We start from the raw sequence: 72,089 nt of genomic DNA, 5'->3' as shown, positions 1-72,089 counted from the left end.
ACTGTTCATTCGTATATCTTACAGGATCCTTCTATTATCTTTTCACATGGACCTCTGTGAGCTTTCCTTCCCCCCCCCCTCTTTTTTTCTCCTCTACACCCCCTCTCCCCCCCCCCCCCAGGTTTGTTAGGGTTCCAATCAAAATGAACGTCATGACTGGATTGATCTATTTGTTACAGATATGTGATGGTTCTCTCTTGCACTGTTTTTCCTTTATCCTGTATATTTGCAAAATGTTAATATAAATTTGTTTAAAAATAAATAAATTTTGCACACTCGTGTAATGGCATCAAACTTCAGGTTCTTAAAAATCTCCATAGGCTACACTTTAACATTTTTAACAGGTTACCAGTTTAGAGTTATAGAGGAGGTTCAGTGCTAGATATATTGCTCTCATTCTAGCGTTTGCGGTGATATCTCACATGTGTGGTTTGAATGTCGTTTACATATGTGGGCGCGACTTATGTATGCGTTCACTTCTTTGTGCGAGCATGCGGGGATGGGGCACTTTAATTTTTTTTTTTTTTTGTTATTTTTTTATTATTATGTATATCTTTTTATTTTTTTTATTTTTACACTTTCCCTTTCATTTTTTACCTTTTACTTTTTATTCCTATTACATTCCTTGTAATAGGCATAGGGCATGACAGGTCCTCTTTTTGGAGAGATGTGGGGTCTAAAAGACCTCACATCTCTCCTCTAAGCTGGAAAGTCTGAGATAAAAAACAAATAATAATAATTTGATCTCATGCTAACAAAAAAAATTGCTGTGTTTACATCTGCCGGTGCCGGAAGTGACGTCATGACGTCGCTTTCAGCCTCCGAGAGTCATAGACATGACCGGGGGCCATCTGGCCCTCAGTCAGCACTATAGCAAACTTCCACCACGGGCGGGTTTATTCTCCGGCTCGCTGATCGCATGGGTGAGACTGGAGAAGCACCGGAGGGTAGTGGGAGGGATCACTGCCTGTAAAAACAATCAAGCGGCAAAACAGCCGCTATGATTGTTTTTTACTGTGCAGGGAATCTATGGCTGAAAAAAATATCTGGAGCAGGCATCATTCAGATATCGCCATCTAGTTCAACCAATTAACAATGCAGCAGGGCAGCCGCTCGCTCGGCAGGGGCAGCGTTCGAAGATTGCTTTGCGTTTTCTCAGTGAATACAAAGTGTTCTCTGAGTGGATGAGGTGGAAGGGCAGTGATGTCACTTTGTCCAATAAGAGAATGCTTTGCATTCAGTAAGAAAATGCAAAGAGTTACATAGTTACATAGTTAGTGAGGTTGAAAAAAGACATCAGTCCATCCAGTTCAACCTATGATGTGTGTGTGTGTTTGCTTTTAACCGTACATTGTATACCCCTGTATGTTGTGATCTCTAAGGTGCCCATCTAATAGTTTTTTGAAACTATCAATGCTCCCTGCTGATACCACTGCTTGTGGAAGAGAATTCCACATCCTTACCGCTCTTACAGTGAAGAACCCCTTACGCATTTTAAGGTTAAACCGCCTTTCCTCTAGTTTTAGTGAGTGGCCACGTGTCTTATTGTATTTCCTTACTCTGAATAGTTTGTTCCTTATGCTAGGGTCGCCAGTACAGTATTTGTACATTGATATCATATCCCCCCTCAATCGTCTCTTCTCCAGAGAGAATAAGTTCAGTGTGAATGGCACCTGTGCCAAGCAGCTGACCTCTTCTGTTCACAATGCAGCAGGAAGCCGCTCACCTTAAGAGTGGAGGGGTGAAGCATATGCATTATTTTTCACCCTCTTGCTGCCAGGTCTATACATTGTACGAACCTGACAATGGAGGGGGGGGGGGGGCTTACACACACTCCGGTGTCTCCTCGCACCCAGCATGTATCCCGGGCTCTGCTTGCCTGTCTGCAGACCCGGGACCCGCATAGCAGCAGCTGCCGGGTAGAGGGGAGGTGAAATGCAGAAATGCGTCCGCTCTCCTCCCCTTCTTGTTGCTGACCCGGAAGTGGCATGTAAAAAGTCACTTCCGGGTCCTCCTGTCAGTTTCCCTGGCCTGACCAGCATGACCAGGAAAGAGTGTAATGCAGTGCAATCTATACTGTATTAGATTGATTGGAACACAGAGAAGACATGTGGGATCTTTTAGGCCCTGGATGTCTTATTAAAGAGAACCTGTCACCAACAAATCACTGCTTTTTCACTGCTTTTTGTTGCAGTGTGATGGCTGACCGCTGCTGACTGATGATATCATGGTCGCCTAGGCAAAGTATATATTTCAAGGATTGCTTTTTAAGGATAAAATGTACAACTTTTCTGAAATATTATTGTTAAAATTGTTGCCGTTTATTCTGACATGTCTGGAATTATTCATGCAAGTTACTGAAAGGTTCTTTAAAGATAACATTAATATAAGTGCGTAGGGGACTTCGCTTCTTCGGCAGTTCAGATTTGAATGTAGAGTGATAAAGGTTAAAGCCTTGTAAATCTTTGTGCCTTCAGGCTGTTTGCATGTTACCTTGGTAGCACTTGGAGGTTAGGTTTGAGAGGCATAGTTGTGAAAGTCTTGCTGTTGTAACAGGACGCATAATCAGCCATATAATCAGAGAGTAAAAAAATGTGTAACTTGCAGTTTACTAAATAGGTTCAAGGAAATAATTAACCACTTCCCTCCAGGAGGACGTTCATGGACCTCCTCCGGTTTCAGAGGATATACCGGAATGATGTCTGCACCCAGTGCTGGGACAAGGTCATCTGGGGCCCAGGGCGAACATGCCAAACTGCGCCCCCCTCAAGAAATATGAGCATTATGTGTCCTCAAAAATCACCCCCCAAAAAATTGAGCACTAATCTGCACACTCACCTCTTTAACCACTTGCCGACCGCCGCAAGTACATATACTGTGGCGGTCAGCCCCTCACAGGCAAAGTGACGTATGGGTACGTCACTAGCCTGTGAGGCTCTGGGGAGAGAGCGTGCGCCGCCGGAGGCGCGCTCCCGCGAGGTCACGGATGTGAACAAGCCATCTGTCATTCTCCCCTGTGTATGAACAGTGATCATACGGTTCTACTATGTAGGACCGTTGATCACTGTTCCTACACTTCAAGCCACAGCCAATCACAGTAAGAATCACGCCCCTAGGGACACACACCACCCCTCCCTCTAAAATAAAGTTAACCCCTTCACTACCAGTGTCATTTTACAGTAACAGTGCATATGTATAGCACTGATTACTGTAGTAATGTCACTGGTAACCCCAAAAGTGTCAAAAATGTCAGTCAAGGGTCTGATCTGTCCGACGCAATGTCGCAGTCCCGCAAAAAAAATCTTTCCCTTTGTTAGTAAACGCGATAACTTTTGCGCAAACCAATCAAAATACGCTTTTTGTGATTTTTTTTTACCAAACATATGTAGCATAAAACAAATCGGACGAAAATGTTAAAACATTTTGATTTTTAAATTTTTTTGGGGAATTTCATATAAGAAAAATATTGTTATTTTTGCAAAATTGACGCTCTTTTTTTTTTATAGCGCATGATCAAAAAATCGCACAGGGGATCAAATACCACGAAAAGAAAGCTCTGTTTGTGGGAAAAAAAGGACGTCAAATTCGTTTAGGTACAGCGTCGCGCGACCGCGCAATTGTCCGTTAAAGTTACGCAGTGCCGAATCGCAAAATACCCCCTGGGCTTAAGTGGTTAAGCATAAATCCTCCCAGTAAAAATCCACCCCTCTGCTGAAATCCCCCCTCCCAGCACAAGTCTTTTCTTCCCATCCCCAAATGCCTCACCCAAAAAAAAAAAAAAATATCTCAACCCCTCAAAAAAAGTCACCCCCTCCTAGCAAAAATCCTCTACCCCTCAAAATTCCCCTCCAATTACACCCCCCCCCCACTTCAAATCCCTCCTCCTAGAACAAATCAACCCCCTAAATTTGCCCTCCTAGGACAAATTCCCCCAAATCAAAAATGTCTCCACCTAATACAATTCTCCTCACCCCTTCACCATATCACCTCTTCTAGCAACCCCCCTTTGTGCTAGCACAAATCCCCCTGAATCACCACTCCTAGCAATTCTTACCACCTGACAACCACCCAAAAAATTGCCCCTTCAAACCCCTCAATCTCCTTGGAGTGCCCCCCCTACTTTATATGAAACCACAGTGCCCAGGGCAGCTACCCCTCCTGCCCACCCCTTTTTCCAGGTCTGCCTGCACTTACAGGCATCATTCCGGTATGTATATTTTCAACCGTCAATTCTTTTTCATACAGAAGTGATCGGAGTGGCTAATTAGCCACTCGATCACTTCTGTGGAAGGGGGTCCCATCCCCCTCCTGCAGCCACTGTCACCCTTCATGGGCTTTGCCGTCCCATGAGGGACTGATGTGGCGATGGCTGCCTTGAACAGAGAGAGAGAAAATTATGTTGTTCCCCTCTGTCTGTAACCCTGGAAACTGGGAGCAACGAGTATGTCGTCAATTCCGGTTCCGTCCCTTTTTTTCCCTTGCTGCCAGTGGCCAGGAAAGCAGCCAATCAGACTGATCTGTGTCTGATCTGCTGCATGGGAGGCTATAGGAGAGATTTGGGGTCTAATAGACCCCAGATGTCTCCATTAAGAAGATCTGTCACAGCCCATGCTGTCACAAGGGATGTTGTTCATCCCTTGTGATAGTAATAAAGTTCATCCAAAAAAGAAATGTATAAAAAAATAAAAACAAAATTGAAAGTGCCCCCGTCCCACCATGCTTACACACAAATACAAATGCATACATTACTCCCACACGCGTATGTAAACAGTGATCGTACCACACATGTGAGGTATTGTCGCGAACATCAGAACGAGAGCAATAATTCTAGCTCCAGACCTCCTGTGCAACTCTAATATATAATGTTTGGGGGTTCTAAGTAATTTACTAGCAAAAAAAGTAGATTTTCACATCTAGGAGTGAAGTGTCAGAATTGGCCCAGATGGCAAGTGGTTAATAATGCAGGACAGGGTCAGGATGGCAAAGAGCATGCATACACTGCAGAAAAAAATAAATCAGCATATGAAAACTTCACAAACATATATACTTCACAGTAATCTATGTGGTTCAGTCAGGATAACATGTGGCTACATAGCATAATCCTTATATGACTCTATAACAAGAGAGTCTAGCTAAAAATAATTACTTCAGTAAAACAGTTCAGAATCAGGGAAGTCCAGGGTAGCTCTGGTCATACAGGTGAACAGCTGGAGGGATCCAAGGCCCAAGGACACGGGGGCATTCTATTGGAATTGCAGTACTCTTGTTATCAATAGGGGAGGTGTTCCCCACTGTATCTGGGTCTTTTAGAAAAGCTGAGGTCCATTAGGCTCTGGCCAACCCGCCTGTACGCTATTAGGCTCTGGCCAACCTACCTGCCTGTATGCTATTAGGCTCTGGCCTACCCGCCTGCACGCTATTAGGCTGTGGCCAACCTGCCTGTACGCTATTAGGCTCTGGCCTACCTGCCTGTATGCTATTAGGCTCTGGCCTACCTGCCTGTATGCTATTAGGCTCTGGCCTACCTGCCTGTACGCTATTAGGCTCTGGCCTACCTGCCTGTACGCTATTAGGCTCTGGCTTACCTGCCTGTACGCTATTAGGCTCTGGTTTACCTGACTGTACACTATTAGGCTCTTGCCTACCTGCTTGTATGCTATTAGGCTCTGGCCTACCTGCCTGTACGCTATTAGGCTCTGGCCTACCTGCCTGTAAGCTATTAGGCTCTTGCCTACCTGCTTGTATGCTATTAGGCTCTGGCCTACCTGCCTGTACGCTATTAGGCTCTGGCCTACCTGCCTGTAAGCTATTAGGCTCTTGCCTACCTGCTTGTATGCTATTAGGCTCTGGCTTACCTGCCTGTACGCTATTAGGCTCTTGCCTACCTGCTTGTATGCTATTAGGCTCTGGCCTACCTGCCTGTAAGCTATTAGGCTCTGGCCTACCTGCCTGTAAGCTATTAGGCTCTTGCCTACCTGCTTGTATGCTATTAGGCTCTGGCCTACCTGCCTGTACGCTATTAGGCTCTTGCCTACCTGCCTGTATGCTATTAGGCTCTGGCCTACCGGCCTGTAAGCTATTAGGATCTGGCCTACCTGCTTGTATGCTATTAGGCTCTGGCCTACCTGCTTGTATGCTATTAGGCTCTGGCCTACCTGCCTGTATGCTATTAGGCTCTGGCCTACCTGCCTGTAAGCTATTAGGCTCTGGCCTACCTGCTTGTATGCTATTAGGCTCTGGCCTACCTGCCTGTATGCCATTAGGCTCTGGCCTACCTGCCTGTATGCTATTAGGCTCTGGCCTACCTGCCTGTAAGCTATTAGGCTCTGGCCTACCTTCTTGTATGCTATTAGGCTCTGGCCTACCTGCTTGTATGCTATTAGGCTCTGGCCTACCTGTTGTATGCTATTAGGCTCTGGCCTACCTGCCTGTATGCTATCAGGCTCTGGCCAACCTGCCTGCCGGATTCTGGTGATTTTACCTGCCTGCAGATCACTTTCCCAGCTAATTTTGCTTCATCAGGTATGGCTTCTCTGAGCTACTAAGGGAGGGAAACAGAGACACATTTTAGTGCATCTCATACACTTTCTAATATTTTTTCTTGAATTGGAGGCTCTTCAGCACCTCAGTATATTACCAGAAATTACACCCAAAGCACTCTCTTTTTATAAAGTTGTATCTTTAAAGTGATACTAACGACACACTCTTTATCATTTACATTGTCCTTTCTATTTCTTTTTTTTTTGGATGATGGCACTGTAAATATTTTTTAATAAAAAAAAAAAACATCTAAGTATCTTTTTCGTAATTGATATACAGCTGTCATGAGACCCAGCTATTTCCCAGCCTGTCTGCAGGGACATTGTGGTAGAAAGAGCTTCTAGTCCTCTTCTGCTGGCCACATGTTCAAAATTAAAAAACAGCCTTTTGAATACAGAGTCAAAATAAATAATTAATATCAATTTAAATTGTCATTTTTTTTTTTTTTGGCAATAACATGGGGCTACCAGTCATAGACTGTCACACCCTTTCAACCTGTGTCTTAGAAAAAGAGGGAGGGGAAGCCTTCATTAATCTACATGTAAGATCCTGCCCCCATTGTGTTTAGCTAGTTAGTGGCCATGGAGGAGGAGGAAGAGAGTGGGCTGTCATTTACCACTGTGTATACACCCACATGTGTAACACTAGACACATGGCCTGCTCAGATGCGACGGGGAGGAAATGCTCAGAATAGAAACTCACTAAAAACTGAACATGCGCAGAGTTGCCACCACCGCTGCAAAATCCATAGCTATTGGGGACCGGGACAGGTGGTGGAGATAGCAAACAGCAGGATCAACCAGGTTTTTGCAGAATACAGATATGGGTTCAGCTGAGCATTGGTTTAGACTGCATCCAAGCCAAAGCCAAGCTCACCCCTTGTTGTAAAACTGCAGACACTACAGCATATTTTCTTGTTACAACGTTGAGACTGTATCAGATGTGTAGTGCCCCCCCTAAAGAGCCATAAGTAGAATGGGATCTCTAACTATGCACAGCAAGGCACACTGAATTTTCACAGTCACTCCAGAATAAGAGAACAGTACGGTACTTTGTTCTGTTTTATTGAGGGATTAGAACTTGGATAGGGATTGGAAAATTATGGGATGCCCACTTGATGTCAGAACAATTCCAGGGACAACTTTTTCTATATACAGTCTATATATACTCCTCTGCTTCTTCCAGAACTCATTTTCTTGCAGTACTACGCTGACACACTGATAGTTCTCTACAGTCCTCCTAGACTGACACTCTCTACACAGCCTTCCCAGACTGAACACCCACCAGCCCACCAGCTGACTTCTCAGAAGATCTCCCAGACATGCTGATCTGCTCCCGCTGTCCTTTCCTTGCTTCCGTGCATCCAGGAAGGATTCTCCTGTGTGTTGTAGAGGAACCCTCCAGCACCACAGCTCCAGGCCTGCAGTTACCCCCCCCCCCCCAGACTAGGAAGCGCCCTCAAGGGCCGCTGAGAGACTCCTCAGCACTCAATCTCCATCTTCCACCTGAGTTCCCCTGCTGGCATGACTCATGCTTATTTACGAGGTGCCCTACCCCCTGCCAGCCCATTTGCTGGAGATTGGCTGGAGCCATCATAAATATGACAAGCAGCTCCTCTTAGCCAACATCCACTACATCTGGAAGCTTCTCCATGTTTCCAGGAAACAGGAGGAGGCACCAGAGATGCTGCTTGCTGAGTCATCCAGCCTCTCTGAATCACTTAATCCTGACCCAGATTCAACCCAGGGCTGACTCTCAGCCAAACCGATTTACCTACACTAACAGCTAACTATATATACACTAGCACACTAGCTAGAGGGTGCTACAGATGAATATAATGATGGCAGATCCTCCCATCTAGAAATCCATTTGAGAAAAGTCCTGGTGAAACCGGCAGCAAGTTTTTACAACAGAGAAAAGTAGGAATCTGCAGAAAAGGTTACTGAATTCCTTGCAATGTGTAGCTTACTTAAAGAAGGTTGTTGGCATAACACTTTAAGGTCAAGTACACACGACATAACTTAATCTTGGTTTGTAAGCACTACTCTGAAGAGCTTGATGATTGTACTCAGCAGGTGTTTAGCAAGCTTCAGTAGGCATTTTTTAAGCATTTAGTGTCTGCAGAGCTCAGTCCAGTTATTTCCCATAGTTTGCTCATTCTCTGCCGAACGTCTGTGTTAACATATTTGAAGGAGTTGTAAAGTCTCATGTTTTTTTCACCTTAATGCATTCTTTGCATTAAGGTGAAAAACCTTTTCTGCTTCAGCTGCCCCCTAAACCCCCCCTTTTTCTTACCTGAATCCGATCGTTCCAGCGACGAGCATGAGCTTAGCGGCATCAGCCGGTGTCTCGGATCCTCATTGGATAGATTGATAGCAGCAGGAGGCATTGGCTCCTGCTGCTGTCAATCAAATCCAGTGGCATGGGGCAGGGACAAGTCCTGCTGTCTGTGTCAATGGACGCAGCAGTGGGACTCGTGAGTGCACCCCCATGGAAAGTGGCTCTCCGTGGGGGACCCGATAAAGAGGAGCCAGGAGCAATGCTGGGGCACCCCAGAAGAGCAGGATCGGGACTGCTCTGTGAAAAACCCTTGCACAGAGCAGGTAAGTATAACATGTTTGTTATTTATAAAAACAAAAAAAAACCTTTTATAATCATTTTAGTCCTTTATAAAGCTGCAGCCAACGCTTTCAAAGATTCAAAGTATGTGGTAAGCAGTTAAGATCATACCCAAAGTTCAGTTTCTCAGTTAAAGCCATTTGTAGAAGAACACTGCACATGATCACCTTTGAAACACAACAAAAGATCTCTAGGTCTCCCTCTTTCTTAGGGTGACCAGACAGACTTCGGGGACAGTCCCCGGATTGAGGACACTGTCCCCGGAGCCAATCTTCCCCGGTTTTGTCCCTGGATTGCAGGGGTGGCGGTAGGTGCATGGCCGATCCTAGGCTGGTGCTAAGGTAGATTGGAGTGGTATGCCCACTGGGGGGGTGTCAGGCCGGCGTTGCCCGCTGTGTCAGCTTTAATTTGACTCATTGGCGACCGCCGTCACACAATGTCCCGCCTCCTGGTCTGTCTTCTTTGATATACAGCACACTTGTCCAATGTCAGGAAGTGTGCTGTCTATCATAGGTAGGAGCCGATCCAGGAGGTGGGACTTGTGTGATGGCGGGCATCCAGCAATTTAAATTAAAGCTGACATATCGGGTGATGCCGGCTGGCATGATGATCTGGCCGCCTCTCCTCCTCTCTTCTCTCTCTCTGATCCCCTGCACTGGTGAGGCTGCATAGATGGGCACTGGTAAGGCTACATTGGATGGGCACTGGTCAGGCTGCATAGGATAGGCACTGGTCAGGCTGCATAGGATAGGCACTGGTCAGGCTGCATAGCATGGGCACTGGTCAGGCTGCATAGGATGGGCACTGGTCAGGCTGCATAGGATGGGCACTGGTGAGGCTGCATTATTGGGTACTAGTGAGGCTGCATTGGATGGGCACTGGTGAGGCTGCATTGCTGGGCACTGTTCAGGCTGCATAGGATGGGCACTGGTCAGGCTGCATAGGAGGGGCACTAGTGAGGCTGCATTGCTGGGCACTGGACAGGTTGCATTGCTGGGCACTGGACAGGCTGCATTGCTAAGCAATGGTGAGGCTACATTGCTGGACACTGGTGAGGCTGCATTTGCTGGGCACTGGTAAGGCTGTGCTGATGGGCACTGGTCAGGCTGCATTGGTTGGGCACGGGTGAGGCTGCATTGGTTGGGCACTGGTGAGGCTGCATTGGTTGGGCACTGGTGAGGCTGCATTGCTGGGCACTGCTGCAGCTGCATTGCTGGGCACTGGGGTAGAAGAAGAAAAGCAGCACCACCTCAGTGTAGATTAAAAGGTTATTTATTACATAAAAACAATGTAGTAACTGACACAGAGGAAGTAGTTGATCAGCAAATGGTGATGGTTCATCTGCAACACTGTAGGGATGTTAGGGAAGTACACTGTGGCGGCCGTGGTCCTGGCTGTGCCGGTAGAGTCCGACACTTCCTCTGTTTCTGGCAGCGTTCAGTATCCAGGCTTACCTCCAATAGTGGCAGGGCGTTGCTCGCGTTCGGAGCATGCATGCTCCTTCCTCAGGCGATGCTCTGGGCACTGGTGAGGCTGCATTGGTTGGGCACTGGTGAGGCTGCATTGGTTGGGCACTGGTGAGGCTGCATTGGTTGGGCACTGGTGAGGCTGCATTGATGGGGCACTGGTGAGGCTGCATTGCTAGACACTGGTGAGGCTGCATTGCTGGGCACTGGTGAGGCTGCATTGCTGGGCACTGGTGGGGCTGCACTGCTGGGCAGTGTGGGCACTGGTGGGGCTGCATTGCTGGGCACTGGTGAGGCTGCATTCCTGGGCACTGGTGAGCCCTGCATTCTTTATGTAGTGTACTTCTGAGCCCTGCATTCTTTATGTAACGTGCCCCTTAGCCCTGCATTCTTTATGTACTCTCTTGAAGTCTGCACTCTGTAAGTAGCACAATCCTGAACTCTCATTAACTCTGCACTCAATCTTATCTTCATAACATTTGGTAGTCATATTTTAAAAAATTATTTAAAAAAAAATGTATCTCATGGGCAAAATGTGAGAAATAACGTATTTATCATACAATTATTCCATAAACACATACCACATACACTGCATATATAATTTGAGGAAAATAGGCTTAAATAGTTTACCATTTGCCATTCAAAATAAAATATGTTCCCCGGATTTCATTTTAAAATCTGGTCACTTTACTCTTTTTATATCCTCAAAAAGCAGTGATCTGGGAGTCCCTAGTCATAACAAAATGAATAACCGAAGAATATAAAAATACTAGTTATGGACTCAACCAGACATGGAAAGGGTATGTGTACATACAACAATCCTGATAACCAAAGGACTGCATAAATCTACTTTATTGTACACAAATATATTTTTTGAAAACAATTTCCTAAAAACCTCCACTGTACTTCAAATGAATGACCAAGTGCATACTGTATATAGGTTAAACACAAAGTATTTGACATTGCAAGGATAAACCCTTATACATATAATGGGATGTCCAGGCAGCAATTATTTTTAAAACATGTATTTGATCCATCAACTTAGGATCCTTATATGGATACAACACATGCAGTGTCTATATAGAGACTAGTGTTTACATACTGATATATAAGTTTGAAAATCACCATGGATGCATTAAAGTGTTGTAGTTTAGACTAGAGCAATGTTTCTCAACCTTTTTTCAGTTGTGGCACCGCATTCTAAAATGTAAAAAAAAAAAACTAAACTAATAGTTTTACATAAGGCAGCAACATCCATACACATGGACCAACCAACATTAGAAGTGATTTATTCTTTCACTATTGTACTAACATCGCACAAACTGGTACGGACTAGTATTCTAGGGTTTCTCTTCTTCCTCAGTTTCTCTTCTTCGATTTGCTAATGTGACCCCATTGCTAATGGCGAAGGGATGAGGAGGAGTAAATAGGGATGCTGTGCAAGCACCTGTCATTCTCCTTCTAAACCAGTGATGTCACTGGTTGTCAGGGTGCCAGGGGCTTGACCCGCACAGTGCCCAGGGTTGTCAGGGTGCCAGTGGCTTGACCCGCATAGTGCCCAGGGTTGCCAGGGTGCCAGGGGCTTGACCCGCACAGTGCCCAGGGTTGCCAGGGTGCCAGTGGCTTGACCCGCACAGTGCCCAGGGTTGCCAGGGTGCCAGTGGCTTGACCCACACAGTGCCCAGGGTTGCCAGGGTGCCAGTGGCTTGACCCGCACAGTGCCCAGGGTTGTCAGGGTGTCAGTGGCTTGACCCGCACAGTGCCCATGTTTGTCAGGGTGCCAGTGGCTTGACCCGCACAGTGCCCAGGTTTGTCAGGGTGCCCGTGGCTTGACCCACACAGTGACCAGGGTTGTAATTCTACAAAGTAAAAACCTGTGGCAATTTGTTGCCATTTTGCCAAGGCACCCCTGAAGAACCCAGGAGGCACACCAGGGTGCCACGGCACCCTGGTTGAAAAAGGCTGGTCTAGAGGAGGGTCCATTAAATGAGGGGAAAGAATATGCAGACGTACAACTACCTCCTTCGCACACTATGATATATAATAAAGTTTGTTTCCAGGAAGTTGTTGGTCCTTAGTATGAACAATATAGGTCACACACATTGGTTGATGGCTAATGATCAATAGCATGATCACATATACACAGGTTGATATCTAATGAACAGCAGTGTGGTCACACATACACAAGTTGATGGCTAGTGAGCAGTAGGGTGATCCAGGGGAGGGTTGTAGGATGAAAACAGTCCTGGGCTTCCATGCAAGTGTTCAATAGTTAATATACTTATCGCTCAGCCATGCTTGCTTCCTTAGTTAAGTCATCGGGTCATCTGATTTGAGAAAAGTGGAGGACATGGTGCCAACCTGACCGGTTTCTTCTGATCTACCAACTGCCTCATAGGTACGGCTACCATGTTTGGCATGCATCCAATCTGATCTTAAAATGGCTGCTCAGTCTCCATCACGCATGTGCGCAACGGCATGACATCACTCGTGAAAGAACGTACGCGATCATCACCTTTTCTGCTGTCTGCACTGACGAACGCCTTCCAATGATCCCCTAAGGTCCATAGGGAAACCAACACTTCACTTCCGGGAGTGTCAATTTCCTGGGTCCCTTGCAACTCTCACTGGTTCCTCTTGTTGACCACATCACTGCTGTCTCCTCTAATGATCTGAAGGTCAGCTGTAGGAACCAGTAAGAGCTGTGCAGGTCCCTGGAGATTGACACCCCCAGAAGTGTCTTTTTCCCCGTGGACTTGTGGGGAGGTTTTCTCAGGATCAGAGGTATGTTCAGCACCATGGATAGTGAGTACAGGGCCGGTGCTTTCACTAGGCAAACTAGGCAGCCGCCTAGGGCGCATTGCCACCTAGGGGCGCAGCCAGGAGTCAGCACTCTCTCTCCATCGTGAATAATTATTGTGAGCTGAGGTGAGAGGTGGCGGTAGGGGAGGAAGAAGGGACAGAGAAAGATGCCAGGTGTCTTGCGCAGTGGCGGAACTATCAGGCCCTGGCTTTCCACCACTGTTGGAGGGGCCCCAAGAGGCAGGAATGGAGCCCACCAGAGTGCTGCCTGCACGATAGCTGAACCTGAGCCGAAGCGGATCCTTTACTGGGGCAGAAGCGACGAGGCACCAGAATGATCTGAGGAGGTTGGTGATGAAGGACATGCGCAGCTCTCTGACTGCTACTTTTCCCTCCACCAGGAGCTGGTTGGCGCTGTGGTGAGCACTGTGGTCCAGGAGAGGAGCGTCCTGGGAGAAGGAATCAGCAGGATCACTGTTAAGGAGGGCAGAGTGGGGGCCACTCTATTCATACCGCCCAGTTAGTGTCCCCAGAACAGGAGATTGGGGTCCCTGGGTGTTACATGGAGCATCCCTGGTATGAAAGGGAATCTGGGTCACCAGGTGTGCCATGGGGAATCAGAGTCACCAGGTGTGACATGGAGGATAGGGGTCACTGGGTGTAACAGGAGTTCGGGGTCACCAGGTGTGCCATGAGGAATTGGGGTCCCTGGGTGTGCCATGTGGGATTGGGGTCCCCAAGTGTGACTAGGAGGAACATCAGGGTCCCCAGGTGTGACATGAAGGAACATCAGGGTCCCCAACTGTGACATGGACAAACATCAGGGTCTGACATAGAGGAACATTGGGGTCACTGAGTATGACGGCATGACATGGAGGAACACGGGGGTCCCTGGGTGTGACTTGGAGGAACATCAGGGTCAGTGGGTATGACAGTATGACATGGAGGGATATTGGGGTCCAAGGGTGTGACATGGAAAAACATCAAAGTCCCTGGGTGTAACACGGAAGGACATTAGGGTCCCCGGGTGCGACATGGAGGAATATGGGGGGTCACTGGGTATGAAAGCATAACATGGAGGAACCATCGGATCAGGGTCACTGGGTATGACATAGAGGAGTTTTTAACCCCTTCCCTTTTTTTTGGGGGGGGGGGGGGCGGGGCGCAAGTAGCTGGTCTTGCCTAGGGCGTAAAATAGTCTAGCACCGCCCTGCCTAAGGTCCATAGGTAAACCAACACTTCACTTCCGGGAGTGTCAATTTCCTGGGTTCCTTGCAACTCTCACTGGTTCCTCTTGCTGACCACATCACTGCTGTCTCCTCTAATGATCTGAAGGTCAGCTGTGCAGGACCCTGGAGACTGACACCCCCAGAAGTGTCTCTTTCCCCGTGGACTTGTGGGGAGGTTTTCTCAGGATCAGAGGTATGTTCAGCACCATGGATAGTGAGTATGTTCACTGTTCTTATAAAAGTTATGCCATTGCCAAAAAAAGTTGTATAGCATCAAAGTTGCGTTTAATTGCCTTCTGTTACATATATATATATATATATATATATATATATATATATATATATATATATATATATATCCAAAAAAAGTAATAAAAAGCTGAAAGTCCCATTTAAAGCAGTTGCTTGCCTTTAAGAATTTTGCAAGGCCAATGCGGTTAGAGTATTGCAAGGCCTTGCCTTTAGTACAATAGAAGCCTCCTCATGATTTACATCTAGAAACTGCAGTCCTTTCTATATTATCTGGGAGCCACACTGTGCTTCTACTAAATAAATTGCTTTTCTAAGCTATCTGAATAATCCGTATTTTTTTCTTTTTTTTTTTTTTAACAGGATATGTGTAATTGAATGCAGTCTGTATAATAAATTATTGCATAAGCAGTCAAAATTAATTTGCCGTGAGAACCAGGAATTGTCTTTTCGGAAGCCCTATTAAAAATGAATGTAAAAATTATGATGGCAACTCATACTTTCGCATATTATTATTTATGCATAGAATTTTGTTATTAGTTGGCTGTTAGGATTATTAACAGATTTTATGTCTGGATACAATGGTGAGAACGCATGCCCATATATTTTCTGGTGAGTGGATTCTTCCAATAGTGATACTGTCATTTCCAAGGGTTCATCCTCCTAAATTTAATATTGCAGGATAGGGGAGAGGCCAATTAGTTGACTCACTCCCAACTTTTTTTATATCTCTTAGAACAACTTATCAAGCTTCTTCACTTGATATCTAAGCTAATTCATTAAAAAAGGATTGCATTTTCACTACATTAATTGTTGATCCTGAGTTCCTAAACAAATGCACACATGCAGGTTGTTATGCGTTTGCATCAGGAATTGCCTGAACGATTAGTTATATTGAGTAATTTTTAGACCAGTCAGATTCTTTAGGGAAAACACAAATTGTTCAATATGAATACAGACTATATATGGAATTAAATAATTTTTTTATTCACTAGACATGTATTCACAACAAATTGTTAGATTGGTGGATGGACATAGACAATATTATTACATATGTAGCAATATTTCCAGGCATTGGTCCTGACGGTCTGCCATTGTTACTGGGGACACTCCCAACACATTTAGTTGTGAACCCAAGTGTGAGAACTGAGACAATGACCATTCCGGAATCTTTGGTTTGTTTTATTTATTGTATAATGGGGATGGGAGAAGGGAATGAGTGGGATACTCCTCTGGCTCAACTAGGTTTATCTGGGACACTGTACAGCAAAATTCCCATTGGTGCTGTCCTGATGCCAGCTGAATGCCGGCCAATGCTTCCTGACGCTTAAAGATACTGTTATGCTAAACTTGTGCTAGAACTTTGACTTTAACAGACTTGTTAACTCAGAAGATCTAGGACGATAATACACTTGACTCCTGACACTCTGTTTAGCTCAAAAGTCACTGAACAGCCCCCTCCAGCCCTTCACTGACTGAGGTAGCTCCTTGTAACTGCTTGTGCTGCTGCAACTCTTAACTCTATACAACTTTAACTCTTCAGGGCCCAACTGCTGGCGCCCCCTTTATACTTCAGGGTCCTCAGACTAGGCACCCCCTTTACTGCCAGCTGACTCCTGGATCCCTGGAACCTTCTCCGGAGTGGTCCCCTCTACACTAGGCAGACCCCTAGGGGCAGTTCACAGTACTCACTACTTTGGAAGGCTTTCCTGGAACTGGACCCACTCTTCCACCGCTGGTTCTTGGCACACTGGATCCCCTCTGCAGCTCAGCTCAGCCCACTCTGCAACTCTCAGGCAGACACCCGAGACTCCCGACCCTTCTGACAGGAGGAGAAACAGCCGCACTCTCCTTCCTGGGACTCTGCTTCCCGCAAAACAACCCTGTGTCATGCGTTCCCTCCAAACTTATACCCACTCCAACAGTTAGTTTTAGGCATGTTCAGCGCATCATTCCTTGGCCCAGAATGTCCTTGAAGGTCTGTCTCTTGTCTGCGGCCAATGGTTTGCCAGCATGTTAAAAATTGGGGTGTGGTTCTGTGAGTATGGCTACAAATGAGGATGTGATTTTGTGGATGTTAGTCAGTGGGGTGTCCCTGAATTTCAATTTGAATATCTGGTAACATCTGGTAGCCTGACGGGACACAGACCACAATGCAAACACTGGTTCTGAACCTTCCCTGCTCTATCCACAACTAGAAAAAATTGCTTTATATACTCCTTAAGGCTCCATTCACATGTGTACGACTCCAAAGTTGCATGATTTTGGACCGCAACTTTGGTCAAACATTGACTACACTTGGATGTGACTTCCCTCTACATACAAATTCGGACCCACTGTTGCATGTAAAACATTCAGGTACGACTTTCATGCAAATTTTAAGGGTAAACATTGAAGTCTATGGCCCTCAAGTTGCATGAAAATCAGACCAAAGTAGTGCAAGAACTACTTTGAATTCGCCAGGACTTTAAGCCACAAATATATGAATCGTTATCTTTGGAAAACATGGGGTACAACTTATCATGCAACTTTGATGTCCAAAGTCGCATAACAATTCGCACAAGTGTGAATGGGGACTAAAGGGGGGGGGGAAGGAAAATTAAAGTGTTAGTCCAGGCAACTATGGAACATTTAAATATTGAAGAATTATTAATTTCTCTCCAGATAAAATGTAAAAATACAGATTGATCCTGCCAGTTTCACTTTGTAAAGATCACTTTTTCAGATGACAACACTGTATAAATGATCTTGAATTTCAGTCAGTGTTGTCATACTGTGCTCAACACTGGCACCTCAGGACTACAGGACTGTATTGGCAGTATGATGATGCATCCTTTTTCCTTAGCATTAGAGTTGATGCCCCTGAAGGAAGAGGCTGGTCCCTCTCACCACCAGGCATGGTTCTACTCCTTAATGGTGAATAACAAAACTGACTACAGCAGTGTGAATTCTGCAAAGGCCACATAGACTGTTGAAGGTTGTAGTTAGTGTATGGATTGCTGTAGACCTCTACCCATATCACCCTATGTGTGTGTGTATGTATATATATATATTTACAAAGAAATTAAGGGTCTATAGTTTTTATCATAGATGTATTTTAAATGATAGAGAATATCAACCAAAAATCCTGAAAAAACACATAATACAAATGTAATAAATTATGTTGCAGTTCAGTGAGTAAAATAATTATTTGATCCCCTACCAACAAATAATAATTCCGGCTCCCATAGACTGGCTACAGTATGTGCTCATGTGGTACACAGATAATTCTTGTCAATTTAAGAAGGTGTCCCTAACGACAACTTGTTGTGTATAAAAGACATCTGTTCACAAAATCATTCTTCCATTCAAACCTCACCATCATGGGCAAAACCAAATAGCTGTCAAAGGATGTTAGGGATTAGGGATGATCGAACTTTTGAAAAGTTAGGTTCGGCCAGAATATCCGAACTTCCCGAAAGTTCGGCCCGGATTTCAGAACCCCATTGAAATCAATGGGACCCGAACTTCGGTAATCAAAAAACACAATTTTTAAGCCCTAAAACCCAATAAATGCCCCTAAAAAGTCCCTAGGGTTCTGGGTCATGCCCCATTAACTATTAATCACACAAAAAAAAGTTCTTAAAAATTGTCATTTTTGATTAAAAAAAGCCAATTATTGAAAAAAGAAAAAAAAAAAAAGAGAGAGATTTTTTTGATTTTGATTTAGTATCTGGGGAGTCTAAAAAGTGTACATGTGAAGTTTCAGCTCTGTAGCATGTCCAGAACCATGAAAAAAAAAAGATAATTTTTCAGTAGAACAGGGATGTGGGACCCTCCTTTTACACCTATATGATCTTTTTTTCTGGTTCTGGACATGCTACAGAGCTGAAACTTCACAGGTACACCTTTTAGACCCCCCAGACACAAAATCACACAAAAAAAAGTTCTTAAAAATTGTCATTTTTGATAAAAAAAGCCAATTATTGAAAAATTAAAAAAAAAAAGAGATTTTTTGATTTTTACTTTGGATTTCGTATCTGGGGGGTCTAAAAAGTGTACATGTGAAGTTTCAGCTCTGTAGCATGTCCAGAACCATAAAAAAAAAAAGATTGTTTGTATTAGAACACTTTCAGCTCAGGGGGTTAGCTTCTATTCTCGGTTTTCACACCTTGCCGGTTTCAAAGCAGGCATTTTTTTGGGTTCTTTGCAGTCAGGAAAAACATCTGAACTTGTGTATAGTGGTACTGTGCACAAGTTCTGATGTTTTGCCTGCCTCCAAAAACTCCCAAAAAATGCCAGCAAAAACACACCTGGGCATTTTTTTTTGACTCTATCGTTTTTTTTGGCATCTTTTGGGGTTCTTTTGAGGCAGGCAAAACATCTGAACTTGTGTATAGTGGTATATATACACACATAATTATATGTATATAGACACCTAGCCATATATAGGTGTGATAGTAGCAGAAATATATTACTGTAAAGGATTTCATTAGCGCAAGCATATATTTCTGTTACTATCACACCTATATATGTCTAGGTGTGTATATAAATATATGTATGTGTGTATATACACCACTATACACAAGTTGAGATGTTTTGCCTGCCTCCAAAACCCCCCAAAAAATGCCAGCAAAAACACACCTGGGCATTTTTTTTTTGACGCTAGCGTTTTTTTGGCATTTTTTTGGGTTCTTTTGAGGCAGGCAAATCATCTGAACTTGTGTATAGTGGTATATATACACACATAATTATATGTATATAGACACCTAGCCATATATAGGTGTGATAGTAGCAGAAATATATTACTGTAAATGATTTCATTTGCGCAAGCATATATTTCTGCTACTATCACACCTATATATGTCTAGGGGTATATATACAGACATATATGTGTATATATACCCCCTATACACATGTTCAGATGTCATGTCTGACATCAAACATGTCCTTAAAAAAGCACTGGCAATGGCAGCCCCTGCAGCATGAAAAATACTTGCTGGTGAGAAGCCATATTCCTGTCCCGAAGCAACTCAGAGAAATGATCATTTCTCTATAGCGGTCACCCTGCTATGGAAGGGTTTTGTCGCCCTTCCATAGCAGTCACTGTCAGTTAACCCTACACTACACTACGGTCCCTTTACACTTAACACTTTCCCTACAGAAACTAAATTTTTGAAGCTAACTTAAGTGTAAAGGAGCACTCTAACTACACTAGATATCCCTTTCCTCACACTAAAAATAGCTAAATGACACTTTGTAACACATTATAACAGAACAGCATTCCACTCTCTTCCATGTCCCGTACGAGAATGCTAGGAATTTGGCGGGGGCGATCTTATATACTGGGGGGCGTATTCACTAATGATTGGTCTAGGGACCCCCTAGTCACTCCAATCACATTCCTAGTATTCTCCTGCCCCCTCAATTGGCTTTTGCTAATGGTTCTGGTCCAATCATGGGCTTTTAAAGCCCATTTCCTGAAGCATTGCATTTTGGTCGGTTCTGGTTGCCGAATTCCGAACTTTTTGGGCAAAAAGTTCTAAATTCGGCCGAACCTCAAACACCCAATGTTCGGGCCGAACCGATGGTGGACCCGAACCGTTCGATCATCCCTATTAGGGATAAGGTTGTAAACCTGAAAAAGGCTGGAATGAGCTACAAGACCATCAGCAAGAAGTATGGTAAGAAGGAGACAACTGTTGGAGCGATTATGCGCAAATGGATGAAATACAAAATAACCATCAATCGCCCCCGGGCTGGAGCTCCATGCAAGATTTCGCCTCATTGGGTAAGGATGATCATGAGAAAAATGAGGGATCCGACAAGAACTACACAGGAGAAGCATGTGAATGATCTCAAGGCAGTTGGGACCACAGACAGCAAACAGATCGTTGGTAACACAATATGCCTCCATGAATTGAAATCCTGCAGCGCCCGCAAGGTCCCTCTAATCAACATGGCACATGTACAGGCCCATCTGAAGTCTGCCAATGAAAATCTAAATGATTCAGAGAAGGATTGGGAGAAAGTGCTTGTGATCAGATGAGAACAAAATTGAGATCTCTGGCATAATTCGACTTGCCGCGTTTAGAGGAAGAAAAATGCTGACTGTGACCCTAAGAACACCATTCTTACAGTCAAGCACGAAGGTGGAAACATTATGCTTTGGAGCTGTTTCTCTGCTTAAGATATAGGCTGACTTTACCGCATTGAGGACCCATAGACAGGGCCATGTTTTGTAAAATCTTGGATAAGAACCTTCTTCCTTCAGCCAGAACACTGAAGATGGGAGTGGATGGGTCTTCCAGCAAGAAAATCACCAAAAATCTACCAACAAGGCAACAAAGGAGCGGCTCAAGAAGAAGCACATTAAGGTCACTGCCCTAGCCAATCTCCAGACCTTACTCTCCATAAATAATGAATAGAGGGAGCTGAAACTTCAAGTTGCCAAGTGACAGCTAAAAAACCTTAGGGATTTAGAGAAGATCTGTAAAGAAGAGTGGACCAAACTCCCTCCTGAGATGTGTGCAAACCTAGTAACCAACTACAGGAAACGTCTTACCTCTGTGCTTGCCAACAAGGGTTTCTCCATCAGGTACTAAGCCATGTTTTGCTTGGGGATCAAATATTTATTTTAGTCACTGATCTGCAACTCAATTTATAACATTTGTATCATGTGTTTTTTCTGGATTTGTGGTTGATATTCTGCCTTTATCATTTAAAATACACCTATGATTAAAAAAAATTATACACCCTTCATTTCTTTGTAAGGGGGCAAACTTACAAAATCTGCAGGGATCAAATAATTGGTTTCCCCACTGTGTGTGTATATGTACATATACGTGTGTGTTTGGACACACCTTCTCATTCAAAGAGTTTTCTTTATTTTCATGACTATGAACATTGTAGAGTCACACTTCAAGAGGTAGTCACCTGAAATGGTTTTCACTTCACAGGTGTGCGCTGTCAGGTTTAATAAGTGTGATTTCTTGCCTTATAAATGGGGTTGGGACCATCAGTTGTGTTGTGCAGAAGTCAGGTGGATACACAGCTGATAGTCGTACTGAATAGACTGTTAGAATCAGGGCTGTCTTCTGTCTTTAACACAGGGCAAAAGGGGCAGCTGCCCTGGGTCTAGCCATTGTTGTAGGGCCCAAAGCAGCTGCCCCTTGAGCCCCCAAATAGTTGAAAAGTGGATTCAAGAGTAGTGTTGAGCGAACACGGACTGTATTATTCGTGTTCGTACCGAATAATTGGATTTTTTTTACCCGAACACGGACACGGACACTTTACTGTATGTTCGGGTAAAAATCCGTGTTCGGTCGTTTTATTTCCGGGTTTTGCATGCTTTGGCGCTCTTTTCATGGCGGGCTTTCAACAGCCAATCAACAATCGTTTAACTGGTGTGCCTTAAGCCATCCCAGCCATGCCTGCAAATGTCTTAGTAGCTGTGATTGGCCGTCTGAAGCATGTGACCAAGTCTTTATAAGTTCGAGGCAGCCGCCGCAGCAGCGTCATTCTGCTGCTTAGCTAAGGGACAGAGCACACATCAACGTGCTGGCTGCTGATTAGGGAAAGATAGGCAGGAAAAAACCATTTGTGTCCGGATAGAATTGAGGGACAGGTCGGAGTGTTTAGGCAGGGCGAGTTGTAGGCATTTTAGGGATAGAGTCTGCTGAATTATAGGGTCAGTGTCTTCTACAAACTACAATCGATATTGCTGTGTGGGGGGTGGGGTGAATCTGCACTCAATCCTGATCTACGATCTCTTCTCAATCCTGTTAGGGACAGAGTCTGCTGAATTTTAGGGAAACTGTGTTCTACAAACTACAATCGATATTGCTGTGTGGTGTGGGATTGGAGATAGGCAGGTGTCAGTGATCCACATCCATTTTTCTGTGTGTGAGCTGCAGTGAACACAATCTTTTTGGGCTGCAGTGAACACAATCTTTTTGGGCTGCAGTGAACACAATCTTTTTGGGGTGCAGTGAACAAAATCTTTTTGGGGTGCAGTGAACACAATCCTTTTTGGTGTGCAGTGAACACAATCTTTGTGGGGTGCAGTGAACAAAATCCTTTGTGGGGTGCAGTGAACACAATCTTTTTGGGGTGCAGTGAACAAAATCCTTTTTGGGGTGCAGTGAACAACATCCTTTTTGGGGTGCAGTGAACACAATCTTTTTGGGGTGCAGTGAACAAAATCCTTTGTGGGGTGCAGTGAACACAATCTTTTTGGGGTGCAGTGAACAAAATCTTTTTGGGGTGGAGTGAACAACATCCTTTTTGGGGTGCAGTGAACAAAATCCTTTTTGGGGTGCAGTGAACAAAATCATTTTTGGGGTGCAGTGAACACAATCTTTTTGGGGTGCAGTGAACACAATCTTTGTGGGGTGCAGTGAACACAATCTTTTTGGGGTGGAGTGAACAACATCCTTTTTGGGGTGCAGTGAACAACATCCTTTTTGGGGTGCAGTGAACACAATCTTTTTGGGGTGCAGTGAACACAATCTTTGTGGGGTACAGTGAACAGAATCTTTGTGGGGTGCAGTGAACACAATCTTTGGGGGGTACAGTGAACACAATCTTTTTGGGGTGCAGTGAACACAATCTTTGTGGGGTGCAGTGAACACAATCTTTTTGGGGTGGAGTGAACAAAATCATTTTTGGGGTGCAGTGAACAACATCCTTTTTGGGGTGCAGTGATCAAAATCCTTTTTGGGGTGCAGTGAACACAATCTTTTTGGGGTGCAGTGAACAAAATCCTTTGTGGGGTGCAGTGAACAGAATCTTTGTGGGGTGCAGTGAACACAATCTTTGGGGGGGTACAGTGAACACAATCTTTTTGGGGTGCAGTGAACAGAATCTTTGTGGGGTGCAGTGAACAGAATCTTTGTGGGGTGCAGTGAACACAATCTTTGGGGGGTACAGTGAACACAATCTTTTTGGGGTGCAGTGAACACAATCTTTGGGGGGTACAGTGAACACAATCTTTTTGGGGTGCAGTGAACACAATCTTTGTGGGGTGCAGTGAACACAATCTTTGGGGGGGTACAGTGAACACAATCTTTTTGGGGTGCAGTGAACAACATCCTTTTAGGGTGCAGTGAACACAATCTTTGTGGGGTGCAGTGAACAACATCCTTTTAGGGTGCAGTGAACACAATCTTTGTGGGGTACAGTGAACAGAATCTTTGTGGGGTGCAGTGAACACAATCTTTGGGGGGTACAGTGAACACAATCTTTGTGAGGTGCAGTGAACACAATCTTTGTGGGGTGCAGTGAACACAATCATTGTGGGGTGCAGTGAACTCAATCTTTGTGGGGTACAGTGAACACAATCTCATACTTCTGAAGATTTGAGGGTGCTGCCTGTTCCATACTCCCCCTACTCCTCATCTAGCCTTTTAGGGGTACAAACAATAGTAATTGGGGCCTAGTGTGGTTGTGTACGTGTGATATACATACACTTTTTTTGGATCATATTTTCTATTCCGCTATTTAATCAAAAACCTTTGGGGATCAGTTAAATTGGGGGATAGTCTGTGTTGGTACGTGTGAGAGAGATCCACCTTTCCAAGTTGTTGGGGTTCATCTCATACTTCTGAAGGTTTGAGGGTGCTGCCTGTTCCATACCCCCCCCTACTCCTCATCTAGCCTTTTAGGGGTACAAACAATAGTAATTGGGGCCTAGTGTGGTTGTGTACGTGTGATATACATACACTTTTTTTGGATCATATTTTCTATTCCGCTATTTAATCAAAAACCTTTGGGGATCAGTTAAATTGGGGGATAGTCTGTGTTGGTACGTGTGAGAGAGATCCACCTTTCCAAGTTGTTGGGGTTCATCTCATACTTCTGAAGGTTTGAGGGTGCTGCCTGTTCCATACCCCCCCTACTCCTCATCTAGCCTTTTAGGGGTACAAAAAATAGTAATTGGGGCCTAGTGTGGTTGTGTACGTGTGATATACATACACTTTTTTTGGATCATATTTTCTATTCCGCTATTTAATCAAAAACCTTTGGGGATCAGTTAAATTGGGGGATAGTCTGTGTTGGTACGTGTGAGAGAGATCCACCTTTCCAAGTTGTTGGGGTTCATCTCATACTTCTGAAGGTTTGAGGGTGCTGCCTGTTCCATACCCCCCCTACTCCTCATCTAGCCTTTTAGGGGTACAAACAATAGTAATTGGGGCCTAGTGTGGTTGTGTACGTGTGATATACATACACTTTTTTTGGATCATATTTTCTATTCCGCTATTTAATCAAAAACCTTTGGGGATCAGTTAAATTGGGGGATAGTCTGTGTTGGTACGTGTGAGAGAGATCCACCTTTCCAAGTTGTTGGGGTTCATCTCATACTTCTGAAGGTTTGAGGGTGCTGCCTGTTCCATACTCCCCCTACTCCTCATCTAGCCTTTTAGGGGTACAAACAATAGTAATTGGGGCCTAGTGTGGTTGTGTACGTGTGATATACATACACTTTTTTTGGATCATATTTTCTATTCCGCTATTTAATCAAAAACCTTTGGGGATCAGTTAAATTGGGGGATAGTCTGTGTTGGTACGTGTGAGAGAGATCCACCTTTCCAAGTTGTTGGGGTTCATCTCATACTTCTGAAGGTTTGAGGGTGCTGCCTGTTCCATACTCCCCCTACTCCTCATCTAGCCTTTTAGGGGTACAAACAATAGTAATTGGGGCCCAGTGTGGTTGTGTACGTGTGATATACATACACTTTTTTTGGATCATATTTTCTATTCCGCTATTTAATCAAAAACCTTTGGGGATCAGTTAAATTGGGGGATAGTCTGTGTTGGTACGTGTGAGAGAGATCCACCTTTCCAAGTTGTTGGGGTTCATCTCATACTTCTGAAGGTTTGAGGGTGCTGCCTGTTCCATACTCCCCCTACTCCTCATCTAGCCTTTTAGGGGTACAAACAATAGTAATTGGGGCCCAGTGTGGTTGTGTACGTGTGATATACATACACTTTTTTTGGATCATATTTTCTATTCCGCTATTTAATCAAAAACCTTTGGGGATCAGTTAAATTGGGGGATAGTCTGTGTTGGTACGTGTGAGAGAGATCCACCTTTCCAAGTTGTTGGGGTTCATCTCATACTTCTGAAGGTTTGAGGGTGCTGCCTGTTCCATACTCCCCCTACTCCTCATCTAGCCTTTTAGGGGTACAAACAATAGTAATTGGGGCCCAGTGTGGTTGTGTACGTGTGATATACATACACTTTTTTTGGATCATATTTTCTATTCCGCTATTTAATCAAAAACCTTTGGGGATCAGTTAAATTGGGGGATAGTCTGTGTTGGTACGTGTGAGAGAGATCCACCTTTCCAAGTTGTTGGGGTTCATCTCATACTTCTGAAGGTTTGAGGGTGCTGCCTGTTCCATACTCCCCCTACTCCTCATCTAGCCTTTTAGGGGTACAAACAATAGTAATTGGGGCCCAGTGTGGTTGTGTACGTGTGATATACATACACTTTTTTTGGATCATATTTTCTATTCCGCTATTTAATCAAAAACCTTTGGGGATCAGTTAAATTGGGGGATAGTCTGTGTTGGTACGTGTGAGAGAGATCCACCTTTCCAAGTTGTTGGGGTTCATCTCATACTTCTGAAGGTTTGAGGGTGCTGCCTGTTCCATACTCCCCCTACTCCTCATCTAGCCTTTTAGGGGTACAAACAATAGTAATTGGGGCCCAGTGTGGTTGTGTACGTGTGATATACATACACTTTTTTTGGATCATATTTTCTATTCCGCTATTTAATTTAACTGGGCCTCCATGCGAGACCTGTGTGCCTTGTTGCGCTGTTTTGAGTACTCCACCAACATGGCCAGTGGCAATGACGCCGTTCTCAGCTTAACTATCCCACTTCTATGCCTCCTTGAAAAAACAATTCGGGCGATGATGGAAGAGGATGTGGCACAGGATGAGGAGGAGGAGGAGGATGAAGAGGTAACATTTCCAAGGCTTTCAGGGCAGTCATTCGCAAGGGGCTCCGAGGGTGGGTTCCTGCACACGCAAACGCCAGGGACGCAATTGTCCAGCAGGGGCACAGTTCTGGAGGATGAGGAGGATGAGGAGGAGGAGGAGCTGGAGGAGGAGATGGAACCATGTTCACAGCAGGGTGGCACCCAGGCCAGCTCATGGCCATCACTGGTGCGTGGCTGGGGGGATACAGAGGACACGGACGATACACCTCCCACAGAGGACAGCCTTTCGTTGCCTCTGGGCAGCCTGGCACACATGAGCGATTACATGCTGCAGTGTCTCCACAACGACCGCCGAGTTGCCCACATTCTAACTTGTGCTGATTACTGGGTGGCCACGCTGCTGGATCCCCGTTACAAGGACAACGTACCGTCCTTAATTCACTCACTGGAGCGCGATCGCAAGATGCGCGAGTACAAGCGCACGCTGGTAGACGCCATGCTGCTGGCATTCCCATCTGACAGCGGGGCCACAGTGGAAGCACAAGGCAGAGGAGGAGGAGGAGGAGGTCGCCAACGCAACCAGGGCACCGCCAGCACCTCAGAAGGCAGGGTTAGCATGGCCGAAATGTGGAAAAGCTTTGTCAGCACGCCACAACAAACAGCAGCACCAGCAGCTCAGATGGAACGTCTTAGCAGGAGGCAGCATTTTACCAACATGGTGGAGCAGTATGTGTGCACACGCCTACATGTAGTGAATGACGGGTCTGCCCCCTTCAACTTCTGGGTCTCCAAATTGGGCACATGGCCTGAGCTTGCCCTTTACGCCTTGGAGGTGCTGGCGTGCCCTGCAGCCAGTGTATTATCTGAACGGGTATTTAGCACGGCTGGGGGCGTTATAACAGACAAGCGCAGCCGCCTGTCCAGAGACAATGTGGACAAGCTCACGTTCATTAAAATGAACCAGGCATGGATCCCACGGGACTTTTCCGTACCTTATGCAGAATAGCAATGGATACCGACCTTACCCACCCATTGTTCCATTTTTGCTCTTTCTCACTCTTTTGGGGTGTACCCTCATTTAAAATTTTTGAAAAGAAGCAGTGTTGGCTACCTCGTCCTCCTCCTCAGGGCCAGATTAATGTAGGGGCTATTGGAGCTGCAGCTCCAGGCCCCTACCTTTTATATAGGCCCCGGGTTGGCCATATTCACTGTTACCGCTCTTCTGTCACTTGTAAACACAGAAGTCTGGCTTCTATGCTCGCTTCCCCAGGCAGCACCCTCAGAACCTCCCCACACAGCGTGAAGGCCGGACAAGGAGGGACAGTTGGCGATGCATGGATGTGTTTATGGGCTTCAGAGACAGCATCCCATGTTGAATTAGGCATGCATGGCTGCACCCTTCCTCCTCTGGGTGCATGGCAAGGCACGGCCCTTAAGGCCCTTCAAAATCCTCAGCACCAAGCCCATGATGCTGTTAATCCGGCCCTGGTCCTCCTCCACCGCCGCTTCCACCTACACCGCCCATAGGTGTGCGCAGCCTATTGCATTAAGGTGTGCACCCCAAAGTTGAAATACACATGCATGTGTTTGCCAGCAGGGAGAGTAATGTATCGGGGCCATGTACCTGTAGGCAAGGAGAAATAGAGCAGAGCAGGTCCCAGGGAGATCTTTCCCATCTCCTCACTGGCAATGCTATGTGCCCTAGGTGATTAGGGTGTGCCCAGGCACACCCAGCACACCCTGTGCGCACGCCTATGTCACCGCCACATCCACCACCACCTCAACCTCCCTCCTACTCCATATGGGCCTCGTCCTTCAGAGATGAAGAAGAACATTGTTTTATTTTTCTGTTTTTTTTTGTTGTTTTAAGTTATTTCCCTATCCACATTTGTTTGCAGAGCACTTGCCATGCTCTTAATTACGTTTTGCTGCCATTTGCAGCACTCTAGCCCTTTCCTTTGGTGTTTTAGAGCCATTTTAGTGCCTTAAAGTTCGGGTCCCCATTGACTTCAATGGGGTTCGGTGTCCGGGAAAAGTTCGGTAAAAGTCCGGGACACGGACCCGGACTTTTTTTTAAAGTTCGGCCGAACCCGTCGAACACGGACATCTAGGTGTCCGCTCAACCCTATTCAAGAGGGCCCAAGAAAATTTTTGCCCAGGGTCCAATCAAGAATAAAGATGGCCCTGGTTAGAATTTGTATTATGGCAAGAAAAAAGCAGCTAAGTACAGTAAAACGAGTGGCAGAAGAGATTTGTTTGGGCTAAAGAACACAAGGAATGGACATTAGACCAGTGGAAATCTGTGCTTTCGTCAGTTGAGTCCAAATTTGAGACCTTTGGTTCCAACCACCGTGTCTTTGTGCGACGCAGAAAAGGTGAACGGATGGACTCTACATGCCTGGTTCCCACCGTGAAGCATGGAGGAGGAGGTGTGATGGTGTGGGGTGCTTTGCTGGTGACACTGTTGGAGATTTATTCAAAATTGAAGGCATACTGAACCAGCATGGCTACCACAGCATCTTGCAGCGGCATGCTATTCCATCCGGTTTGCGTTTAGTTGGACCATCATTTATTTTTCAACAGGACAATGACCCCAAACACACCTCCAGGCTGTGTAAGGGCTATTTGACCAAGAAGGAGAGTGATGGGGTGCTGCGCCAGGTGACCTGGCCTCCACAGTCACCGGACCTGAACCCAATCGAGATGGTTTGGGGTGAGCTGGACCGCAGAGTGAAGGCAAAAGGGCCAACAAGTGCTAAGCATCTCTGGGAACTCCTTCAAGACTGTTGGAAGACCATTTCAGGTGACTACCTCTTGAATCTCATCAAGAGAATGCCAAGAGTGTGCAAAGCAGTAATCAAAGCAAAAGGTGGCTAATTTGAAGAACCTAGAATTTGACATATTTTCAGTTCTTTCACATTTTTTTGTTATGTATATAATTCCGCATGTGTTAATTCATAGTTTTGATGCCTTCAGTGTGAATCTACAATTTTCATAGTCATGAAAATAAAGAAAACTCTTTGAATGAGAAGGTGTGTCCAAACTTTTGGTCTGTACTGTATATTATTAAAAATGTCCCTTTAAGTCAGCACAAGTTTGCATATTTAGGCAGTGAAACTTTTCCTGTGGTTTGCTAATACAGTCTAGCACACAAAATTGACTTATTTGATTTGCAAATACTGCCTGGAAAAATAGGTACAAACTTATGCTGACTTGTTAGAATTTAGATTTTTCTTGATGGAAACCAGATAATTAAAAAAATATGGGAACTAAGGAAAAAAGCTTATTGGCATACAGAAAACAAACAAAAATATTATTAATGTAACATGAAAATGAAATATTTCATTCAAAACCACTTATTGTCAAAAAATCTTTAGCATGCCAGAAAAATATAAATCTAGAGCCCATCAAAACCAAAACATAAAGCCACACTATTACAGAAAGTCACTCTAGTCTATGACAAAATGCCTTGCAAAACTATTTTACTGCTACTGACAGCATTTATTGTTACACCTGGGTCCTTCAGAGATTCTCAGCTGCTCCATGTGGACATGCAGTGACCACTGTTACTTTCTGAATGGGAATGTCACATGCTTCTGGTTGGGTGATGTGCAATTAGCTTTTCTACTCTTATTAGCAAATGGATGTTCCTTGTATAGTCTATATCAGGGGTCTTCAAACTATGGCCCTCCAGTTGCTCAGGAACTACAATTCCCATCATGCCTAGTCATGTCTGTGAATGTCAGAGTTTTACAATGCCTCATGGAATGTGTAGTTCTGCAACAGCTGAAGGGCCTTAGTTTGAGGATCCCTATGGCCTATATAAACCTTTCTAGTCTAGTCTGGTAAGCAGGCATTGTTAAAGTTGAGGTAGAAGAGGTTGAGGTAGAAGAGGTTAGTACCAAGTGGAAGATTCTTCTGTATGATCGTTGGACTTTATTCTGTTGGGTATAATTTTGCACTGGTTGACTATCACTTTTGTGGAAGGACTTACTTTCTCTTTTTTCCTCTAGCACTGCCCTCTAGAGGACTGCTGGATTGTTAACCTTGGGGTCCTCCCTGGGTTACAGCAACTGCAGCATGCACAATTTAACTCTTTACTTTCTGGCTCAGTCAATAAACAGTCTAGGGCAGTGATGGCGAACGTTGGCACCCCAGATGTTTTGGAACTACATTTCCCATGATGCTCAACTACACTGCAGAGTGCATGAGCATCATGGGAAATGTAGTTCCAAAACATCTGGGGTGCCAACGTTCGCCATCACTGGTCTAGGGGATGTAGTTGTTTTTGTGGTTTAATTTAAATTAGGGATGGGAGAAGGGAAGAGTGGGATACTCCAACTTGAACTATTCACAGTAGATGAGGACTCCTATCTGAAGATGCAGCCAGGCTGCTGACTCACCTTGCCACTTAGACTTAGATGAATTTAGGATTAAGCCTCTATGTAGATGACTTGTTAGGATGAATTATCTTCAGGATACACACCTAGTACCCCCTTTCACTCGACCTGCTGACACCCATCCTCTGACTATCCTACACCGGGTTGGCCCCCCTCACATCAGGCCCCTAGACATGATCCCCTGTACTCACGATACTGTTTTTTGAGGGTCTCCAGTGCCTCTACCCCTTCAGTCAGCTCTCATGGACATCTGGGCTCAGCTCCAACCTTCTGGTCCCCAGGCCGACTGCCTGTGAGCACGTACAACTGCAACAGAGGAGGAGGAAGCCGCCACCCTCCCGCCAGGACTCTGCTCACCAGCCAAAGACCCCGCAGCACATATGCTCCTGGCTTTTATACTACACCCCAAAATGCACCGAGACAATCAGTCTGTGCCAATCACTGGGGCTGTATCAAAGTCTGTGTACCCATTGGTCAGATTTCCTCCACTGTCCAAAATGCCTCCCTATTGGACCAGTGTGAAACACTCCCTAGACCAGATGAATCACACACTGAGCACTATGAGCAGACCTAACTCACAGATCCTGCTCTCTGATAGGCAGAAAGCAATATAGATTTGCCTGCTGCTCCTCTGATAGGCAGACAGCCAAAAACTATACTTTCTCTCTAGCACCTACCTAGGAGGGTGCTACATTCCATTAGGATTTATTTTCACTGTTTGCAAAATCCTTTAGTTAATATTTGTTTAGTGCAGGTCTATAGTATTGGTAATAAATAGCCTAGCTTTTACATGATATGGAATTGGAAGTGGGGTACCCCAAGGCTCTGTCCTGTAACCAGTTCTGTTTAACATGTTCATAAATGATATAGAGGTTGGAATAAATATTTCAGTCTCAGTGTTTGCTTAGATACAAGGTTAAACTGGGTAACAACTTCACAATAGAATGAAGCAACATTACAAGAAGACCTTCATAAGATAAAGGGGTGGGCAACTACATGGCAAATGAGGTTTAATAATAAAAAATGTAAAGTAATGCACTTGGTGGCTAGAAATATGAATGCAAGTTACGTATGGGGAAAACCTCTGGAGGAATCAAGGATTGAAAGGGATCTGGGGCTCCAAGTAGATTATAGGCTCTGCAATAGCATGTATTGCCAAGCTGCAGCAAGCAAGGATAGCAGACTCTTAGCATGCATTAAAAAAGGGTATTACCACCATAAAAGAGATCACAAATAAACTATGATATGCATAAGCAAAAGGTAAACATTCTTTTTCTACAGGAAAATCACTTCCACGAATGCCGACAAGGTACTCTGCTTATTGGTTTATGAGCAATAATCCTAGAGGTAAATAAAAAGGTGTGGCGATTGGTGTACACTCCTCGATCACAATCTCTGATGTTCAGAACATTATTGACCCTGAGGATAGTTACATCTTTGTTAAATGAAAAAAAATTTCCCGGCCATTTATGCGCCAAACCAAGGACAAGCTATCATGTTAACCACTTTCCGACCGCTCACTGAGCTGGTACTGCGGCAAAGTGGCTCGTTATCGTCCAGCAACGTAGACTTACGTCGCTGGATCCCGCCCCCTCTCGGCGGCGCGCGCGCACCGCCGGAGGCTCGCTCCAGCTGTATTCAGACACAGCGGTAGTCGGGCCAGGGGAGGAGAGGCGGTGATCACCGCCGCTCTTCCCCGATCATCGGGGATCGAGTGAGGAAATCCGCCCACTTGTAAACAAAGCGGGCGGATCTCCTAAGTGACAGGCAGGGACAGATCACAGGATTCAGCATAGCTGAACCTGCGATCTGTGTCTGTGTCACACAATCCCCTCCCCCCACACACGTCAGTAAGCATGAGGCATACATTTAACCCCTTGATCACCAATAAAGTTAACCCCTTCCCTGCCAGTGTCATTATCACAGTAACAGTGCATATTTATAGCACTGATTACTGTAGTAATGTCACTGGTACCCCCCAAAAGTGTCAAAAATGTCAGTTAGGGGTCCGATCTGTCCGGCGCAATTTCGCAGTCCCGCAAAAAAAATCACAGATCGCCGCCATTACTAGTAAAAAAAAAAATAAACAATAAAAATGACAAATCTTTCCCATAGTTAGCAAACGCGATAACTTTTGCGCAAACCAATCAAAATACGCCCATTGCGATTTTTTTTTTTTTTTACCAAAAATATATAGCAGAAAACAAATTGGCCTAAAATGTTAAATTGTGATTTTTAATTTTCTTTTGGGGGGAATGTGATATATTTTAGAATGTAAAAAATATTGTTTTTTTTTTTTCAAAATTGTCGCTCTTTTTTTCAAAAATTAAAAATCGCACAGGTGATCAAATACCACCAAAAGAAAGCCCTATTTGTGGGGAAAAAAGGACATAAATTCTATTTGGGTACAGCGTCGCGCGATTGTCCGTTAAAGTAATGCAGTGCCGAATCGCAAAATATAGCCTGGTCAGGAATGGGGTAAAATCTTCCGGTCTTAAAGCGGTTAAAAATACGCTCATTGAGGATTTTTTTGTCAAAGACATGTAGCTAAATACATTTTGGCCTAAATATATGACAAAAATTGAATATATTGGATATTTTTTAACTATCAAAGTAGAAAATGTCAATTTTTTCGCAAACTTTTTGCTCTTTTTTTATTAATTTCGCAAAAAATGAAAAGCGCAGAGGTGATCAAATACCACCAAAAGGAAGCTCTGTTTGTGGGGAAAAAAAGGATGTAAATTTTGTTTGGGTACAGCATTGCATGACCACGCAATTGTCAGTTAAAGTCGTGCAGTGCCAAGTTGCAAAAAATGGCCTGGACGTAAAGCAGGAAAATCCTCCGGTGGTAAAGTGGTTAACATCTATATTATGTAAGCTTGGAGAATTTCAGGTGGGATCACTGATTGTAGGTGGTGATCTGAACAGAACTATGGATCCTTTAATGGATAATTCAACGGGTAAATCACATTTTTCTCATCTCCGTTTAAATAGGTTGAAGCGGTTGCTCCACTCACTTCAGTTAATAGATGTCTAGCGCATCTTGCATCCTTTGGATAAAGACTATACATTCCACTCCGCTTCCTACAATACATATAGCAGGATAGACTACTTCTTAATTTCCCATCGTCTATTAGACTGGGAACTATGGTCTGGGATAGGTGTACAAATGTGGTTGGATCACTTCCCACTTAATTTTTCAGTGAAACATCCTAATACCTGTAAATCGAAACCTGTTTGGAGGCTAAATGAGAACCTATTAAGGGAACCATTGACAAGCCAATCTATAGCAGAGACAGTCTCTGCTTTTTTATCTGATCATAAGGATGATACAACGGGAGCTACTATAAAGTGGGAGGCATTAAAATGTGTGCTAAAGGGAGTTTTTATCTCCCACCACGCCAGATTGAAGAGAGAAAGGACCTCTACAGTAGCTTCCCTACTTAAGGAAATTCATGAATTAGAATTAAAACGTAAAACATACATAGAGGTCTCTACTTTCCAACGTCTAAGACAAAAGCGAGCTGAACTGCGTTCTTTGCTTGACCAAGTTTTCTGAAATACAGAGTGTGCAAAACAAGTTCTTTATGAACATGGCAATAAATGTAGTAAAGCTCTAGCACGCTCGATCTCTAAAAAACAATCTGGGCATTATATTTCAAAAGTCTGGCGTCGACAGCGAGGCCTTGTATACGCTTCCTAACTAATTGTTTCCACTTTTAATGAATATTACTTCTCACTTTATAATTTAAGGGATACAAAAAAACCTATATCAGATAGTTTAAACCATCTCCAACTCTCTGATACAAAAAAACCTATATAAGATAGTTTAAACCATCGCCAACTCTCTGATACAAAAATACCTATATCAGATAGTTCAAACCACCCCCAACTCTCTGACTATATTCAAAGTACCGCTCTACCATGTATAACAGAAGAGAAAGCAAAGAGCCTCTTGACCCCTTTTTCAACCGACGAAGTGAATCAGGCCCTAAAAGCTTTATAGCTAGGTAAATGCCCTGGTCCAGATGGGCTATCAGGGGCTTTCTATTAGCAGTTTGGTGATGTCTTCAGTCCTGTTCTTTGTAACCTCTATAACGAAATTAAGTCAGATTTCCCATCTTTCAGGCAAACACAGGAGGCACAAATCTCTCTTATTGCAAAACCAAAAAAGGACCCTACTCAATGCTCTAGTTATAGGCCCATTTCCTTGATGAATGACGATCTAAAAATTTTAGCCATGCATCTACCAACCGTGATCCCTTCCAAAATAGACCTAGATCAGGTGGGGTTTGTCCCAAACAGGAAAGCTTGTGATAATATCTTAAAGACAAGTCTTCTGATACAATACGCCCAGAAAACCAAGAACCCACTAAGAACATTAGATGAGGAGAAGGCCTTTGATCGCTTGGATTGGAGGTTTATGGTAGCATCCCTAAAACAAGTAGGTCTCCCGGGAGACTTTATACTAAAAAAAAAATAGCTTTATACACCGCTCCATCCGTGAGGATAAGTGTAATGGAATACTGTCACGACCCATTAATATTTCAAATAGGATATGCTGGCGCTGTCTGCTATCACCATACCTATATATTTTGGCTATGGAACATCTGGCGTTGGCTCTTCGATCTAATCCCTCTAACCATGGAGTTCAGGTGGGCAATAGCTCTTATAAACTGAGCATTTTTTCTGATGACCTACTTGTATATATCCAATCCCAAGAATAGCTTTTTCGAGCATCCAGTATGAACTAGAACAATTTGGACTTAGCAATTTTAAAGTAAATGTAACAAAATCTTAGTGATTTATCATAATATTACCATTAATTGAGAAAGAAATATTGGAAACTAATTTTCCATTTTATTGAGAATCTTATTCTTTTAAATATTTGGGCGTTAATATCGCTGCTACAGAAGAAAAGATCTACGAATTAAATTACTTGCCCATGCTGAACTCTGTGATTAGTCAGCTACAGACTAGGGCTAGGGGAAGGTATTCCTGGATAGGGAGAATGGCTATATATAAAATGGATATCTTAGCTTGTTTTTTGTACCAATACCAAACGCTATCTATAGCACTCGCGAGGGCTTTCTTCCGCTCGCTATGATCTAGCCTACTACGGTATATTTGGCCGAATTCCATGGCCAGGCTTCGCTATGATATTTTAGTAAAGTGAAAGGCAGAGGGTGGAGCAGGTCTACCGCATATGGAATTCTATTACACAGCATCTATATTGAATAGAATAGTGGATTGCTTCTATCATGGAAAGTCAAAACAGTGTCTATATAGAGCAACAAATATCACCTGCCTCCTTGGCTTCTCTCCCGTGGACTATGTCTAAACTACGTCCTCCTAGACATACACTTTCACCTCTGTCATTTTCATTATTAAGAGTCTGGGACTCAACTTTCCAAAAGTTAGGAATCTCTTTAATCCCTGGCCCACTTACTCCAATTATGGGCAATCCAGAATTTCCGCTGGATCTATTATCAACTAGGTTCTTATGATGGACAACCTTGGCCCTTTCACCGATTAAACAAGCACTTACAACTAAGGGACTCCAATCGTATAATATAATAGCAACTGCAGAATGTAACTACCTGGGTCGTTGGCTACATTACTTTCAGCTCCAGCACTTTTATACACAATTAGGAGTTTACTACATAGGGATCCATCTCCTTTTAAATCCCTTTGTGCTGGGCTTTCAGAGTGTTCCCACATTATTTCTTAAATATATGATATATTGCTATCCCATGCATTTCCCTTCTATCCATACTACACCAGAGATTGGGAGAGGGAATTGGGCCATAAGATCACCGTAGAAGACTGAAAGAAGTCATTCTTCCTAACTTTTAAATCAAGTTTTTCAACACATATACAAGAGAAAAAACTATAAAATACTAACCAGGTGGTAAAGATGTCATGTGAGGTTCCATAGAATGTCCTAAAACTACCCTGAAAAGTGTTAGCACTGTGGGGGAGATAAAGGCACAATGATCCACATTTGGTGGATCTGTCCTTGGATTTTATCATTTTGGGAATCTGTGTTCCAAATTTGCTCTTTGGTCAGGTACATAGATGTATGGTCTCCACGGACTGAGTTCTTAGGCTCGGACGCTTTGGGATTCTTCTTATAAATAGATTGTACTTTTCAGTATGGTTCTGAAATGGTGGCATTGATAGTGTTTTTTTGTTTTTGTTTTCAAGCCGACGAGGGGTCCTCCCCAGATAGATTGTAAGAGAAATAGATAGCTATGCTTTGTTTTTTGTTTTTTCTCTCCTTTTTTTGTTCTTTTTTTTTATTGTTTTTTTTGTCTTGTCTTGTATTTGGGCAGACTTTTTTTTGACTAAGCGAAAGGGTTACCTAAGTATAGATAAACAGGCAAAAAATTTGGGGGCGCATACCCATGTATTTCTAAAGCTGCTGCAGCTATGAACCAAAAGACATGTATATTAAAAAAGAATAGCGCGCAAATGCAAAAGAAATTACTACCAAATCTGAAGACAATTCATAAATAAAAATGGGGATTTGGTCCCACCATATGGCCATATCGTGCTCAAGCCCACTACTGCGTCAAAGTACCCCATTATCAGTGGGTCCTACACTATCCATGAAAAAGAGATGAATCCAGCCTTTCTAACCCTTGGAGATAATACTCCTTGCTGGGAAAGATGTGCAAATGCGCGCTATTTTTTTTTTAATATACATGTCTTTTGGTTCATAGCTGCAGCAGCTTTAGAAATACATGGGTATGCTCCCCCAAATTTTTTGCCTGTTTATTATGTATTCGGTCTGACCAGACCACCGAGGTTGAGCAACCCTCCCCACCCCCCACACACACCTGTACTCAATCAGTGTCCACCATCAAGTGGATATAGGAGGAGTCCCCTGTAGTGCATTTGCACATCTTTCCCAGCAAGGAGTATTATCTCCAAGGGTTAGAAAGGCTGGATTCATCTCTTTTTCATGGATAGAGTAGGACCCACTGATAATGGGGTACTTTGACGTAGTAGTGGGCTTGAGCACGATATGGCCATATGGTGGGACCAAACCCCCATTTTTATTTATGGATTGTCTTCAGATTTGGTAGTAATTTCTTTTGCATTTGCGCGCTATTCTTTTTTAATATACCTAAGTATAGATGTTTTTGATGAACAGGTGGTAAGAAATATTTATATTGTTTGTCAAAGTATCAGAAAAGATGGTCTTTTTCATGTTCCTTTAATGTTCTGATATATTGGATCTAAATGTCCCAGACATTTCCAAATGTAACCTTGCAAAATATTTAATAAAAAAATGAATTTTTAAAAAAGAGTATTACCTCAAGACTATAAACTATAATTCTACCATTGTGCAAAAACCCTGGTTCGCCCACATCTTGAGTATGGTGTCCAGTTCTGGTCACCAGTCCTCAGGAAGGATGATACTGAAACTGGAGAGAGTCCAGAGAAAGGCAACAAAGCTAATCAGTTCTCTGGAGGACAATAGGTTTAATGCAAACATTAAACTTATTCTCCCTGGAGATAAGACGCTTAAGAGGGGATATGATTTAAACATACAAATAACAAAATGGTGAGTCTAGCTTAGGGAGAAAATTATTCAGTCTCGGGTTGCTTAGAAAGACATGTGGCAAGTCAATAAAGTTAGATGAGAAGTGGTTAAACCTGAAACTGTGTAAGGTGTTTTTTACTGTTAGAGCGATGAAGATGTGGAACTCCCTTCCACATTGGTGTCAGCAGGGAGTGTTGATAATTAAAAAAAAAAAAAAAGAACCTTTTAGATGGACATCTTAACTACTTACCGCAAAGTGACGTAGATCTACGTTGGCTGACTTTGCATGGTTATACCCGATACTGTTGTTTCGAGCGGCGGTCGGCTTTCCGGCGGTAACGACCAATGCGGCTCGGGAGCCGCTCGATCCTTCCCCCGGCAAGCGGGAGGGGACATTCCCCCCCCCCCCCCCACTGCCTTCCGTGGCTCTGCCCGGGTCTCCCGTCCCACCGGGAGACCCGAGCAACCAGCTGGCACGTCCGCCGGCTGGATGGAGTCCCGATCTAAGCCAGATGCGGCTTCGACTCAGCTGCTAAAGGCGGCAGATTCAAAAAATGAGTGTATTCAAAAATGCAGTTTTTGGCGTTTTGAATTCATGGAAGTGTAGTGGAGGGGTCTGAGGTCTTTTAGACCCCTGATCCCTCCATAAAGAGTACCTGTCACTGCATATTGCTGTCACAAGGGATGTTTACATTGCTTGTGACAGCACTAAATGTGTCAGATTTTTTTTTTTTTTTTTAAAAACCTGTGTTAAAGTGAAAAAAATAAATAAATAAATAGGAAAAAAAAACAAATTTTAGCCGCCCCCGTCGCCGTTAGCTCGCGCACAAAAGAAAACTTATATGGAAGTCAAGCCGCGAATTAAATCGCTGTTCAAACCACACATGTAAGGTATCGCCGCGATCGCCAGAGCGTGAGCAATAATTAAAAAAAAAGAGCTACACTCTAACTCTAAACTGGTAACCATTAAAAAAAAATTTTAAAACGTCGCCTATTGAGATTTCTATTGACCGTAGTTTGTCGCCATTCCACGGGTGTGCGCAATTTTAAACCGTAACATGTTGGGTATCTATTTACTTGGCGTGACTTCATCTTTCACAATATAGAAAAAATGGGCTAACTTTACTGTTTAGTTTTTTTAAATGCAGTGGAATGTGATTTTTCTTAATTTTTCCAAAAAAATGGCGTTTTAATGACCGCTGCGCAAATACCGCGTGACAAAAAATATTGCAATAACCACCATTTTATTCTCCAAACTCTTTTCTAAAAAATATATATACTGTATAATGTTTGGGGGTTCTAAGTAATTTTCTAGCAAAAAATACTGATTTTAACTTGTAAAAAAAAAGTGTCAAAAATAGATCTGGGGCTTAAGTGGTTAATGTACGCAATATACAGGAATATGGGAAATGGTAGTGACATAAACACACACACACACACAGGTTAACCTGGATAGAGTGGTGTCTTTATTTACCCCTGCCAACTGCATAACCTTTGGCTATGTAATATACAAATGTGTTAATATTGACCAATGGAGATTGTTGTGCAATGTTATAATGAGCTGCTGGCTGAATAATAGGGATTTTGAAGCATGTTTTTACCATTATGAATCTTTGAGTGGATCAGTACAGCCACTTAGTTGCTTTAATTGTTAAGGTTCATGAACTTTGCCATGCTTGTTTAGTGTTGTAAATACGGCAGTTGAACTGCCACATGTCCCTGGCCAACTAAACTGCCACATTTCCCTGTCCTGGTGAGATATAACTACATGTTGCATTTTTTTGCTGAACTATATTGATTCATGTTTTTTGTATGGTTTATATTAGTTTTTTTTTTTATAACGTTTTATTAGGAATTTTGAAAAAATAAACAAGGTGAAATAAGCTGAGAATAAATATTCACAATATCCAGGCAAGTAAAACAATTATGGTAAATGTAAGTAAGCTATATGAGCTTTTTACCGGTTTTTCACACTATTTTTCAATAGGTCTTCAGTCTCCTGCTATCTCCATCTTGCAGCTGACCTGTCCCCATCCACAGCACCTTCCCAGCCAAACCGATGTCCTCCCCCAGCGGCTCTTACAGCCTGGTCGTAGAGACCAACCCGTGACCCTGCCAAGCTCTGCATAGTATCCTGGTGGAAACATGTTTTTACAATTTCACTAAATGTGAGTGCCACCTTTCATTTACCTCTGGCTTTAAATGCTTTTAGACTAATTGCACTTCCCACTCCTCGTTGTATACACAGATCCTAAGGTTTCCAATCCCTTCTTAGGACAGCTGCAGCTTGAGTCTAAACTAAAGCCTCGTACACACAATCAGATTATCGGACGATCTTTCGTCCGTTTTATGTTGCATGTTCGTCTCATATGGAAAGTGAAGTGGTTACTTTCATACGAAAATTCTCGTATGACAGAATTCAACTACAGAAGTGATGTCATGTGTTGAAATGTTTTGTATGGGTTGAAAATCATAATTCTAGTGTCTGTCGTGTAGTTATTTGCCCTTGTCCCTATATGCTCATCCGTATACCGTACTACTTCCTCAGTACACCTGAACTTCCCATCTTTCTCCTCCTACCTTTCTCTTCTACCTGTGTTTCCCTCTCCTTCTCTTCTTTCCTACCTGGTACCCCCTACTGATGACCTACTTTAATAAGCCCTCCCTAATGGCCCTCGATCATCTCGCTCCCCCCCGTCCGAGTTTCACTCCTTGCCACAAGAGGACCCCCCCCCCTTGACCCTTTCTTAACTGAAAACCATACGGAAGGCCTATCCTTGTCCGGGAGGTCTCTTCCGCGGTCCGGACACAGCATGATTCCCACGGGGGTGTCTGGACCCTGGGAGGGATCCTTCTGAACGCTGCACACCCTACTTGGTCGCGCTGGGTCTTTCTTACAAGCGTTAGTCTCTTATATGTATAAAGCTCAAGGGTCTTTTATATTTATCTTGTTACCTCTTATTGTTATGCTGCATCACGAACTGTACTATGCATGTTTTGTACTTCGTGACCTTTGTATTTAATTTGTCATCATTATGTATTTTGTGTTTGCCAAACCTTAATAAAATGTTTTGAAAGAATTGTTTTGTATGTATTCTTTCGTTTCTGAGCATGCCTAGTCTTGCTCTTATGATTTTTTTCGGACGAAAACTGTACTAATTAAACGAAAATCAGACGTTGTGTTCACATACGATAAAAATTTTCTGGCCTGCATATCTAGTTTTTGTCATCCCGAAAATTCGTAATCGGCTGTCGAAAGCACTATACTAACGATCCGAAAATCGGCAGATCGTTCGTCGGACAAAATTTTACTTCCGATTTTCGTATCGTGTGTACCTTTAGTGTTGGCCTTTAGTGTTTTTAGTGGTTTTAGTGTGTCTCCCAACACATTGTTGTTGCCTTTTTAATTACTGTATTTTCTGGCATATAAGACTACTTTTGAACCTCAAAAAATCCCCCAAAAATGGGAGGTCGTCTTATACGCCGAATATAATATCTCCAAGGTAACCTAAGTATAAGTATTACCAGTAGATCATGTAATGGGGGTCGTCTTATACGCCCAGTCGTCTTATACGCCGGAAAATACGGTATTTTTTCCCCTTAATAAACAAGTCCAACCCCCGCCATACTCTACTTTGCACCATATTTTACTTGTTTTGTGCATCTATACAAATAAACACTAAAATAGCTAAATTTCTGCTTGAATTACACATAGTGGGTTTTTGAAATACGGTATGTCTTTACATTGATTAACTTTCTGAATGGTTTATTTAGCACCTTCATTAATTGCCTCAACCTCCAAGGTTCATGAACCCTGCTACATTTATCTGGTGATCATATCTATTGTTCTATATTTTCTAGTTAAACTGTTACATTCTCCATTCTTGAGTGGTTTTGACTGTGACAATTAGGCCTCTTGCACACGATACTCCTGTTTGAGCATCTCCTATTTCAGCCGTAATTTTTGTCTTATTGAAAAGCGCGCATTTGCTTGTATTTTCATGCATTTTCGCGCAAATTCACGTAAATTCAGCGCCTCTGAATATGCATTTTTTTACAGATCAAGAGTATTATCGTGTGCGTTCATTTGATCGTATTTACGCGTATTTGCGTGTATTTGCACGCAAATGCGCGCATTAGGCGTAAATTACTGTCCAAAAATGCAGATTTTTCTATTTTGTTCTTACTGAAGAATACGCGGCGCTCATTTACGCGCCTGTGTGCATAGGCACATTAGAAATTTTAGTTCATAAAAAAAAAAAAAAGCTGTACTGAGCATTTTTAAGCTGCAGTGTGCAAGGGGGCTAAGGAAGATATCTAGACTGACTATATGTCTGGTGGAAAGCAATTCTGTTAGAACAAATCCCTTGGTTTGTATTTCTCTGACACCACATTATGTATGGTATAAAAATGTTACATTATTGATATTGCAATACAGCGAGAAAATCTGAATGGATATGACACATTTTACGTCATCCTAAGCGATATCTATACAGATCCCTTGATCACTGCCTTATCATCATTTTTGATAATTAATCTGTGATCAAAAAGAGGTCAAACCAAGGCGGTCGTCTTTATTCTGGGTGACCTCATGAGCAGTTGGCCTTTTTCTTTTTTGGTAAGTAATGTTAGTTCTAGATATATATTTCTAGATATATATTTTTCTCGCATTATTAAGCATTGGATTAATTATATAAAAAAAAAAATTTTGTTTGCTGTGTGCCAACAAGACTTTTTTTCTTGGTTCCCATGTTCACATAATTTATTGAAAGGAAAGGCACAGTAACAGTTGATTATTATTATTTGTAATCCTATGTACTAATTTGGGTAGACAAAGAAACTTTGTACTTCCATTAATGTTACAAATGTATTTCATGTTAGATCCTCTGGAGGAAGCAGATTTGAATATAAAAAGATAGCTTCAACATAAATTCTGTAGCTTTTCTAATGTACTTATAAATGGTGCCATCTGACCATTGATTGGGTGATTATTAGGTATAGCATGAAGTCCGCGATCATGGGTGATTATTAGGCATGGCATGAAGTCTGCAATCATGGGTTTCCCTGAGAGATGCTGAAATTACCTTCTGTTGTAGCCATCTGTAATCAGCTCTCTTTATAACTGTAAGACAAACATTTTTTATTCTTTATGTTTGGGTGTGTACAGTATGTTATTACCCTCTCCATGTCAAAAGCCATAAAATGTATGTCGGGGCAAAATGAAAAAATAAAAAAAAAATCTCTGCAATACATGCACTTAGCTCCTAAGCCTTGTTGTGGGCTGCTGACACAGTATTTTTGTGGATTGAGTGGTGTCAGCCCTGCCCAGCTGTCTTTTGCTTAGCTACTTTAACTTTCCCATTCTCTACAACATAGACACAATGTTAAAAAGAAAAAGGTTTAAACCGATATCTCAATGGTGGTTATTGCTGTCAGGCTTAAATAAGCCATTGTGACAGCATCCCTAGTGATTGTTGACTCACTTCGTAAAGGTGCGATCCAAGTGAACCAGATGCATATAAACAGAAATATTTGGGAAACCCAAAAAGAAAGTCAAAGCTTATTATTAAATGTTAGCAAATACAAAAAAAACTTCTGGATAAAAATACCACCATCACCTTCACCTTGCTAAGCAATTAAAAAGACAACGTTGTCTGCAGGGGCTGACTGGCAACTTTCGGCCCAGGGGGCAAGTACAATCCAGAGGCCTATGGTGTAGTTACTCGGCCCCCCTCCCACTCTCCCTCTTTCTGGCCTCCTCCCCGTCCCAGGCTGAAGATTTACCCCAGGTACTTTCTACCCACTGGCCGAATCTGGGTTTCCAACCTTGCCAGCAGAGGGCGGTTGGGGGGAGCTGGGACAGCTCGGTTGGGGCTGGCAGGGGGAGATTCTCCAGTGGGGCATGGAACCGGCTTCTGCTCAGACACAGTGTACACCATCCATGCTGGGGGGGGGGGGGGGGCTGCACTCTGTCCTTGTCTTCATCCTGCACTCAGTAGGTCAGCAGTGGGGACATTTTACTTCTCTTCACCAGGAATCCTTTAGGCATGTCTGCAGCAGAAGTGGTGCAGCCTTTTTACAGGACATCAGAGTGGCCCAGGGGGCAATTGCCCCCCTGCCCCCTGGCCCAGTCCTCCTCTGGTTGTCTTGGATAGACACAGCTGCGACCACACAACACGCACATACACACAGATCACACTTTTTAGCTAGTTAGAGCACAATGGTATCAACAAGGGAAGGTGTAACTTTTCATGCAACCTGATGGTAATATAATGTGATAACCCCTTTGAGATCTGCAGCAAGTAATTAAAGATGTCAGATTTTCCTGAAGATATATGGTCACTCAATACGAGTATGATCAGTCTTCATCTGAGTAAATGATATGAAGAGTGTGACTGAATGGATACAGTTAAGAACTCTACTATATGGATAGAAGTCTCTTGTATCTTCAATACCCTGGGACATCCATAACCATACAGATATCCAACACTCTGGTTATCCAGATGCTAATACAGGCAACAAAAGGTGCAACAGCATTATAAATGTAGCACTACTCCCATGGGAGCTGCTGGTTACGGATTCCCCTGGGTTACCCATAGTAACAACTTGGCAATATAGCATTTTCAAAGTGCTTGGCTCAGTCAGAAAACAGTCTAGGAGTTTTGGTTTTTGTTGTTTTATTTGAGAACTTGGATAGGAGAAGGGATGAGTGGGATACTCCAACTGAATAAACTATGCACAATTGCTGGGACTGCTGAATATAACTGAATGCGGCAAGGCCGCTGCTTCACCCTGACAATGCAGTGAAGAAGTATTAGATGAGCTGTACTGTACTGTAGATCACTCTTTAGGGCCCTACTTGGTTTCCCCTCTGTCCCAATTTTTCAGGGTTCTCTACACGACACCCCCTTTATTGTAACACTCTGTGTGGGCTGACCCCTTGATCCTCTGACTTCACTGGAGTTGTCCCACTTCCTGGGCTGACCCTTTGGCAAGTACCCTGGTACTCAAAGACACTGTTATTCCTGGAAGACTCTGCCAGCAGCTCCACCGTCAGCTTCACTGGATCCTCTACAGCTCAGCCCCACACCTTGTTCACTAGGCCGACTGCCTATGATGACCTCCTTCCTCATGCAACAGGAGGAGTGACAGTCATCAGCCTTCTCCTGGGACTCTGCTTCCTGCCAAAGACGCCCTGTCACATGTCCCCCCAGCTTTTATGAGCAATCCCAGGATGCATTGCAAGAATGCCCTTCCACTGGGACTCCCACAAAAGTCAATGTGTCACTGGCTGGGTTTCCTCCACTGTCCAACAAGCTCCCTCATTGGATGCACTGGGGACACTCCCTCAGACCCAGTGAATCACACCTGGAAACATGTAACACGCAACCTAACAGATCAGGCTCCCCTGATAAGCAGAAGGCTTTTACCTAGCACCTACCTAGGAGGGTGCTACATAAGCAAAGCAAGAGTGAAACCAGACCGATGAATCAGCTCACCCATCCCAAATGCGACCAGCATGCGAGAGACACAATGTATCCCAGGATAAGAACTAAGAGGGCTAATTTGTTTCCTTATGATAACACAGGACAGCTCTGAATTTCTGACATGATTAACAGGTATTTTTTGCACTTATCAAACAGACACAACAATGAAAGTGTTTATTATATTTTAAGTGTAACTAAACTGTCATTTTTTTTACATTAAAATAACAAACATGTTATACTTACCTGCTCTGTGTAATGGTTTTGCACAGAGCAGCCCGGATCCTCCTCTTCTCAGGTCCCACGCCAGAGCTCCTGGCTCCTCCCATTTGTAGATTGCTCAGGGGGGCACCCAAGCAGGCACGCCCCCGAGCCATGGCTCTGTGTGTCCATTCAGACATGGAGCCGTGGCTCGGCCCCACCCCCATCTCCTGATTGGCTCACTGGGTGTAATTGACAGCAGTTATAGCCAATGGCTCCCACTGCTGCCAAAAGCAAATCAGCCGTGCGAGTTCCCGGAGAGCTAAGGTTCTTGTGGATATTGCTGGATCGGGAGAGGGTTCAAGTAAGTATTGGGGGCGGGGCTGCAGATAGAAGGCAAAAAGGTAAAAAAAAAAAACTGGTGGCTTTACAACCACTTTAATAGACTAAAATATAGCCAATAAGTTAATTGTCACTGACTTATCTGTGAGTTTAACCACTTTACCACCGGAGGATTTTGCTGTCTTACGTCTGGGCCACTTTTTGCGATTCGGCACTGTGCGACTTTAACTGACAATTGCACGGTCATGCAACGCCGCACCCAAACAAAATTTACGTTCTTTTTTTTCCCACAAACAGAGCTTTCTTTTGGTGGTATTTGATCACCTGTGCGATTTTTACTTTTTGCGCTATAAACAAAAAAAGAGCGACAATTTTGAAAAAATAACAATATTTTTCACATTTTTTATAAGAAATTCCCCCCCAAAAAAATGTAAAAATCAAAATTTTTTATCATTTTAGGTCAATTTGTTTTCTGCTACATATTTTTGGTAAAAAAAATTGCAATAAGCGTATTTTGATTGGTTTGCGCAAAAGTTATTGCGTTTACAAACTACAGGAAAGATTTTTGTAATTTTTGGTGGGTTTTTTTTTAACGAGTAATGGCGGCGAGCTGCGATTTTTTTTTTTTTGCGGGGCTGCGACATTGCAGCGAATAGATCGGACCCTTGACTGACATTTTTGACACTTTTAGGGGTACCAGTGACATTACTACAGTAATCAGTGCTATACATATGCACTGTTACTGTAAAAATGACACTGGCAGGGAAGGGGTTACTTTTTATTTGAGAGGAAGGGGTTAATGTTTGCCTGGTGTTTACTGACGTGTGTGGGGGGAGGTGACTGAGTGACACAGGGACAGATCGCAGGTTCAGCTATGCTGAACCCTGCAATCTGACCCTGCCTGTCACAGAGGATTTCCACACAAGATCCCTGACGATCGGGGAAGGGCGGCGGTGATCACCGCTGCTCCTCCCCTGGCCCGACTCCCGCTGTAACTGAATACAGCAGGAGCGAGCCTCCGGCGGCGCACGCGCGCCGCTGAGAGAGAGGAATGTCTGGTGACATAGGTCTATGTCGCCAGACAATAACGAGCCACTTTGCCGCAATACAGTCAACGTGACTGGTCGGCAAGTGGTTAACCAGTCTTTGGCCACCCCCATCTGAAACATCACTTTTGAATTTGTCTAACATTTAGGAAAAAAGGAAAACAATAAAGGAAATCTGTCATATTGACCACCTATATTTTCACATTGATTTTCTAGCATGTTGAAGAAAAATCACAGCTGGAATCCTGAGGGTGTATGTGGGTTATATCTCTTTACTTTCATTCAGTCTGGTTAAGTTGATTGATGCCTACAACTCCCTATCTAGATTTCGCTGTATATATGGCTGTAAAAACTCTTGACAGCATGAAATTAAAATGATCCGGTTCTGGTGGCTGACCTGTCATGATTTTTAAAAGTCAACTAAAATAGTAAAAAGTTATTTAAAGTGGTTGTAAACCATCTCTTATAATAAGGAGGAAACTGGGACTTTGAATGAGGCAACTGAAAAGAGTCTGATGCTGCATTATGTAACAAAGATGTAATGTCATAAAATGATACATTACAATATATACATGTCAATGATCAAACATTGCATTAAAAATTGAATATTTGATACAAATTCATATATGTGCATGCAAGATACAAAATAGCAGCATGAAACATGAAACAATAAGTAGACTAACACTGGTGGTGCTCCATGTGTAAACAGTGGAAATAAATCATGATTGAATCACATGGACTAAATCAATGGAATAGATGTGTAGCTGCATCTAAATAGGGTAAGGCTGCATCATGTATAGCTCGACACGTTTCGTGATCTGAGTCACTTCTTCAGGAGACTATGCTGATCTAAATATGGAGCTACTATGCCGGCAATTAGCGGTCATGCTGGAACAGGGTAGCTGACCATGTCTATTCTGGGAGCTGAGGTGGAGATAAGCCCCTATATGGAGTGGATGGAGTAAAAAAGATGTTTATCACATAGGTATCTGAGGTGGGAAAGGAATGCAATAACGTATGTGTCAGGGAAATGGCCATAGCAGAACTGGCAACATTGCCAGCAATAGCAATGGACGCTCCTGGCTCAATTGACACAGCCCTCTGCTGATCTGTCAGGGAAATGGCCGTAGGAGAACTGGCAACATTGCCAGTAATAGCAATGGACGCTCCTGGCTCAATTGACACAGCCCTCTGCTGGCCTATAAAAGGTGGCCAGAGGATCAAACTCATTGCTGGATTATCTCTCACCTTCCCTGTGTTCCTGTGCTTCCTGTATTTTGTTTGGATTTCCGGCTTGTTCCTGACTCTGTTTGATCTCCTGCTCCTGGTTTGACCCTTGGCTTCTTCCACTGACCTTGGCTATTCTGGTTGTCTCCTGTGCATGACCTCGGCTTATACCATGGTTCCTGCTGCCTGCTCCAGTCCCAGACCTCGGCCAGTTCCTGTCTCCGCTACCAGAGACTATTCCTCGGCACAAGGTAGCCCGCCTGCTCCAGAGTCCTTGAAGACTCCTACCCTGCTGTGGTTCCAGTCTGTTCCAGTTCGCTCTCGGATTGCTCCAGGATCTACCTACCTGCCTGCAACTGGTAACCCATGCCACTTTGGGTGCCACACCCTCTGTACCATCTCCAGGGGTGTGCCGCACTGAGCCACAAGGGGAGCCCTCTCAGCATCTCGGCCTCGGATCAGGTAACCCTGACAGCATGACAGAGTGTATGGCCAAAAAAGAATTAAAGATGAAAATTGTGGCGTGTGAACGTTCAGATCCAAGGCAATCTCTACCAGCATCACGCAGGGCTGACGAGAGAGGGATTTTTGAATGTAGGGATGGAGGAGCAAGGGTTACCTGCACCTCATTTAAAGTCCCGAAACCCTTTCCCCCTTTTTAAACCCTCTCTTATAACTTTTTACATAAAGGTAAGCCTATAATAAGGCTTACCTATAGGTACTGTAAATATCTCCTAAACTTGCATCGTTTAGGAGATATTTACATTTCATGCATACTAGATAATTATGCCTTTGTCTTTTACATTTTTTTTTTTCTGAGGTTTACAACCTCTTTAATGCTTAAATATTTCTGAAAAACAAAATATTTCCTGTTTTTATCATTTTTTTGTCTAAGCATTCTAATGCTGGCCATACACTAGCTGACAAATGTTCGAAAATCTGTCATTTGGTACATTTGTTTGTTTTTCATCCAGTTAATGGGCACAAATAGAAAATAGGTTTTAACTTGTCAGAGCTAAAAAATCGAAGCAACAGTTTGGAAAATTCTGCTGAACGAACGATAAATTATGGATAATGTGTTTTTTTCACCTGAACTGTTTTCACTAGGCATATGTGCCAAAAGAACGAAAAACTGATTCATTCATATGTCCATTGAACAATTTATCAATCAATATTCGGTCACTACATGATGGCAAAATCTTTGCACTCATGGCCGAGTGTTCGTTTTTAAAAAACGAGTTTGAACACTTTTTCGGCTAGTGTATGGCCAGAATAAGACCCTCAGTGTTCTTGAGGTTTGGCAGAATGGGCTGTCCTTTATTCTTTTTGTAAATGCACTAACAGATACATTTGAGAGGTAATGATAGGTCACCTGTGGCCAGGTGATGACTGCACCCTGTTGGAGGCAGGAGTGCACCACAAGGTAGTGAACCCAGTAGCTGACTGCTGCGGATGGACAGGAACGTAAGCCCAAGATTCCCCAGGGCGCGGAGTCTAAGACCCAGCAGGTGTTCACCAGAGCCTCTAGTGGTGAGGATGGACTTGGCTGCAGCTGGGCCCAGGTCGCGGCCCCTGGGGTCCCCCGGGTCACGCTCCGTAGGAAGAGAGGGGAAGCAGCCAGTCAGGACTCAAGGGATAGTGATGGGTAAGCCGAGGTCGGGACAACAGGCAGACGAGGGTAACCAAGGAACAGGCCAAAGGTCAGGGTCACAGGCAAACAGGAGAAGTCAGAGACAAGCCAAAGTCGGTACACAGAAAGGTAGATCAAGCATACGGCAGACAGGAAACAATTAACAAACACTGTTGAACAGCAAAGCAGACCTGCAGTGCACTGGTTAATATAGACTTCCTGGAAAGGCCTGGGGTAGGGCCCGAACAGGGAGGAGAGATGATAAAAAGGAGCCAGAAGGGGAGTCTGGCCTCTAATACAGACATGAAGGAACAGGTAAGCTGCCAAACACTATTGCAAGTCCATGACAGGTAACGGGTTTGGGTCACTAGGGAAAAAAGGAAATTAGTCCCAAATAAGAATGGAAAGGAGAGGAGGTTGGGACTTTAAATGAGGAGCATAGCACAAAATCGGGCAATGAGTAACAGAAAAACATATTGAAAAGGTAACAGAATTTATTGCAGCTGCCACAGTATGTAACACCTTAATTACAATATAGTAATAAAATGACATGATGGAAATCAGTACATCACAGATAAAAAGTCATGAAACATTGACATGAAACATGGTTGTTACAAATAAATTGTATAGAAATTGTATAGAAAATCTGATAAATATGAAGGTAAGATAAATAATTGATAATGGTACTATACAAGTCAGCTGGGTATGTTGGACATAAAAATGGCATCATGAATTGCTCGACGCGTTTTGTAGACCATATGCTACTTCTTCAGGAGAAGATGCACAAGGAATTGTCTAGGAAGAATATAAATCATGATGTAATAAATAGTTAGCAAAATGTATATGTGACTCAATCTGTATGCAAAAAGATGGGGACAGGGAGGGAAAAGAATCCCCACCAGATGTATATGTAACCCTCACCAAAAATGATTTACCTTAAAGCCGACATGGAGTGGTATGTGGGTGCTGGGAGGGCCAAGGGTTGTCAAAAATGTCCACAATGGGAACTGAGGGAGTGATATCGAGGACACAAGCATGTACAGGAACCACGGAGTAGTACAAGTCTCCATGGAATGAATGAGGTAGTAGAATGGACATGGCAATAAGAATACTGAGGGTGAAAAACAAAATAGTAAAATAGTATGTACGTATTTGTATATACATATACATAAAATACCATAAGGTATGTGATGGGTGAATGCTAAAAAAATAAAAAATAATGGAAGGATAATAGATTGTCAATATACAGTATAATTTGCGTGAAGAACATGTGCAGTATAAATGTAATGTGTATGTAGCACTCTCCTAGTTAGTTAGGTGCCAGGTAAAACATTTATTGTTCATGCTGCTTATCAGGGGAGCTTGATTTATTCGTTTGCCTGTTAGATGTTTCCAGGTGTGATTCACTGGGTCTGAAGGAGTGTCCCCGCTGCATCCAATGAGGGAGCTTGTTGGACAGTGGAGGAAACCCAGCCAGTGACACATCAGGTATTATGGCAGTCCCAGTGGGAGGGCATTCTTGCAGTGCATCCTGGGATTGACCATAAATACTGAGGGGACATGTGACAGAGCGTCTTTGGGCGGGAAGCCGAATCCCAGGAGGAGGTGGACGGCTGTCTCTCCTCCTGCAGTGTGTAAGGAAGGTGGTTCAGGCGGTCGGCCTGGTGAACCAGGTGTGGAGCTGAACTGCAGAGGATCCAGAGTGCTGACAGTGGAGCTGCTGGCAGAGTCTCTCAGGAAAAACAGTGTCGTGAGTATCAAGGGATTTGCCAAAGGGTCTGCCCAGGAAAGGGGGTCATTCCAATGAAGTCAGGGGATCAAGGAGATAGCTCACACAGGAAGTGTTACAGTAAAGGGGGTGCCGTGTATAGAACCCTGAAGAATAAGAACAAAGGGGGTGCAAGGAAGGGCCCTAAGGATTATTCTGCAGTACAGTTTATCTAAGACAGTTAATTTACTACCACTTCACTGCTAATGACAAGGTGAAGCAGCAGCCTTGCCGCACTCAGCAATATTCAGTCGTCCCAGCCGATTGTGCATAGTTATACAAGTTGGAGTATCCCACTCATTCCCTTCTCCCATCCAAGTTCTCAATAAAAAACACAAAAACCAAAGTTCCTAGACTGTTTCCTGACTGAGCCAAAATCACTTTGAAAAATGTCAAACTGTCATGTTGTTGCTAATGGTAACCCAGGGGAACCCGTAACCAGCAGCTCCCAAGGGAGTAGTGCTACATGTATAAAATTGTAGCAGATGGAAGGTTTTCCAGGTCAGTCAGGGTTCCTATATATATATAAAGGTATGTATATAATTTAAAGTAAATCCTTAATTTAGGCAAATCAGGTACTCCCAGCCCACCTTCCCTCTTGGGAGTGAATAAAGTGTCCACCCTGGGCCTCTTGTCCCCCCCAAAGAAATTATAAACGTTTTTTTTTAAATGCTTACAAATCAGACCGGACAAGTGCCACCGGCAAAGTGCGAGGGAGGTAACATTTGTAAAAGTTATAATTAAGCTTTTCTTTTACTTTAAGTAAATGGGATTACATGAAAGGAGAGACAACAGATTCAGGAACATAAAACAGCAGGGACATAAGGTCAGGAGTCCAAAGATAGATTGAAATATCGATTGCATAGTAGTGATATTGGAGTTTGCCTAGAACAGAGCCTTATAGTACTGCAACAGACAGAGAGTACGGAGAAAAGATTTTAAATTAGAATATGAGATCTTTAAAATCTTCCAAAAAAGCAACCTTTGACAGCTAAAAAGAGAGAACCCGCAATGGCCGAGAGTGGTTCACAGGGTTAAATCCTGAGGACTGATCAATAAGAATAGTGGAGTCAGGAGGTCAACTTTTCAAAAAGATCGTTTTAGTAAAATAATTGTTGCAGAATCCAGTGTAAAGATGATCAAACAGGGAGCAAGTATAGAGACAGCTTGCCAATTCAGGTAATGGGTCATTCAAGTGCAGTGGATGAAAAGGGGTGAAGTAAGAAAGAATAGTAGCCGGAGAGGGCTGAGGGGTCTAAAGCCTTTTTTTTTTTTTTTTTCATTAATAATCTTATCATTGCAAGTCTGAAAAGAGATGTTAAGGAAGAAATGAAGGATGAGCAAACATAGTATGCTTTTACACTGACAGTAGTGCTTCCTACCCTATGAAAAGTGATCCACAGTGGATTGACTTTCAGAATGCAGAATAGCAGCAGTTGGCAGGTGTCCAGAGGGCACTACTGCCATAGTAAAAAGATGACTCGGGTGCCCTGGGGGCACTACTGCTACTGTAAAGAGACGTCTCAAATGCCTGTTTTTACCATCATTGATGTCAGTGGAAGAAAACAAGCCCCATCATTGGTCTATGTGAGATAAAATAAATTCCAAATCATTAGTGTAAGCAAGAGCAAAACAAGTCCCAATCACTAACCATGGGAGACAAATATACTCTTTATTCAAAGTAATCCCTCTCATGGCCAGTCCTACACTGCCTACCACTTTAGCACCTGATAGCTTCAATACATCCTGAACCTTGTAGCTCTCCCCCACCTTGCCCCAGGTTGGCATGATGTCCACAGTAGCAAAGCAGTTTAGGACTGGCCATAAGAGGGATTACTTTGATGCAGTTGACCAGCCTAAGCATGTATTGCAATATGTGTGAACTAAAAATCCCTGCTTTTCATTGCATAGTTTGCTGGAAGGCAGTGGAAGCCGGTGCGTTGGGGGCGCAGGGGCGCCGCCCCCCCCCCCCCCCCTATCCATGTGTCCAGCCCCCTTATCTAAATGCGGGGAGCTGGACGCATGGAGTTCAATGGGGCTTTTTTTTTTTTTTACATCACCTGATTAGAGCCAGAGGCTCTAATAGGCTTCAGCAAAGGGTGGATCCGGGGCGCAAAGCAGTGAAAGGGGGCAGGCTGATCTCTGTGCATTGAAAGGGGGCATGCTGGTCTCTGCATTGAAAGGGGCATGCTGGTCTCTGCATTGAAAGGGGGCATGCTGGTCTCTGTGCATTGAAAGGGGGCATGCTGGTCTCTGCATTGAAAGGGGGCACGCTGGTCTCTGTGCATTGAAAGGGGGCATGCTGGTCTCTGTGCATTGAAAGGGGGCACGCTGGTCTCTGTGCATTGAAAGGGGGCACGCTGGTCACTGTGCATTGAAAAGGGGAACGCTGGTCTCTGTGCATTGAAAGGGGGCATGCTGGTCTCTGTGCATTGAAAGGGGGCACGCTGGTCTCTGTGCATTGAAAGGGGGCACGCTATACCTTAATTACTGAAGGCCCCTTTCACACTTTTGTGATCTCAAAGTCACGCAATTTTTTACAGCGTTTTTTGCCGCAAAGCAATGCCTATTACATTTTTCTGTTTGCGCCCCCCCCCCCCCAAATTTTGAGCACCAGCCGCCACTGCTGGAAGGGGTATATAGCCGTGTGCAGAGGGTCCCTCCAGAACTTGTGGTGTTAATATGTGGTCACACCTCTTTAGCGCCTAATAGTTTTAATACATGTACAAGGTATTGGGATTTGTGCACAGATATATCTTGTCTATGATCAGGAGCAGGGGCAAACTGGCAACTTTCAGCCCAGGTGGCAAGTACAAACCAGAGGCCTATGGTGCAGTGACTCGGCCCCACTCTCCCTCTTCCTGCCCTCCTCCTGACCCCCATTCTAAGCTAAAGCCCTGCTCCAGATTCTCTCTACTTACCGGCTGAATCCGGGTTCCCGACCTGGCCAGCAGGGGGTGGTTGGGGGGAGCTGGGACAGCTCGGTTGGGGCTGGCCGTGGGAGAAGATTCTCTAGTGGGGCATGGATCCAGCCTCTGCTCAGACACAGTTTACACCATCCATGCTGTGGTGGAGGCCTGTGCCAAGTCCTTGTTTTCAATCCACACTCAGTAAGTCAGCAGTGGGGACTTTTTACTTCTCTTCACCAGGAATCCTTTAGGCATGTCTGTGGCAGAAGCAGTGCAGCCTTTTTACGGGGCATCAGAACAGCCCAGAGGGCAATTGCCCCCCTGCCCCCTGGCTTAGTCCTCCCCTGATCAGGAGCCAGTCCAGCTGACTCCTGATCATTGATATAAACTGAGGGCTGTCTTTGACAGCTCCATTACTGATCTGTGAGCATGCTCTTAGCACAGAAAGCTCTATGCAGTGTGTGGGCATTAAAGTGCACCCTCTATGCCAACACCGCACATACACTATATTACCAAACATATTAGAACAACTGACTTTCCAAGCACTTTAACTTTAATGGCACCGCAGTCTTAGTCTGTAGGGTTCAATATTGAGATGGCCCTCCCCAAACTCGCTCATCCATGTCCTTATGTTTATGGATCTTGCTTAAAGAAAAAAGAGAAAACCCCTAAGGGTAATAGGACTTTAAAGGCACCCACTGTTAATTTCATACAGAAATATACAATACTCGGATGTTTAAAAACATACAAAATGTATTATAGTCACATGTTAGAAAGATTCAAAACCATCACATGAGTGAGTATGCACAAAAGTGCTATAGAGCATGCAATATTGAGATGGCCCACCCCAAACTCACTCATCCATGTCTTTATGGACCTTGCTTTAGGAAAAAAGAGAAAACCCTTAAGGGTAATAGGCACCCACTGTTAATCTCATAAAGAAATATACGATACTTGGATGTATAAAAACATACAAAATTACAAAATAGACACACTCCTAAACCTTGTGGACAGCCTTCCCAGAAGAGTTGAAGCTGTTATAGCTGCAAAGGGTGGGCCAACTCAATATTGAACCCTACGGACTAAGACTGGGCTGCCATTAAAGTTAATGTGTGTGTAAAGGCAGGCGTCCCAATACTTAAGGTAATAAAGTGTGTTACATAAGCGGCAAGAGGTTAGGACCGAATAGGACTCTATGCTTCCACATTTGTTCTGAGGACTTGAATAAATGGTTAGTTCACCTTCACAAAAAAAAAAACTGCCTATGCAGATAAGGAATGCTTGTAGATAAAAACAAACTGTTCAGCTCTGATTAAAGTTGAATAATGCCCTTGCTCTCGGTGTAAGCAATTTATGTACCTCCTGAAGCCTGACGGACATATTCCCAAAGCAATACTAGCATACCTCCCAACTTTTTTGAGATGGGAACGATGGACACCTATTAGCAAAGGTTTGTAGGCATAGGACACACCCCTGCCAAGGAGAACTTTAACGTTCTTACTACTATTCCTTTATACTGGCTTTTGAAATTTACAAATGTAGCAATTTAGAAATTGGATGAAATGTTTAGCACTGGGAAAAACCTTTTGAAAGATATAAAGTGGATTTTATATACAACTTTATAGATCAGACCAAAATGAGGGAAATATGAGGAGGAATGAGGGACAGAGGGACTTTGTTCCAGTTCAGAGACAGTCCCTCCAAATCAGGGACAGTTGGGAGCTATGTGCTAGGAGGTTGCTTAGTGAGGCCTTGTCAGTACTACTCGCCTCCAACATCACAGGAGTGAGTTCTCAAACGCCAAGCTCAAAGCTATTCCATCAGAGGAGAGAAAGGTTTGAATCAGAGAAAGAGCTCACCGTGTGATAGCGTAGGTGAGCAATAATTAGGGTGACCACATTTCCAAACCGCCATTGAGGGACACACCCCTACCCCCCCCCCCCCTTTACCAAAAAAAGATTACTTTTTGTTTGCCAGTTTTTGGAAAAACAAAAGCAAACAGTGGTCACCAGTTTAGACAGGTGGTATACAATGTGCAAAAACAACAACCAATGCACAAATAACTGAGCAATTCACCAGAATTTAGGCGCTGATCCTGGATACAGTCCCTACTTGCTGCGGTGTGTATGTGTTGAATCCATCCTGGTCGCTGCAGCTCCTCCTGTACTCCATTGGGTGGCGGATACAATATACGAAAACAAAGCTGCCATATAGGAAAGAGAGCGCACGCCGACCTCGGATGATAACGTTTTATTAATGAACAACACAACACATATGGATGCACTCACATTATGGTCCTTGAAGGACAAACACATCAGTGATAGCCGCCTGCTCCTCCTCTCCCTCCAGGGTGACCTCCGGTGTAGCTTCTGGCAGCTCAAGGCTCGATACACCGCTCCAGCCTGCTCACTGAGCACTTCCTGCTCCTGCCCCCCCCTGGATCCGTATAGGCAGACCGCAGTGCGCCTGCGCACCGGCCCGCCGCAAGACACAGCCGGATTGGCTTGCCTGAGCCTCAGCCGAGGCTTAGTACAATAGCAGGCGGATGGATGGAGGGATGTCAGAGGATGCAGCCTCACACTTTGGTTACTATGGACTATAGTAATTGGCCATAAAAGGGGTATGGGGTCCGGGTACTGCCCTAGGGGACATGTATCAATGCAAAAATGTTTTTTAAAAATTATCATTTTTTCAGGAGCAGTGATTTTATTGAGGCTTAAAGTGTAACAATAAAAACGAAAAATTCCTTTAAATAGTGCCTGGGGGGGTCCCCTTAAGCTGCCTGTAAAGTGGAGCATCTGTAGCATGTACAGATCTTGCTGCAGCAAAAATGACATTTCTAAAGGGAAAAAAAAACAAGTCAAATCACATTAAAATTGACTCGCATTTGCAATTGCCAGCTCCCGGCTATTGAAAAAAATAAAGAAAAAAACGGCATGAGGTCCCCCTTGGGGTCTGGTATGGATTTTAAGAGCAACCCCATGCCAACTTTATTTTAAAAAATGGCATGGGGTCCCCCCAAAAATTCATACCAGACCTATATCCAAGCATACAGCCTGGCAGATCAGGAAGGGGGGGGTGCGTGCAAGTGCTCCCCCTCCTGAACTATACCAGGCCATATGCCCTCAACATGGGTGGTGTGCTTTGGGGCAGGGGGGCTCTGCCCCCCCCCAAAAGAACCTTCCCTTTCAATACACAAACAATAGGGATGCCTGTCAATGACAGTCTGTGTGTCTCTCTCACAGAAAAGCACACAGAATACACATTATCTAGGAGTCAGACTTCATGGCAATGGTCTATAACAGTCTAAGTCTCCTGGTGTAAAGTGGGAATAAATCTTCATATTTCTATATGAAGATATTGCTGACAAATATTACTGTCCCATATGATGCAATTCAAACCATTAAGTATCTGTTTTTCACTTCCAGTGACGGTGAATACCATCACACTCATTAACAGCTAACGACTCATCGGTTGTTAAGGACACCCTGGCCGCCATCCCAAGCCTGCTCCTTGACAACCAGGTTTTACTACACCCTGATTGGGCAAAGCTTTGCCCATTTAGAGCACAGAATGCACTGTGCAGCGCAAAGTGCATTGCAGGGTGTTAGGCGGTGCAAAAGGAGTGACAGATTACATTGTGGGCTCGTCGTTAGAGCTGCTGTGTCAGTTTCATTCTGGGCCATGTATTGTCCTGGAATGAAGGTGCCCAGGACCCGGGACAGACCGGAAAAATGCAGTACTGTCCGAGAAAATCCGGCACACGTGGTCACCCTAGCAGTAATGACTAGGCCTCACTTAATAATATCCTAACAACATCCTGGGAGTATTCCAGTCAGGCTTTGGAAGATATGTAAAGGACCTACACCTATAGCAAGGGCATTATTCAAGTTTAATCAGAGCAGCATAGTCTTTTTTTTATTAGACACTAGGGTTGAGCGGACACCTAGATGTCCGTGTTCGACGGGTTCGGCCGAACTTTAAAAAAAAGTCCGGGTCCGTGTCCCGGACTTTTACCGAACTTTTCCCGGACACCGAACCCCATTGAAGTCAATGGGGACCCGAACTTTAAGGCACTAAAATGGCTCTAAAACACCAAAGGAAAGGGCTAGAGTGCTGCAAATGGCAGCAAAACGTAATTAAGAGCATGGCAAGTGCTCTGCAAACAAATGTGGATAGGGAAATAACTTAAAACAACAAAAAAAAACAGAAAAATAAAACAATGTTCTTCTTCATCTCTGAAGGACGAGGCCCATATGGAGTAGGAGGGAGGTTGAGGTGGTGGTGGATGTGGCGGTGACATAGGCGTGCGCACAGGGTGTGCTGGGTGTGCCTGGGCACACCCTAATCACCTAGGGCACATAGCATTGCCAGTGAGGAGATGGGAAAGATCTCCCTGGGACCTGCTCTGCTCTATTTCTCCTTGCCTACAGGTACATGGCCCCGATACATTACTCTCCCTGCTGGCAAACACATGCATGTGTATTTCAACTTTGGGGTGCACACCTTAATGCAATAGGCTGCGCACACCTATGGGCGGTGTAGGTGGAAGCGGCGGTGGAGGAGGACCAGGGCCGGATTAACAGCATCATGGGCTTGGTGCTGAGGATTTTGAAGGGCCTTAAGGGCCGTGCCTTGCCATGCACCCAGAGGAGGAAGGGTGCAGCCATGCATGCCTAATTCAACATGGGATGCTGTCTCTGAAGCCCATAAACACATCCATGCATCGCCAACTGTCCCTCCTTGTCCAGCCTTCACGCTGTGTGGGGGGGTTCTGAGGGTGCTGCCTGGGGAAGCGAGCATAGAAGCCAGACTTCTGTGTTTACAAGTGACAGAAGAGCGGTAACAGTGAATATGGCCAACCCGGGGCCTATATAAAAGGTAGGGGCCTGGAGCTGCAGCTCCAATAGCCCCTACATTAATCTGGCCCTGAGGAGGAGGACGAGGTAGCCAACACTGCTTCTTTTCAAAAATGTTAAATGAGGGTACACCCCAAAAGAGTGAGAAAGAGCAAAAATGGAACAATGGGTGGGTAAGGTCGGTATCCATTGCTATTCTGCATAAGGTACGGAAAAGTCCCGTGGGATCCATGCCTGGTTCATTTTAATGAACGTGAGCTTGTCCACATTGTCTCTGGACAGGCGGCTGCGCTTGTCTGTTATAACGCCCCCAGCCGTGCTAAATACCCGTTCAGATAATACACTGGCTGCAGGGCACGCCAGCACCTCCAAGGCGTAAAGGGCAAGCTCAGGCCATGTGCCCAATTTGGAGACCCAGAAGTTGAAGGGGGCAGACCCGTCATTCACTACATGTAGGCGTGTGCACACATACTGCTCCACCATGTTGGTAAAATGCTGCCTCCTGCTAAGACGTTCCATCTGAGCTGCTGGTGCTGCTGTTTGTTGTGGCGTGCTGACAAAGCTTTTCCACATTTCGGCCATGCTAACCCTGCCTTCTGAGGTGCTGGCGGTGCCCTGGTTGCGTTGGCGACCTCCTCCTCCTCCTCCTCTGCCTTGTGCTTCCACTGTGGCCCCGCTGTCAGATGGGAATGCCAGCAGCATCGCGTCTACCAGCGTGCGCTTGTACTCGCGCATCTTGCGATCGCGCTCCAGTGAGTGAATTAAGGACGGTACGTTGTCCTTGTAACGGGGATCCAGCAGCGTGGCCACCCAGTAATCAGCACAAGTTAGAATGTGGGCAACTCGGCGGTCGTTGTGGAGACACTGCAGCATGTAATCGCTCATGTGTGCCAGGCTGCCCAGAGGCAACGAAAGGCTGTCCTCTGTGGGAGGTGTATCGTCCGTGTCCTCTGTATCCCCCCAGCCACGCACCAGTGATGGCCATGAGCTGGCCTGGGTGCCACCCTGCTGTGAACATGGTTCCATCTCCTCCTCCAGCTCCTCCTCCTCCTCATCCTCCTCATCCTCCAGAACTGTGCCCCTGCTGGACAATTGCGTCCCTGGCGTTTGCGTGTGCAGGAACCCACCCTCGGAGCCCCTTGCGAATGACTGCCCTGAAAGCCTTGGAAATGTTACCTCTTCATCCTCCTCCTCCTCCTCATCCTGTGCCACATCCTCTTCCATCATCGCCCGAATTGTTTTTTCAAGGAGGCATAGAAGTGGGATAGTTAAGCTGAGAACGGCGTCATTGCCACTGGCCATGTTGGTGGAGTACTCAAAACAGCGCAACAAGGCACACAGGTCTCGCATGGAGGCCCAGTTAAATTAAATAGCGGAATAGAAAATATGATCCAAAAAAAGTGTATGTATATCACACGTACACAACCACACTGGGCCCCAATTACTATTGTTTGTACCCCTAAAAGGCTAGATGAGGAGTAGGGGGAGTATGGAACAGGCAGCACCCTCAAACCTTCAGAAGTATGAGATGAACCCCAACAACTTGGAAAGGTGGATCTCTCTCACACGTACCAACACAGACTATCCCCCAATTTAACTGATCCCCAAAGGTTTTTGATTAAATAGCGGAATAGAAAATATGATCCAAAAAAAGTGTATGTATATCACACGTACACAACCACACTAGGCCCCAATTACTATTGTTTGTACCCCTAAAAGGCTAGATGAGGAGTAGGGGGGGTATGGAACAGGCAGCACCCTCAAACCTTCAGAAGTATGAGATGAACCCCAACAACTTGGAAAGGTGGATCTCTCTCACACGTACCAACACAGACTATCCCCCAATTTAACTGATCCCCAAAGGTTTTTGATTAAATAGCGGAATAGAAAATATGATCCAAAAAAAGTGTATGTATATCACACGTACACAACCACACTAGGCCCCAATTACTATTGTTTGTACCCCTAAAAGGCTAGATGAGGAGTAGGGGGAGTATGGAACAGGCAGCACCCTCAAATCTTCAGAAGTATGAGATTGTGTTCACTGTACCCCACAAAGATTGAGTTCACTGCACCCCACAATGATTGTGTTCACTGCACCCCACAAAGATTGTGTTCACTGCACCTCACAAAGATTGTGTTCACTGTACCCCCCAAAGATTGTGTTCACTGCACCCCACAAAGATTCTGTTCACTGTACCCCACAAAGATTGTGTTCACTGCACCCTAAAAGGATGTTGTTCACTGCACCCCACAAAGATTGTGTTCACTGCACCCTAAAAGGATGTTGTTCACTGCACCCCAAAAAGATTGTGTTCACTGTACCCCCCCAAAGATTGTGTTCACTGCACCCCACAAAGATTGTGTTCACTGCACCCCAAAAAGATTGTGTTCACTGTACCCCCCAAAGATTGTGTTCACTGCACCCCAAAAAGATTGTGTTCACTGTACCCCCCAAAGATTGTGTTCACTGCACCCCACAAAGATTCTGTTCACTGTACCCCACAAAGATTGTGTTCACTGCACCCCAAAAAGATTGTGTTCACTGTACCCCCCCCCCAAAGATTGTGTTCACTGCACCCCACAAAGATTCTGTTCACTGCACCCCACAAAGGATTTTGTTCACTGCACCCCAAAAAGATTGTGTTCACTGCACCCCAAAAAGGATTTTGATCACTGCACCCCAAAAAGGATGTTGTTCACTGAACCCCAAAAATGATTTTGTTCACTCCACCCCAAAAAGATTGTGTTCACTGCACCCCACAAAGATTGTGTTCACTGCACCCCAAAAAGATTGTGTTCACTGTACCCCCCAAAGATTGTGTTCACTGCACCCCACAAAGATTCTGTTCACTGTACCCCACAAAGATTGTGTTCACTGCACCCCAAAAAGATTGTGTTCACTGCACCCCAAAAAGGATGTTGTTCACTGCACCCCAAAAAGGATGTTGTTCACTCCACCCCAAAAAGATTGTGTTCACTGCACCCCACAAAGATTGTGTTCACTGCACCCCAAAAATGATTTTGTTCACTGCACCCCAAAAAGGATTTTGTTCACTGCACCCCAAAAAGGATGTTGTTCACTCCACCCCAAAAAGATTGTGTTCACTGCACCCCAAAAAGATTGTGTTCACTGCACCCCACAAAGGATTTTGTTCACTGCACCCCAAAAAGATTGTGTTCACTGCACCCCAAAAAGGATGTTGTTCACTGCACCCCAAAAAGGATTTTGTTCACTGCACCCCAAAAAGATTGTGTTCACTGCACCCCACAAAGGATTTTGTTCACTGCACCCCACAAAGATTGTGTTCACTGCACACCAAAAAGGATTGTGTTCACTGCACCCCAAAAAGATTTTGTTCACTGCAGCCCAAAAAGATTGTGTTCACTGCAGCTCACACACAGAAAAATGGATGTGGATCACTGACACCTGCCTATCTCCAATCCCACACCACACAGCAATATCGATTGTAGTTTGTAGAACACAGTTTCCCTAAAATTCAGCAGACTCTGTCCCTAACAGGATTGAGAAGAGATCGTAGATCAGGATTGAGTGCAGATTCACCCCACCCCCCACACAGCAATATCGATTGTAGTTTGTAGAAGACACTGACCCTATAATTCAGCAGACTCTATCCCTAAAATGCCTACAACTCGCCCTGCCTAAACACTCCGACCTGTCCCTCAATTCTATCCGGACACAAATGGTTTTTTCCTGCCTATCTTTCCCTAATCAGCAGCCAGCACATTGATGTGTGCTCTGTCCCTTAGCTAAGCAGCAGAATGACGCTGCTGCGGCGGCTGCCTCGAACTTATAAAGACTTGGTCACATGCTTCAGACGGCCAATCACAGCTACTAAGACATTTGCAGGCATGGCTGGGATGGCTTAAGGCACACCAGTTAAACGATTGTTGATTGGCTGTTGAAAGCCCGCCATGAAAAGAGCGCCAAAGCATGCAAAACCCGGAAATAAAACGACCGAACACGGATTTTTACCCGAACATACAGTAAAGTGTCCGTGTCCGTGTTCGGGTAAAAAAAATCCAATTATTCGGTACGAACACGAATAATACAGTCCGTGTTCGCTCAACACTATTAGACACTCCTTTCCTGAATAGGCAGTTGTTTTGTAAAGGTGAAATAACCCTTTAAATAACATATTGGGCCACAAGCATCAAAATTATAGGAATAGTTGCAACTCTTATATGTCTAATTTATGGCAAACAATCAGATCATCATTTGCATTCCTATAGATCAGTATGGGAAAAGTAAAATGAGGATGATAATTAACACAAGCTGCCTGACCTAATTCTCCTGGCAGACACAATGATAAAAAAGCTAACTCTCAGTTGAACACCTTGAATGAAAACTCCAATTTTGCCCATTTTTCCCAAACTCCATTCTTTACTCTTCAGAGTCAAAGAAAATGCTTTAGCTCAGCCTTTATCAACCTTTTTACCTTGGAGAATTCCTTTAAATAACTTTTAGGTCTTAGGAAACCCTTACTAAGAAAGACCATACCTACAACACACAGTATATTTGCGTTATCAGCAAGTTGTAAAAAGTTTTTTAAAAAGTTATGGCATATTCTGTAGCTTGAATATTTGAGACTCAGGCCAGACCATTTTAACAGCTACCTGGTTTATTGGACAAAACATTTTTTGAGAAACAATCTTGAAATTAAGTGAATAACAGAAAAGAAATACAGATAGTAAAAATTATGGTGTTCCATAACAATAGTTGAAGTAACCTCATAGGCCCCATGCACACGGGGCGTTAGAAAAAACGTACGTCAAAGTTAGTTCTGACGCCGGAAAAAGCAGCTGTAAAAACGTGCTTTCAGTAGATTTTTCCATTGGCGTTATTGCACGTTTTGCCACGTTGCTTTTAGCAGCGTTTTTTTCTGCCTCCATTCAGAATCAATGGTTCCCTATGGGAGCCTATTGATTTGAATGGAGGTCGCACCGCAACACCGGATCCGACTTGCGGGGCGAGTTGCGCTGTGAGAATCTTGAGGCGGAACTCCACGCCAAAATTGGAAAAAAACGGCGTGGGGGTCCCCCAAAGTTCCAAACCAAGCCCTTAGAGTTTGGTATGGAATTTGAGGGTAGCCCCAATGCCGAAAAAACGGCATGGGGTTCCCCCCAAAATCCATACCAGACCCTTATCCGAGCATGCAGCCCGGCAGGCCAGGAAAGGGGAGGGGACGAGCGAGCAGCCCCACCCCCCCTGGACCACACCAGTCCACATGCCCTCAACATGGGGGGGTGTTGGTGCTTTGGGGCAGGGGGAGCTCTGCACCCCCCACCTCAAAGCACCTTGCCCCCATGTTGATGAGGACAAGGGCCTCATCCCCACAACCCTGGCCGGAATCTGGAAGCAACAAGGGGGCCCCCCAGATCCCGGACCCCCTCCCTATGTGAATGGGTATGGGGTACACTGTACCCCTACTCATTCACCACATAAAAGGCAGTGTATGGAAATAACGACAGGAGACGTTTTGGAAAGTTTATTCAAAATCTTCATCCGGCTCTTCTTGTCTTCTCCTCTCCGGGGTCTTCTCCTCTCCGGGGTCTTCTGCTCTTTTGCTGTCCGCTCTTCTTGTCTTCTCCTCTCCGGGGGCTTCTACTCTTTTGCTGTCCCCTCTTCTGCTGTCCTCTCTTCTTGTCTTCTCCTCTCCGGTCTCCTGCTCTTTTGCTGTCGGCTCTTCTTCCTCCGGTCCTCCTCCGACGATGTCTCCGCTGATTATGCCGGTCTCCGGTCTCTGCAGCTTATTATATAGCCATTAGGGGCGTGGCCCCGATGACGTCAAACACACACGGGGGGCGGGATCTGTTAAAGGGGGCTTACAGACTCCAAAATAGCCCTTGCCCCCATCAACATTAGGACAAGGTGCTTTGGGGGGGCGGAGCCCCCCGTATGGTTTAGGAGGGAGGCTCACTCGCCCCCCCCCCCTTTTTTCTGGCCTTAGAGCCTGCATGCTCGGGAAATAGTCTGATATGGATGGGACCCCAAGCCTTTTTTTTATTTTATTTTTTTTTTACATTTTGGTGTGCGGTAAAATCCATACCAGATCTGAAGGGCTGGTACAGATGGGGGGGGGGCCCACGCAATTTCTTTCAAATTTTTAATTGCCGTCAATTGTTTTTACATTCAGCTGTCAGCAGGGAATCTTACTGACCGCAAATGAGCCATCAGTTGTTTGGATGCCGGTCGGTGCCTGCTCCTAACAACCAATGCAAAAACGGATGCATAAATGGACCGTTTGTCCACTGATATCCATTTAGGTCCGCTTCTGTTTGTTTAACGGAAGAAAAATAGGCCTTTCTTCCCTTTGAAAAAATGGATGTTAACGAAGGCAAATGTCAAAGGATGATCATCTGTTAACATCTACTTGCCCATAGAAATACATAGGTGTCTGTTTTTCCTCCATCAACAGACAGAGGAAAAAAAGACAAACGGAGCGCCCATGTGAAAGGGGCCTTATATTGGTAGTCAATGGAAAATTACCCTCTTGCATTGATTCTCAGTGTAAGTGGGAGGTCAATTTGCCACTCTCACTGCTCAAGGAAACCCTAGATACTTCTGGAAAAAAGGGTTCAACAGAAACTCAGGTTGAGAAAGGCTACTTTAAGTTAATAAGCTTGAGCTTGTGGGTGGGTGCAGCAGCAGAAAAACACTTAGAGTCCAAGTGAGGAGAAACAGGACTATATTGTAACTCAAGTTCGGCAATACAGAACAGGTCCGGTGGGAAGGCAACCCGACCGGAAGCACTCACAGCATGAAACAGCAATGTGTAGTAGTAGTAGGCCTCAGGTGTGCCGACAGTATCTGTCTCGAGGGGTGGAATATGGCCTGGCTGGTCCATACCTAAGTGGGAGGCTTCCAGAAAGGATGATGCATTCTTGCATTTTCCCTACTCCTTATGAGCTTCTCCCTGATGCTAATCACTTTCCCTTCCGGATGGAGGACCTGTCCCTACTCTAGCAACACACAAAATGCGCACTAAGCCTGGGAGACAGGGTCCTAAATAGACTCTGACTGACCCAAGATGGCCACCTAGAATCACATGGGGAGCCAGCATACCCCTGTAACTCTGAAATCCATAGAGGAACTAAGTTCCTTGCAAATTCCTTCCCGTCTGCTATGCCGCTGCAATTGAATGCCACCTGCAGTAGAGAAAGCAGACTGCACCTGCCTTCAAGCAAAAGATAGAAGGAGGAAAAGGAGAATGGAATGGGGGGTTAACATACCTTGAGACCTGCTTTGGGCAGTAAGAGAGCATGAATATGAAGGAAGAGAAGTATGACTGTGTAGCTCCACCCCTAAGGAGCCACTGGATAGATGGGTTATTCTCCCTTCCTTCTGTAGCACCCTCTAGAGTGTGCTAGATGTAAATAGGTTTGTTAGTGTAGGAAAATTGGCTTGCTGAGAGTCAGGCCTCAGGATGGCTAAGCAAGCAGCACTCTGCTAACCCCCCCCCCCCTGCTTTCTGGAACCTTGGAGAAGCTTCTAGAAGTAGAGGGTGGAGTCTAGAAGGAGCTGTTTTGCATATTTATAAGGTCCTTGAATAATCCCCAGCATAGGGTCTGGAAGGGGGCCTGTTTACCTCATAAATGTGCATGAGCTATACCGTCGATAAGGTGGAGATGGAGGGTTCCCCCTAGTCTGGGGGGTGACCTCGGGCCTGGGGCTCAGGTGCTGGAGGGACCCTCTACAACACATGTAGGAAATCCTTCCTGGAGGCACAGGAGCAAAGAGAGGACAGCAGGAGCAGGTCAGTATGTCCAGGAGATCTCCTGAAGAGTCAGCCAGGTGTGCTGGAGAGTGAGCAGTCTGGGAGGATTGTGGAGTCAGTCTGGGAGGACTGTGAAGAAGTAGCCAGGAGGGCTATTGAAAGGGGTAGCCAGGCGGGTTGGAGGTGCCTGAAGAGGCGGTGCTGGGATCAGTAGCCAAAGGGATGTAAGCTGGACACTGGACTTTTCTATACAACCAAAGGGGCCTGTAAAGGGCTTTTGCTCTTTAAGCTGACTGAGATCAGTGTGCCAGCTGGACTTCTGCAAGTGTGTTGGAGGAAGTGAGGAGTGTATATAGGACTGTATATAGGAGAAGTTGTACCTGAAGTTGTTTGAAGCCACATGGGCATCCCAAAATACCCCTATCCCCATCCAAGTTGATCACCCTCAATAAATAAAAAAAAGCAAGTACTGAACTTTTTTTTTTCTGCTTATTTCGAAGAATACTGTTGTCTGCATCTGGTCCTGACAAAGCATACTGCGAAAAGCGTTGACTTTCGAGCAGACGTATTTTCTCATATTCACACAATGTTTGATATGTAATGTATGACCTACTGTTTGGTCATAAACATGTATCTATGTGTGGGATGACTTAAAATGACCTCCTTTTGGGTCAGGTTCATCCCTTTTATGTATTATTGTTTTTAATGGAATTTAATAAATGTTTCTTTTATACAACTTTTGGTGTCCAAGTCTATCCTATTATGTGCCCTTAAAATCCACCATTGTGCCTAGTTGGTTTCTACAACTGGGCCTTTTTGTCCAAGTACTGAACTGTCTTCTGAGTCTGAAGTGACTGTGAAAATTTGATGTGCCTGGCTGTGAAGGGTTGGGGAACCAAATTCACTTGTGGCTCCTTAGGGGGTGCGCTACCCCTGCCCTGAACTAGACCAAAACTCTCAGACACATCAGAAGCACAAATTTGGGCTTTATTAGAAGTCGCTCTTTCTTTCTCCCTGCTGCACAGTCCTATCCAGAGGCAGAAGACATGGAGACAGGCTGGGACATCGATGGAAGTGTCGGACTTTGCAGTTCCCACAATTATAGGGCCGCCAGCCAGGGCTACAACTGTTTAGCAGATACATAAGAATTCCTGAGCACTTTTTTATACTAAGATGCACAGCCTATTGCATTAAGGTGTGGCACCCCAAACCTCAAACATATTTGCGTGTGTATATGTGTATATACAGTATACTGACATGTCAGCAGAGCAATGAACGGTGTCAGTAGGGCAGAGATTGGTGTCAGTGGTTTTATATTTTTATTATTTGTTTACAATTTTTTTAGGAAACCCGTTAAGGGGCTTTGGTGAAATATCAGGGGTCTAAACGGGGAATGTGCACCACACAGGGTTATTAGGATGTGCCCAGGAACACCTGGAAAACTCTGTGCACACGCCTATGCTAAGATGATTTTTTTTTATATAACTTTTTATACTCCAGTACAATTCGGCTGCTCGGGAATGCCGTTTCAACTTTTAAGTATGTTTGTTGGGTTAGTGTTGCCTGATAACACAACAAATGTAGTTGGTATTCAGTGAAGAAAATGAATACAAGGCGACCATGTTGATATACTGTCGTTTTTGGGGGCTGTCATGGGTCAGAGAAAGAGGACATAGTGAGAAAAGTTTGCTGAGCATGACATAGAAAGCTGAGAAACTGAAAATTGTTTATGCAAAAAATATAATTAGGTTTTTGTACAAATCACAGGCTTTTTCATAGAAATAGAAAAGGGGGAGGGTAATGGGGGAGAAACAATGGGACGGATTTACTAAAACGGGAGAGTGAAAAAGTTGGTGCAGCTCTGCATAGAAACCAATTAGCTTCCAGTTTTTTTTTGTTTTTTAAAAAAAAGCTTAACTGCTTTAAGACCGCACGCCGCACATTTACTGGGGCAGACTGGCTCTCCTGCGCGAACCCATGTAGCCCTACGTCGGTCGCGCTCGTGTAGGCAGTGGGGAAGCCAATCCACGGGGCCGGCGGCAATCGCTGTAGCTCCCCGCTGAAACAGAAGGACGGTCGGCTGTTGTAAAAACAGCTGACTGAGATAAAGGGGGGGGGGGAGTACCGCGCTTCAAGGGTGATGTGTAGTATAAAGTGTCTCAGTATTAATTAATAGTAAATAAATAAATTGATAAATAATTCTACTTTTTTCTAATGTGTTAATTAAATTTAGTAAAATAAATCATATAATCATAAAATAAAGTGCTGATATTGGTGAATGTGTAAAATCATATATAAATCTGTATCATAAAACCATATACCATATTTTCTTTAGATAAGAAACCAAATATCAACAAAGTGCTAATGGTGATTCCGCATATGAGTAAAATTCTATAAAGTTGATAATCATGTGCCAATAAAGTGCTCTGTGCAAATTAGTGACTTCTTCAAATTATATTTCTCAATGTATAACAAATGTGATTAGATGCCTGTATGCATCAAAAAGTGCTCAAGTGTCCCAAACAATAATAATAACGTGAATCTTCCTCTTCTGTGTATTAAAGTAACTTCTTCCACCTCTATATTTTGTGCATAAAGGTGCTCTTCGGTGCTCTTCACCTCTAGGTGTGCTAAATGCTCACCTCCATGCCACAGGTAATGTGCCTTTAAGATCTATTAAGGGATCCACTCCTTTCTCCTCTCCTCTCCTCCTCTGAATATATAGAATAGGTAAAGGGGATGGTGGTGTGCTCCTTCTTGCAGAGATCCAATTATGGGTTCACTGGTAGTACCACGGATCTCGAAATAAGGGGGCCAATATATTGTAGGATTGCCAAACTATTTTATTAAAAAAAATGTAGCCACTCACATATAAAACCGGTACTGTGCATCTATCTGCCGGGGGACTAATCCTTCCCGTCCTCCGCAACGTCACTTCTGGTGCTCTGCCCTACGCGTTACGTCATGACCACACGTGACTTCTTCAGGGAATCCCCATTTCAAACCCATTTTCAAAGCCCTACCTGAAGAAAGGAGGTTTTCACCCAAGATTTGATGGTTCATCATTACTTTAATGCGATGAAGTTGTCCTGTCCTCTTAGCAGAAAAAACACCTCCAAAGCATAATGTTTCCACCTCCATGTTGGACAGTGGGGATGGTGTTCTTGGGGTCATAGGCATCATTCCTTCTCCTCCAAGCACGGCGAGTTGAGTTGATGCCAAAGAGCTCAATTTTGGTCTAATCTAACCACAGCACTTTCACCAAGTTCTCCTCTGAATCATTAAGATGTTAGTTAGCAAACTTCAGATGGGCCTGTACATGTGCTTTCTTGAGCAGGGGGACCTTGCGGGCGCTGCAGAATCTTCACAGAATCTTCAGTTCTTCACAGCTTAGTGTGTTACCAATTGTTTTCTTGGTGACTATGGTTCCAGCTGCCTTGAGATAATTGGGCTGATTCCTCACTGTTCTCATGATCATTAAAACTCCAGGAGGTGAGACTCTGCATGGAGCCCCAGGCCGAGGAAAAGTGACAGTTAATTTGTGTTTCTTCCATTTGCTAATAATCGCACTGTTGTCTGTTGTCACTCCCTCACCAAGCTGCTTGGCTATGGTCTATGTAGCCCATTCCAGCCTTGTGTAGGTCTACAATCTTGGCCATGACATGGACAGCTCTTTGGTCTTGGCCATGGTTGAGAGATTGGAATCCGACGTGACTTTATACTAGGGATTGTTATCCCATGCTATTTTTTTTATCTTTGCCATTTTATATTTAATAAAGTTTTTGTGATTTTTAATGTTGTAGTCTCCCTGGTACCAGTAAAGTCTGCTTTTTTCTTTTATTTTTTGGTCTGATGTAAATTTTAGGATGCGGCACAATATTTGCAGCTTTCTTTTGGTATTTGACAGTGGATGCACAAAAAAGATGGCTGCTGCCAGCGACTGGAAACTACTGTGTGGACCTGTACATACAATCTCCACTAAGGCCGGCCATACACAGAACAAATTTATTTTCCGCAACCACGGGTTGCAAGAAAAATGTTCTTGATTCCCTCATCTACAGTGTCTGTGTTGATGGGGGAATCAAGATAATTTTTTTC

This window comes from Pelophylax lessonae, assembly GCF_965119305.1.
Source record: "Pelophylax lessonae genome assembly, chromosome: 13".
In the NCBI taxonomy this organism is placed as follows: Eukaryota; Metazoa; Chordata; class Amphibia; order Anura; family Ranidae; genus Pelophylax; species Pelophylax lessonae.
Note: the sequence above shows the minus strand (reverse complement) of the source record.